Source organism: Haematobia irritans, chromosome 2 (assembly GCF_050003625.1).
Source record: "Haematobia irritans isolate KBUSLIRL chromosome 2, ASM5000362v1, whole genome shotgun sequence".
Taxonomy (NCBI): Eukaryota; Metazoa; Arthropoda; class Insecta; order Diptera; family Muscidae; genus Haematobia; species Haematobia irritans.
In genome coordinates this window covers 123,457,982-123,530,070 of record NC_134398.1, presented here as the reverse complement: position 1 = coordinate 123,530,070, position 72,089 = coordinate 123,457,982, and the positions used below count along the sequence as shown (strand labels likewise).

Below are 72,089 nucleotides of genomic sequence, written 5' to 3'. Positions count from 1 at the left end.
AACACTTTAATTACATTTGTAACGGTTGATTTGGCAACTTTTAGCGATTTTGCCAGCTTTGCGTGCGAGTAGCTCGGATTTTCGCGATGCGCGAGCAAAATTTTGATACGCTGCTCTTCTTGCTTGGACGGCATTTTGACAACTGAAGAGTGAATTCCAAAATCAAAATAGGAGCAACATTCTACACACACACACCTTCAAAATGAGGGGTGTTCAGGTTTTTTAAATGCAAAATTGAAAGAAATACGTCAAGGCTGAAATTTGGTACATGGTGTTAGTATACAGTCTCTAAGAACCATGCAAAAATTGGTTTTTATGGCTTCATAATTATATATAGCCCCCATATAAACCGATCCCCAGATTTGGCTTGCGGAACCTCTTGGATGAGCAAAATTCATCCGATGCGGTTGAAATTTGGTACATGGTGTTGGTATGTGGTCTCTAACAACCATGCAAAAATTGGTCCACATCGGTCCATAATTATATATAGCCCCCATATAAACCGATCCCCAAATTTGGCTTGCGGAACCTCAAAGAGAAGCTAATTTCATCCGATCCGGCTGAAATTTGGTACATGGTGTTAGTATATGGTGTCTAACAACCATGCAAAAATTTGTCCACATCGGTCCATAATTATATATAGTCCCCATGTAAACCAATCCCCAGATTTGGCTTGCGGAGCCTCTTAGAGAAGAAAATTTCATCCAATCTGGTTGAAATTTGGTACGTGGTGTCCCTAACAACCATGCAAAAATTGGTTCATACCGGTTCATAATTATATATAACCCCCATATAAACCAAATCCAAGATTTGAACTCTGTAGCCTTTTGGAAGAGCAAAATACATCCGATCCGGTTTAAATTTGCAACGTGGTGTTAGTATATGGCCGCTAATAACCATGCCAAAATTTGTCCATATCGGCCAATAATCATATATAGCTCCCATATAAACCGATTTGGTTTTGGAGCCTCTTGAAGAGCAAATTTCATCCGATTAAGTTAACAACCATGCCTAACTAGGCCCATATCGGTCTATACACTGAAAAAACAGTGAACCCACCAGGAAAGATAACTTTCGATTAATTTTAGAAAATTTGGAACTTTTTTAGAAAATTTTAACTAAACAGTATTACAAGCGCTGGCATCACTCCGATATGGCAAAAATAAGTAAATATTTTTCGACAAATTCAAGAAAATTTATTAGACATAACTAAATTTTTTCAGTAGTTAAAGAAAATTTTGTAGTTTTAAGAGAAATCCTGGAGTTCAAAATTGCAAGAATGTCTTTAGTGACATACGAAGTTCATGATGGACACATTTTTGGTACAATTTACAAATTTAAAGAAATAATGAACTATTTTGTAAGAAATACGAAATTAGGAAATCTTTATGCTTTATTTGTGTATAACTTTTTCCCGTTTTTTAGTTCATTTAACTAACATACGCAAAAAATTATTTGACTAAAATAAACTTTTTCCAAACATAATGATTCTATGAACTAATATAAAGTTAATATGGCTTTAGTGAAATAGAGAGTTCACTTTTTTTTGAGTGTAGTTATATATAGCCCTCAGATAAACCGAAGACGATGTTAAGTAGTTTTATGATACCTTGCCGTCGGAAAGTATTTCCACATCCCGAGTAATTCGATTGTGGATGACAATCTTTTGTAGAAGTTTCTACGCAATCCATGGTGGAGGGTACATAAGATTCGACCTGCACTCAAAAAAAAGTGAACCCTCTATTGCACTAAAGCCAATTTAACTGTCGTTTAGTTCATGGAATTATTATGTTTGGAGAAAGTTTCTTCTACTCTAATAATTTTTTGTGTACGTTAGTTAAATGAACTAAAACCGAGGAAAAAAATATACACAAATGAAGGATAAAGATTAACTAAATTCGTGTCTTCCACAAAATAGTTCAATATTTCTTTAAATTTGTAAATTTTACTACAAATGCGTTCATCATGAACTTCGTATGTCACTAAAGACATTCTTGCAATTTTGAACTCCAATTTTTTCCTTCAAACTACAAAATTTTTTTTAACAAGTGAAAAAACTTAATTATGTCTAATAAATTTTCTTGAATTTGTCGAAAAATATTTACTTATTTTTATGACATCGGCGTGATGCCAGCGTTTGTTGTACTGTTTAGTTAAAAATTTCTAAAAATATTAAAAATTTTCTAAAATTAACCGAAATTTTTCTTCCGGGTGGGTTCACTGTTTTTTCAGTGTGACCGAACTTACGGCCGTATATACCTGTTTTTTTTTATATAAATTAAACTAATTTTAAAATTAATGCTAAAACTGACTTAAATTTAACAAGAATCCATTTAAATTATAAAAATTTAGCAGTGAACCGGAGATCGTCTTCTATTGCAATCATTCCACAACCTTCAATATATACACCAAAAAAAAGGGGCGCTAAAGCCAACTGAACTATATTTTAGTTTACGAAGATTAGTTGATTTTAGTTAGATTTTGCGCAATATGAGCAAATGTTCCTTATTTTAATAATTTTTTGCTAACTTTAACGATCTGAACTAAAAACAAGAAAAAAAGTTATATACATATAGTGCACAATTTTACTAAAAAATAAATTAGTTCAATTTTCCTAAAATGGCAGAAGTTTGCTTAAATTGAGTTCGTAAGTCGCTCAAATGAGTAAATTTTACTAAATTTGTACCTGTCTCGAATTTCGTATAGCGCTAAAGACATTTTAACAATTTGTAAATCCAATTTTTTCTTTCAACATATGAAATTTTCTTAACAACCAACAAAAATTAATTATTTTGAATAAATTTTCTTCAATTTGGCAAAAATTATAAAGTTATTTGTAGCATGTTGCAATTAGAAAACCAGTTTAGTTAAAATTTTCTAAAATAAACCTACATTTTCTTCCATGGTGGGTTCACTTTTTTTTAGGTGTAAGTTTCATTTATTATGATTACCTATACAGACATGTTGTTGTGACAACAATTGCAACTTGGTATAATACTTGTCAGAAACAGAATATTCTTATATCTAAATACTTTTAGCCAATATTAAGGCCCTTCATTCAAACTTACCTCTCCACTAGAGCAATAAATTCAAATGCATAAATGTTTCCGTGTATATTTCTTAGTTTACCTAGAGGGATCTCATCCACATACATAAACAGACCTCTGGCGACCTAAAACTTTTGCGTCATATGTTTGCCATGGTGGTCAAGCCTGTGAACGAATAGCACTCCTCCAATCCCCTCTATCATTGCCTTGGGAATGTGGGCACAATGTTGGGTATAGGGCTTGTTGGCTTGTCCCCCAGTTGCCGCAATATTTGCCAAATGGAGTTTGACCAACATTTTTCGTAAACAGCTTTGGCACAGTTTCCTCCACTGGCACTAGGGAATAAGTCAGCAATTTCAACAGCAACCACATTGCAGGGATCAAAGCTTTGATCACTACCACACACACACACACACATGTGAGTACACATTGCTCTGGTATAATGGCATTCCACAATTCCCGTAATTCTAACTCCATTTGAAGAAATATAAACCGAAATGTTGATTCCTCCTGGCCTATGTATACACACATGCGTCGGTATCTACGTTTTATTTTAAAGACTGATATGAAAGCGAAGAACAAAAAACATTAAAATGGCTTTAATGGGAGATAAACTAGAAGGTGTATTTAATCTCAAAGCTATGCGCTGAAATTGAATCTAAGAATAGTAAACTGCAATACTATCATCTTTATCGACACGGTAATATAGGAGAAAATGTCTCAAAGAGATTGTACTATTATTTTAATAAAAACCTCTCAAACTTGAACACTTTGAAAGTCGGACACCGTGAGTGTTCACTGTATACGATTATGGACTGATGTAGACCATTTTTTTTACTCACGATCACGCACACTCACGACGGAAAAATTTCACGATATTTTTTGGTGGAACTCACGCACAAAATCTGTACTCACGCAGGAAAAACTTTCAAAGACTCACACTAACGATCAAAAATGTCGAATAATTTTACAAGTAATGTACGTGGCAGGCCAGACTGAAAATATGATTAAAATCGAGAGCTCTTTTAAACTCTTAACATCTTAGGTGTCACTAAAAGTGTACGCAGGGCTACCAATAAAATTTCAAGAAAAATCGTTACTTTTTTCGTCAAAAAATCATCATAATCGGCACTTGCATTTTAAAAATCGTCGAAAAAATCGGCACTATAAATTATATTAAAATTTAACGTATTTTTTGGGTAAACTAAAAACAAAATAAATAAAGAAATCAGTTTTGTATACAAATAACATTACCATAAAATCATTTTTTTGTTAAACAAAAATATTTCGTAATTTTTGTACAAAAAAAAAATTTCTAAAATATTGTTATTAATTGAGTAACATTTTTAATTATATATTTTGAAACTAAAGAAAAAGTCCCATATTTACAAAACAGGTGATTTTTATGGTGCACAGAAAAAAAAGTGTGTTGTAAATTTAAGGACCATTTTGACTTCCACATAGTTCAACAAATTTACTGTAATATAGTTCATTTTTCGTAACCACAACGAAAATTAACTTAGCTAAAGCAAAACTTATAAAAATTCAGTAAATGTTTTTTAGTTCACTAACTACGAAGTGGGAAGGATTTTTCCTTAAATAAATTTCCAACACAGTGGTTAATGCATCATTGATTCTATTATAAAAATACATGGGCAATATAAAAATCTTACTACGAAATGTGGACAATTTACTAAGAAAAAATTTTGTATGGAAAAAAATTTTTGTAGTAAAATTTAACTTAACGACATTACCGATTCGTACGATGGCTACCTACAGATTATTTCCCTTTTTATTATATGTTGGAGTGTTTTTACTCACATTGAACATTTTAGTTAAAATAGAATAAAAATTAGTTAATATAATCCTTGACAGGTGTATATAATTTTTATAGATTCCTCATAGATTTGGTATATATTTTACCTTAACTTATAGATAGAATTCCAACTAATCAATAAACATGCTACTGGAAAATGTGAGTGCATCATGCGAGGGAGTTTTTAGAGACATTTTGTGTATATCTCGTTTGATTGTTTGTGTTTGTTATTGCGTCATTTATGCTGTTGTTGGTTGTTTTGATTCTAGAGACAATGGAATGTTCCTTGTGTGTTGTTGGTATTTTTTGTGGTGAGATTTGTTTTCTTGCAATAGCGAGATCAGAAAGGGATCGTGTGTGTGTGGAGTTGTTTTTCTTTACGGCAGGTATGTATCCTTTATGACTATTTGTGTCTTTGAGTTTTATTGTTGCATTCAGTTATGTTGATGCATTTATGAAGTGCACACGTGGATTTAATTTTGCAAAATTGTACGTGCGGTATTGGTGTTTATTAATGAAAATACATTTATTCGGAACATTTTAGAAACTGAGAAGTGAATGATGTGATGTTAGAGTAATCAAAAACGTTTTTATTGATAAAAAACAAATAATAATAGTTTAAAATTAGTGCGGATTATTAATTGATTTACATAAAAAATATACAACATGAGTGGTATTATACATCTTGATCACAGGTTGGAGATGCAACCATTTTTTTTAATATATATTTTTTATGTTACAGCAATTCCTACAGGTGAGTACTAAATTCGAGTTTAGCCGCTAAAATTAAAAATAAATCACTAAGAAAAGTATAAAATTATACGTCTTCGATACAAATATAAATATAACTTGATGGAAAATAGCCCAAATCCATTATAAAAATATAAAGATTATTTTTTTTTTATAATGGATTATTAAAGAAAACTTATCATGAAAATTGCGATTTTAGCCACTAAACTCGAACTTAATATACACATTAAATACTAAATGCTATACTGACAAGTGGAAATTATGTCTAATTTTATAATATTTTTTATTTCAAATATATTGTGAGAATAATTTCAAAAACGTCCATTAGTCCATGGATATTATTCCAATAATGTACCTACTGGATTGATTTTTCAATGTGGTAAGTTTTTCTATAAACGATATTTTGTCCGTTTTTAATAAAACCAAAATTTCAATTTATTAAAAATAATTATTTTCACTTGCAGGTAGACAGGCCTTGTAATGGTAATTTTTTTGAATATTTTTACTGTTTAATGCTAATTAAGCTGATATCCTTATTGGATTTAGGGAATACTCTTGAAAACCCTAAGTTAAAAATCAATATGAACGATAGAATTTTATAATATTTTTCTTATATTTTGTATAACTGCAATTTCAGATGCTTATAAGACAAATCCGCCCAACAAAAGTTAGCAAAAATCGATGAAATTGGACAACAATTCAATGAATATAGCAACTTGTGCCAAATATATCTTTCATATGGATAGAAAACATGGAAATTTAAATTAATTAGTTTAGTCCTAATAACATAGAATATTACTCTTTTGAAGAAGCAATTACTAACTACCGACAAGTAACTGCATCCAACGTTCTAATAAAAATATTTCCTTTATTGTATATCATAACCCATAGTTTTGTGTAATTTAATAATAATTTTTTGAAATAAAATACTGGTGGTAATAGAAAATTTACTTGTTTTGTACGAAAAATTTCTTAGTTGTATACAGGCTTGTTGTACCTTTGATTCCTCAATTTCTCTACTTTTTTGAAAATTATACCGACAAACAGTTTATTTCAAACCAATTTCTTAATACAGGTTTCCCAAAAAATTGTTAATTTTTCCGGATAGCAGGAATATTTTGAATGAGTTTAACTATATTCTTCCCACAGCATAGTAATAATGAACTAAAATACGATGTAATACATGAACTAATTTATAAGAAAATCATGAACTTATCTAGATGAAAAAAATCTTTGGCGCCAAATCATGGTCATTCTTACTATGGGTTAGTTCATTTTTCATAAAAAATAGTAAACTTTTTTTCGGTGTGGTTATTTTTTATACTGTACTAAAATTTTATCATAATTGGTAAAAGTTTCTATTGCACATTCTGTGTAAATCAATTTTGGTATTAAAACTATTTGAGTTATTTCATTTTAGGTTTTTTTTGAACATAATAACAGGTTGGCTGATAAGTCCCCGGTCTAATAAAGAAAAACACATATTTTTTGTCAAAATTCGCTTTTATTATTCAACATAGTTCCCTTCAAGAGCGATACAACGATTATAACGACCTTCCAATTTTTTGATACCATTTTGGTAGTACTCCTTCGGTTTTGCCTCAAAATAGGCCTCAGTTTCGGCGATCACCTCTTCATTGCAGCCAAATTTTTTCCCTGCGAGCATCCTTTTGAGGTCTGAGAACAAGAAAAAGTCGCTGGGGGCCAGATCTGGAGAATACGGTGGGTGGAGAAGCAATTCGAAGCTCAATTCATGAATTTTTGCCACCGTTCTCAATGACTTGTGGCACGGTGCGTTGTCTTGGTGGAACAACACTTTTTTCTTCTTCATATGGGGCCGTTTTGCCGCGACTTCGACCTTCAAACGCTCCAATAACGCCATATAATAGTCACTGTTGATGGTTTTTCCCTTCTCAAGATAATCGATACAAATTATTCCATGCGCATCCCAAAAAACAGAGGCCATTACTTTGCCAGCGGACATTTGAGTCTTTCCACGCTTCGGAGACGGTTCACCGGTCGCTGTCCACTCAACCGACTGTCGATTGGACTCAGAAGGGTAGTGATGGAGCCATGTTTCATCCATTGTCACATATCGACGGAAAAACTCGGGTATTAGTATTACGAGTTAACAGCTGCAAACACCGCTTAGAATCATCAACACGTTGTTGCTTTTCGCCAAATGTGAGCTCGCGCGGCACCCATTTTGCACAGAGCTTCCGCATGTCCAAATATTGATGAATGATATGACCAACACGTTCCTTTGATATTTTTAAGGCCTCTGCTAACTCGATCAACTTCAGTTTACGGTCTTTCAAAATCATTTTGTGGATTTTTTTGATGTTTTCGTCGGTAACTACCTCTTTCGGGCGTCCAATGCGTTCACCGTCCTCCGTGCTCATTTCACCACGTTTGAATTTTGCATACCAATCAATTATTGTTGATTTCCCTGGGGCAGAGTCCGGAAACTCATTATCAAGCCAAGTTTTTGCTTCCACCGTATTTTTCCCGTCAGAAAACAGTATTTTATCAAAACACGAAATTCCTTTTTTTCCATTTTTTCACAATAACAAAAGTTGCTTCACAAAAGACGCTCTATCTCACAAACTAATTGACTTTCAGACGTCAATTTTGACATGAATCATTTGAAGGTTGGTACTATATAAAAATAATATGCATTTAATACTAGCGATGTCATATATGTGTCAGACCGGGGACTTATCAGCCAACCTGTTATACTGTACTAGAATTTTATCATAATTAGTAAAAGTTCCTATTGCACATTCTGTGTAAATCAATTTTGGTATTAAAACAATTTGAGGTATTTCATTTTAGGTTATTTTTTGAACAGAATATTCCATGCAATGAATTTTTCTCCAGCTATCATCTAATTTTAGTTTTTTGCTTAAAAATGTCTACGTTTGCTGTGGAGTTTGGAAGAATCATGATTATTTGTACGAAGTTTGACAAAACTCCAAAAGCCAAAGTAGTCCACTTTCTGTTTCCCAATTTTTTTCCCAACATTTTTCAAAATTATTTTAATATTTAATATTTTCAAAATGTAAAAACTTAAAATCCATAAACTATGTGTCTAATATCGTTAAAATCGAAAAAAAATCGGAGTTGTCCATTTGGTGAGTAAAAAATCGTCAAAATGCCGATAAATCGGCAAAATTGGCAGCCCTGATTGTAAGCCAATTCAACTCGTAAGCGTTATTATGTTCGCAAGCGGGGTTTTTTGAGTGAGCGCATTTTTGCGAAATTTCCATTGGATTCGATGCAATTTACTCCCCCAAGAGGATCCGAATATTAAATTTCCATCTTCTGGTGCCATCTATCTTCAAATGTCTAGATATTGGGTTTAATGTATGTCGTCCAGTGACTGGGAATCAGACCAATCCAAAGGCTGGTACACTAATAGAAAAAATTGCGTTTCACAATCGTGAACGGACGTTGTCAAAATGAAACGGAAACGTTCACAAAAAATCAAAACGGAATGTTCACGATTTCGTCCACGGGCGTTCACGATTGCATGAACGGCATTCGTTTTTCTTTGGTCATGAAATGTCTTAAAATAATCGTTAGACGTTGTTATGTCAACTCCGCCGTTGGTGCAATGTGCTAAGGCGACTGTTAACGTGTATCGTGCAGGCAACACAGGTTCGAGTCACGGTAGGGGAAATCTTTTTTTAATTTTGTTTATAAATTCGTAACCATTACGTTTTCAGATCATGAACGCTGGTTGTTGTTTTGAAAATTTATGGTGTCATTTTTACGTTGTCAGATTGTCCCCATCTGTTCTCAGTTTGACAACACATGTGTGTTGATTCACTTTCATGAACGGATCGTTTCAAAATGACCACGCCGTTCATGATTTTTTCTATGGGTGTAGATTGTTTAGTTTTTTTCAGAGTACTGATGAGAACCGCTCCTATCATGGCTGAGATCACGCCGGTGCAATACCAGCGACTAGCTCCGAACAGTATTTGTCCCTCCCCATATAGAGGGGGAGGGACACGAACTACTTTTAAAGACTCGCGTTCACGCACGATTCACGACAATTCACGTGATTCACGACAAATTCGCGAGACTCACGATACTTTCCAAAAGAAATCAGCAAAGGTAACAAAATTCAAAAATAGAATGCAGTTCGAGAGCTAAATTAATTTCAGTTAACATACGTGTGAGAATTGAATCTTGATTATTTTCGTGAGCGTGATTTTGCAGGAATTTTATTCCGCACATTCACGAACCGATTTTATTTCTCACGCACGACATATTTATTTTAGTCCCATTCACGCACATTCACGAAAGTTGCTTTGGATTTTGTTCACGACTCACGTGATTCACGCGTGAATAACGCGTGTCACGAGAATTTCGTGTCACGCGCACACCTCTGTCGCTTGCCTTAAGCTGGACATAGAATCTGGCAGTACTCAGTGAAGTATCGGGCTGCCACTATAACTAACCTAACTAAAAGTCCGATATGGCTCTGATGATCGGTTTATCAGAGCCATATCGTGGCTACATCAAAAGCAAAAAATGTCGGAAATGACATCAAATTTTAGAATCAGTTTAAATTTGTTCAAATGGGCTATCTGTGGCACAAAGTTTCACCTTCAAGCGGCTGACAAGCTGATAGCACGTTGCACGAAAGTGGAGCGTATATTCCTGTATTCCGCTTTTTTGACACCACGATTGATGAATATGAGCGTGAAGCAACCATCGGCCTGCACCATTGATTAGCCCGCACCATTGATAAATCCAATTATTTTGTTTGTTTACAAACTGCTCAATTTGGAATGGCTTCTCATCGGAAAAATAAAAACTATAACTTAAATATGCAAGATCTTCAAAAAAAAAGTCTTAGCCTAGTTTGAAGTCTTTTAATTTTTAATTCAAACATTCACTATATCAGCAAATTTAAAGATTATGTCTTTAAAGCAGAAAAGATGGTTTTCTCTATTTTAAGGAAAAATGCCTTACTTCAAAAACAAACGACTATAATGGAAGGATGGGAACTTTTTAAAGAAAAACATTTTTAGGTTTATGATCTTTTTTAATAAAAAATTATTTATTTTAAAGAAATTTGTCCTTGGTATTATTTAAATTGCACGTCCTAAAATTTAGGTTGCATAATCTTTAATATAAGGTCAATATTTTTGACAGTGTGGCTTCACATATTTTTTAAATTTCAAGCAGCAAGTACACTGAAAAAATATTGACCTAATAATTTACACAATTCTAAGGACAAAATTCTTTAAAACAATGCCATTTTAATTAAAAGAAAGTTTATAATCCTTGCTTCAAAATTTTTTGCGTCTCTCTGCTGAAGTTGTAGATCTTTGAAGTAATGCAAATTTTCCTTAAAATAAAGAAAAACAGTTGTAATTTAAAGAAATCGTCTTTAACACAACTGACATATTGAGTTTTTAAATTTAAGCCAAAAACGCTTCAAATATAGGCTAAAGACTTATTTTAAGGATTTGCATCTTTGGTTTAAAGTTTTTTAGCATTAAGAAAACTGTTTTTACTTTGAAGTACCTGGCATAATTTGGATTTTGAAATTGGAATTTGTTTGTACATAAATATCTTCATTAATATATTGCAAAAAGAAAATAAAAACTCTATGAATGCGATCTGTAACCAATTTTAATTTTATTGATCCTAGATTTAAAGCCAGGGAGGTCCGTAAAAATGTCTTTATTTTAAAGAAGCCGTATCTTTGGCTCGGAATCAATACCAAAATCCTTATGGGAAGGTCAAAATCTTTGGATCCAAGTAAACTTTTTTTGAGTTTAATAATCGATGTAGTTCCCGTAATCGTGTTATTTATTTCAAACTAATTTCTCATATAGAGTAAGGAATAAAATAAATTCGGCATGCTGAATTTTTATTGGTTTCCTTTAAAATTAGAACATTAATTCAAATGCTAACCTTTATTTTTTTTGTTTTTTTGGTGCTACATGCGAATGTTTTATGAATTACTGGTAACTGCCGTCTCATTCTCTTATTTTGTGCTGTGTGTGTGTGTGCGTGTTTTTATGACCCATTGTCCGTCCTTCCGCACATTGCGTTTTACTTGGTGTTTGCTGTATTATGGCAACCGCAATTCTGAGAATTTTTATTTTTAATTCACTAGTGAGCACACACCACAAGAGAAGCACTGAAAGTTTTTTATTTTTTTATTTTTAAGGGTTAAATTTGTGTATTACCTGCAAATACAAATTCGCCCATTTTTTGCTCTGCGAGAATAAGGAGGCAATTTCGCCATATTCGTTTTAATTGCATGTTCGGTATCTTAGCGCAAAAATGGTTTCGAGAATCATTTAGAAATGGGCACTAGCCACCATGCGAGATAGTGCATAAATATTTGTACTGACATAAATACGTACCTGGTCTTGGATATGGGCCCACAAAGTAAGAGGACATTCTGTGTGCGTCTGGGTGTGTGTGAAAAATTATTTTGTTTTTAAGTTCTTGAGATAAATGTTGTTTTGCAGCCATTGAAGAATTTGTCAATTTCCGGTAGAGTGTTCAATACATTTCGATTTGTGTGAGCATCTATCGATGGTGCTATTTGGAGTACCTTGAAAATGTATGTTTGTCATATTTGGAGTTATTGCTTGGAAAATTTCAAATTTAATGTTATACTCTTCTACAGAATTCGAAATGAGTTTAAGAGAAATTTGTTATTATTGTCATTATGGTATTATAAAGTTATGCGCTATATTTTTAGATATTTTTAGATTTATTTGTCACTATAATACAGTATAACTCAATACAGTAATAACTTTTTTAATAAACTTTAGAATATGTAAATCGAGCTTGTTCACTCTCAAATACGCATCGCAGATGATAAATACATAAAAACGAAAAAAGTTTAGTTCCATTCAAAAATTTTGACCTTCCCTTAAGGATTTTGACACTGATTCCTGACTAATAGATGTTGCTTCTTTAAAATGAAGACATTTCTAACGAGCTATATAGCTTCAAATTTAGGCTCGACACGCTCACAAAAAATCGCTTCTGTAACATATTTTGCTTCAAGCATATACATTTTTGGGTATTGTCCAAACATTTATATGTTTGATCTCTACCAATATATAATATGTTTGAAAGCATATTGGTCTAAACAATATATGTTTGGGTAGTCTAAGTTCCAAACATTTTGTATTTTTGCATCCAAATTCAATAATGTTGTCTTCCAAAAAACAATATGTTATTATGTGAACATATAATATGTTTGGAAGCATTTTGCACCCAAAAATATTATATGCTTAAAAAAAATTCTCCCAAACAATATTGTGCTCAAAATTTTATTTATTTATTTATATATTTACAATCATAATGAATTATGAAAATAAACAGGTAATATAGGTGCTAACAACATAGGTTTTCGACCTGAATGCTCAAAATTTTGTTTCTGCCCAATTGTATATTCCCCCATATCTTTCTCACTTCCACGAGATTTTTTAGTTCTTAGCTCCTTTTTCTGTAATACAAACATTGCAGAAGAAATTATTCAATTGTATGATTTTTTTTATTTTAATTTTACCTTTTGCCGGACGGGGATTCGAACAGCGGACCACACAGTTTGTAAGGATCAAAGAAGTAGCTGATCAATTGCCCAAGGAAAAATAAAATGTTAATTTCGTAATAACAAGCAACAACCACCAACTTAATTCAATATCGCTCCCTGTTAAATAGCGCTCCAAGCTACTAAACACATATATGTTTATAGGCTATTTCTAAATTAATATATGTTTGCATCCAAGCATATTATATTTACAAACATTTTATGTCTCAAACATAATATGTCCTAACATATTAACATATATGTCCCAAACATGTTATGCTAGTTTATGAACATTATATGCTTGCACTCAAAAATATTGTGTTTAAAAATTTGTGTTACAAACATATAATGTTTATAGCCAAACATATGAAAAACAGTCTTTTTCATCCGTGTATAAAGTTAACATTGGGATACAGATCTCACACAGCAAAGAGGATTTAGAAATTGCACAGAAAAAATATCAGCAAAATATTTCAAATTAAAATTTGAATTGATTTTTAAAAATATTCAATTAACCATTGAATTGGTTCAACAACATTTTTTACTTGCAACAAAAATCAATCACAAAAATTTATTGTATCCCTTTAGTTTTTAATTGAAATAATTAATTTTGCTTATTAATGCTTCCATTTCTGTGATTGGAAACATTTCAATTAAACAATAAATTTGATCAATTAATGTCGTGATTGAAGACAAAAAATATGTAGCTAAAACTATGTAGCATACAAGTGTCAGCAGCCGTAAACGGTGGAATAATTTTTCAAAAAGAAAATTCAGCAATAAAACGTATTTATATCAGTGCATTATATAGCGTAGTGAAATTATACTTTGATCTGCCAAAAAAAAATGTGCTTACCAGAAATATTGATTTTAGACCCCATAAAATATATACCGATCGACTCTGAATTACCACCTGTCTTGATCTGGTGTCCGTCCGTTTGTATTTGTTGTTCACAGAAACAAAATATAATCAGATCCGGTTGAAACTTGGTACGTGGTGGTAGTATATCGTGCAAAAAATGGTCCATAGCGGCCCTCAATTATATATAGCCCCCATATAAACCGAGCTATAGGTTTGGTTTGCGGAGCTTCCTCAAGGTCTGAAAAAATTTTAAAAGATTATGCAGCCTACATTTTAGGTTACGCAATTTAAATTTACACAATATTAAGGACGAATTTCATCAAAATAATAAAATTTTAATTAAAAGAAAATTTATAATATTTGCATTAAAAATACTTTTAATTAATTTACGGACAATAAAGGCTAGAAATGTTCCTTAAAAACAAGTATATATGGCCGTAAGTTCGTCCAGGCCGAAAATTATGTACCCTCCACCATGGATTGCGTAGAAACTTCTACGAAAGACTGTTATACACAATCGAATTACTTGGGTTGTGGTATCTTAAATCGTTTTCTAAATTGCGAGTTAGTCTACACGTGGTATATATTAGACAAAAAGTATGTAAGTCTACAAATAATTACGAATCGATATGGACTTTTGCACGGTACATAGGGAGCCAGAATTGAAATATGGGGGTCGGTTATATATATACAATTATTGATATGGACCAAAGTTGGGCATGGTTGTTAATGGCCTTATACTAGCACTATGTACCAAATTTCAACTGACTCGGATGAAATTTGCTACTCCAAGAGGCTCCAAAACCAAATCTCGGGATCGGTTTATATGGGGGCTATATATGATTATGGACTGATATGGACCACTTTTGGCATGGTTGCTAAATATCATATACTACCACCACTTACCAAATTTCAACCAGATCGGATGAATTTTGCCTCTCCAAAAGGCACCGGAGGTCAAATCTGGGGATCGGTTTATATGGGGGCTATATATAATTATGGACTGATATGAACCAATTCATGTATGGTTGTTGGATACCATATACTAACATCACGTACCAAATTTCAACCGAATCGGATGAATTTTGCTCTTCCAAGCGGCTCCCGAGTCCGGAGGTCAAATTTGGGGATCGGTTTATATGGTGGCTATATATAATTATGGACCGATTTCGACCAATTTTTGCATGGGTGTTCGACGCCATATATTAACACCACGTACCAAATATCAACTGAATCAAATGAATTTTGGTCTTCCAAGAGGCTCCGGACCAATTTTTGCATGGTCATTAGAGACCATATATTAACACCATGTACCAAATTTCAGCCGGATCGGATGAAATTTGCTTCTCTTAGAAGCTCCGCAAGCCAAATCGGGGGATCGGTTTATATGGGGGCTATATATAATTATTGACCGATGTGGACCAAATTTTGCATAGTTGTTAGAGACCATATACTAACACCATGTACCAAATTTCAGCAGGATCGGATGAAATTTTCTTCTCTTAGAGGCTCCGCAAGCCAAATCGGGGGATCGGTTTATATGGGGGCTATATATAATTATGGACCGATGTGGACCAATTTTTGCATGGTTGTTAAAGATCATATACCAACACCATGTACCAAATTTCAGCCAGATCGGATGAAATTTGCTTCTCTTAGAGGCTCCGAAAGCTAAATCGGGGGGTCGGTTTATATGGGGGCTATATATAATTATGGACCGATGTGGACCAATTTTCGCATGGTGGTTAGAGACCATATACTAACACCATGTACCAAGATCGGATGAAATTTGCTTCTCTTAGAGGGTCTGATATGGCCCATTTGCAATACCATCCGACCTACATCAATAGCAACTACTTGTGCCAAGTTTCAAGTCGATAGCTTGTTTCGTTCGGAAGTTAGCGTGATTTCAACAGACGGACGGACATGCTCAGATCGACTCAGAATTTCACTACGACCCATAATATATATACTTTATGGGGTCTTAGAGCAATATTTCAATGTGTTACAAACCGAATGACAAAGTTAATATACCCCATCCTATGGGGGAGGGTATAATAAAAGATATTTTAAAGAAGTCACATCTTTTGCTCGGTATCAATACCAAAATCCCTGCGGGAAGGTCAAAATCTTTAGACCCAAATAGACTTTTTTTGAGTGTATGTGATCTCGAACAACAAATTGGTTCATAATTACATATAGCCCCATATAAACCGATTCCCAGATTTGATTTCCCGCACTTCCTGCAGCCTTCCTTCTAATAATCGTGCGAAAATTGGTTGATATTTATTTATAGTCTCCTCTATATAAACCGACCAATAACTTCCCAAAAAAGTAGTGAACATGTTCTTTTTGGATCCGGAAGTGGTGCAAAATTGGCGCAGACGCGTTAAATTTAAATTGGGCTTGTCATAGGACGGATGTTCACCATTTCAGCAGCCGTTGAACTGAATTTGCATCACTTTGTAAGGTGTGAATTCAGTGTTTTGGATGAAAATTAAGAAATTTTGTGATATTTTGACAAATAATAATTTTTAATTTTTTTATGATTTTTTATCCATATATTATAACGCCTATCTGGAATGTTTAACATCACATATTTTCAAAAATTCGCACTTTTTCTAGAAAGTATTTAGCATTTTTTCCGCAAAATTTTAATATCTTGCACCATTTTATTAATTCTTAATCTTAATTCTTAACCCATTTGAAACAAACATATTTAATTTCCTATTAAAGATATGAAAAGAAGCGAGTTATAAAAAAATTGACTCAACTGAACTTCTCTGCAGTTAAAATAAAGGACATCTTTGGGAGGACATTTTTGGATGTGTTTTTAAAGTTGTGCCTTTAGAAGGTTAGGTTAGATATAGTGGCAGTCCGATATTTCAGACTCCCTTAGACGAGTACATTGTGGTACCACAGTGGTGAACTTCCCTCTTATCCCTGAGTGCTGCTCGATTCTATGTTAAACTTAATGACTAGGGACCTCCTTTTAATAGCCGAGTCCGAAAGGCTTCTCTAAGTGGTTGCAGTGAAACCACTTAGAGAAGCTTTGAACCCCTCAGAAGTGTCACATTACTGAGGTGGAAAATATCAGACATTTATTGCTCTAAAACCCCATAAGGTATATATATTCTGGGTCGTGGTGAAATTCTGAGTCGATTTAAGCAACTCCGTCCGCCCGTCTGTCCGTCTGTGGAAATCACGCTAACTTCCGAACGAAACAAGCTATCGACTTGAAACTTGGCACAAGTAGTTGTTATTGATGTAGGTCGGATGGTATTGAAAATGGGTCATATCGGTCCACTTTTACGTATAGCCCCCATATAAACCGACTCTCAGATTTGGTTTGCGGAGCCTCTAAGAGAAGCATATTTCATCCGATCTGAAATTTGGTACATGGTGTTGGTATATGGTCTCTAACAACCATGCAAAAATTGGTCTACATCGGTTCATAATTATATATAGCCCCCATATAAACCGATCCCCAGATTTGCCTTGCGGAGCCTCTAAGAGAAGCAAATTTCATCCGATCCGGCTAAAATTTGGAACATTTGGAACATGGTGTTGGTATATAGTATCTAATAACCACGCAAAAATTGGTCTACATCGGTTCATAATTATATATAGCCTCCATATAAACCGATCCCCAGATTTAGCTTGCGAAGCCTATAAGAGAAGCAAATTTCCTCCGATCCGGTTGAAATTTGGTACGTGGTGTTAGTATATGGTCTCTAACAACCATGCCAGAATTGGTCCATATCTGTCTATAATTATATAGCCCTTATATAAACCGATCCCCAGATTTGACCTCCGGAGCCTCTTGAAGGAGCAAACTTCATCCGATCCGGTTGAAATTTGGTACATTTCGCTTTTGTATGGCCGATAACAACCATGCCAAAATGGGTCCGTATCGATGTCTACATTCCAAAGTGCGCTAAGTCTAAAAAGTGAATTTTACATGAAACAAGAAACAAGTTTTGTTCTCTGAAATTTCTCAAATCCCGTACAAGATAGAAATTCCCATATTTTTGGTCTTAAAATCATATTTTTTATAATTTTTTTTTTAGTATGTACGAACTCAAAATAGTGATAATAGAACATGGCTAAAAATGACTTAGACCATTTTAGACCGAACAAAGCTTTTTGCCCTTTTTGGATTGGAATTTTTTTTAAAACTTTAGACACAGGCTAAGTACAATATTAACCATAACTTTTGATAGAAATGTCCAATAAATTCGAAATTTTGACAGGATGCAATTCACATCAATCCGAATAAAAAACAGCGAACTCCATCAAAACATGCTAAGTCGACTTAGCGTACTCTGGAATGAGGGCATCGATATATAGCCCCCAAATAAACCGATCTCCAATCACAGAAAAATCACGATTGCTACTCGAGCCAAAAATAATTTTATTGCCATAGACAATTTTGTCAAAATTTTACATTTCTATAGAAAATTTTGTCATAATTTTGTCTTTAGGAAATTTTATCAAAATATAATTTCTATACAAAATTTTGTCAAAAATTTATTTCTATAGAAACTTTTGTCAAAATGTTATTTCTATAGAATTTTTTTTTCAGAATTTTATTTCTGTAGACAATTTTGTCAAAATGTTTTTTCTATAGAAAATTTATGAAGCATTTCATAGTTGGAGAGGAATATTTTGCAAAATTTTCCAAAACATCAAGAATTCTACCAATCTATCAAACAGTAAAAAAATCTGCCATTTTTGGTAGACTTGTGTTCATACCCTCATATTTCAATTCTGAATCTATAATTACAGCACAAAAGTTCATATCGGTTCGTAATTATTTCTTCCCTATATATACCGGTCAAAAACTGAATATGTACGTATTTAATCGACCTTTCTTTTGTCTACTATTATATATCCCGTATGAACTAACTTACAATTTAGAAGATGATGTTAAGAAGTTTTAAGATGTCTTGCCATCGACCGCAACCCAAGTAATTTAATTGTGGATGACCGTCTTTAGTAGAAGTTTCTACGCAATCCATGGTGGAGGGTACATAAGATTCGGCCTGGCCGAACTTACGTTTTTTTTTTTTTTTTTTAATAATATTGTGTTTCGATTTTAATTGTAGAGAATTTCAGATGTAAATACATGTACCAGCTATCAATAAGCTTGATGGATTTGAGATGGTACAAACAAATTTGGTCTGCAGGCAACATTCTCTACCGCCCAAACGAATAGGCATGGCCACCCGAAATTTTGACTAGACGCTTCTTAAATGACTTCAACATGATTAAAAGTATAAAAAAATTGTTAGCGATACCGATAAAAATTCGGGGCACGACTAACCTTGTACTTGGACGTTAGAGGGTTAACATGTCATTCGAAGACAAAGACAGCTCTCAATATTAGATATAACTATATTAAATAAACTAAGCATTTAAGTTTATTCGTCTAATTTAATTGTGAAACACCTTCAGAGTCATTCAGTTTTCTCCTTGAGACTCTAAAACTTCAATCAGCTAAGTTAATGTTTCACTTCATCTGATCAGTTACGAGTTTAAGTAGTGTAAATTGTTTTCAATTTATTTAGAATGGATTTTTGAATTGCTGCGGAATTAAAGTGGATAGCAGGTATTTTTCTCGATCAATACAATGATCCTCTTGTCCCCCTGGCCACAAAGAGCATACGCGATCACACATCACAAAGGGCATTATATTTTGATAAATTCATATCACTTAAACGATGGCCTTGAATTTTGCACTTGGTAATGCAGCAATCGCACTGTTTCTTATTCGCTCTCTCTCCTCTCCCTTAGTGCACTGATTAATTATCGTCATCTGTTAAAAGGTATTTTTCCTCTAAACGAGAATCACCAGTCCAAAAAGCACTATAAGAACCACTAGGACAACACAGCCCCAGCCACTATTACTAGAATCAGAATCAGAATAAAAGGATTTAATTTATTTAAACAGAAGTACAAAATGGAATCACCATCGCCTCTGACCACCACTACCCACCTCCTCTGTCACTCACCAAAAAAACATGGATCGTTGGTGTTAACCACAAGGCTAAAATAAAATATGGTCAGTTAGACCGATACGGTGTTTGGTTGGACCGATTCATGCGTTTCATTATTAAATCGATTCCATGAAGGCAGGATTTTTTTTCTGTGCGGACAAAACTTCTTTAATTTCTTAACTCGTCAATCATTTTGGACAGCTTCTTAAGTTCATCATCAGTCTCTGAATAAATGCTACGAAGCAGCAAATGCTTAATAAGTGCAATGCGTTCGTTCTGATATGGTTGTGCCCAATGTTGCATGATTTTATTGAGCAGCCGCTCGTAACCATTGTGATGGTCATATGCATGGGCTTTTAATGAATTCTGGAATACTGGACAAGACAATTTGCAATATCATTGCGACGCACTCATTCGTGTACATATCGCAGTTTATGAAATGAAATAATTACTTTTTTTTCCTCCGTATTATATGGAAAAAGGTGTTGTGAAATAGGAGTGACGGTTTGCAAGGTCACACTGAAGAGTACACAGAAAACAAATAAACTATGTTATGGGGAAAATGAACTATATCGTTCGAAAACTGGACTAAATTATTTTCAAAATTTTGACTTTAGTTAAATTTGCGAAAATTGTCTGACACTTTTGGATTTTCAACTACCATTGACGAAATTCATACTTCTCGAAAAGTAAACATGAACTAAAAATAAAGAAAAAATCTTAAACGCCAAATCATTCTCGTCTTAACCACACTGTAGTTCATTCTTACTATTTTTGAGAAGTATACGAAAAATAATTTAGTTCGTAAAATTTTTGAGACATACTTGGAATAAAGAAAAAATTGTTGGGCTTGGAGAAAATTTTTTAAAAAATTTTAAAAATAAACTAAGCAAAATAAATTGTTTGCAATAATAACACTAGGTCACAAATAACAAAATTTTCTCTGTTATTTGTTTCTAGCATTTGACTTTGACCTACTAAACACGAAAATGAGTTTTAAAAAATTTTCTGTCGATTGGTTTTCGAGATACAAATTTTTGAACTTTTTTTTTAATTTTTGGAGGTACACTTACAATTTTGAGCATATCTTTCGTCTTATTTGACCTATTTGATCCTAGTGCTACTCAAATTAAAGAAGCTTGCCAGCTATACGCAAAAAACCAAAATTGCTGTTAGCATCGTGTTTTTTATTTCATATGAATTTTTATATGTTTTTTTCTGCCACATTTTTACTAAAAAAACGCCGTTTTTAACTTTTTTAAGCCGCCAACATCCAAACTACACCCTCAAAAAAATCGCCTCTCTAACATATGTTCCAAACATATTTTGCAGGAAGCACATATATTATTGGATACTGCCGAAACATTAATATGTTTGTTTTATGTGAACATATTCTATTTTTATAAGCATTTTGAGCCAAAAATATTATATTCTTGGAAGAATTTTCCACAAAGAAGATTGATAATTTCACTTCCACGAAATTTTTTAGTTCTTGGCACCTTTTTCTGTAATACAAATAATGTTGAAGAAATTATTCAATTTTATAATTTTTTTAAATTTTACCTTTCGCCTGTACGGAGAATCGAACCGAGGACCATACAGTTTGTAAGCCAACACACTACCACTGAGCTACGTAGCTGTTATAGTCACCAGAAGACAATTATCGTTATAAGTTACATTTATATAGCATAGTTTGCAGCGCCCACGAGCCCATGCAAACATAACATTATTTAACAGAAACATACATGTGTTGGCAACGTGGAGGGTCGTGGGTTCAATCCCTGCTCCGACCAAACACCAATTGTTTTTTTTAATGTACGCATTTATATTTATACTATATTAAATTTTTATAATGAAACTTCGAAATGTGGGTTATTAAAGATTTACAGTCAGAAACAGTGCTTGATATAAACGAAATGGACTGAGCTTTTGGATAAAATATTATTTTTTTATTGCAAAAATAACAATTTTGTAATAAAAAACTGGTTTTGGTATAAAAGTTTGATATTTTGGAAGGAATTCAAAAACTCTAACAAAGGAAGAACGTGGGGTCGAGTATAAACATACATAAATAATTTTATAATATACACAAATTAAATAATATTTAGACTTAAATTAAATAATATTTAGACTTAAGCGTATAAAATGTTTGGCCTTATCATAATGCAGTTTCCGAAACAACATATAAGCGGTTTCACAGAAATTGCTCTCTTTCGATTCTCTCGCTGTGTTAATTTGATATCTTTCGTCAACCCTCCCGGTTTTTATCTCTATTTCTTTCTCTATACTCTCTCTCTCTCTCTCTCTCTCTCTCTTTCGCTCTCTGAATAAAATATCACAACATATATATGTTTAATCGAAATTTGTAAATTTATATATGTTTACATTCACACATATAATTTTTATGAAACATCCATGCCCCAAACATAATATATTCTAACATATTAACATATGTGTTCCAAACATTTAGTGTTAGTTTGAGAACATTACATGTTTGCACTTAAATATATTGTGTTTAAAAATTGTGCCCGAAACACATTTTGTTTATATCGAAACATATGAAAAACATATTTTTCTAACAGTGTACTTACCCGATTTGAAAATTTTCTGAGAATGAGTTGTAGACGGCTCAATTTTCGTTAATTTGAGTTGCACTAGGATCAAATAGGTCAAATAAGACGAAAGATATGCTCAAAATTGTAAGTGTACCTCCAAAAATTAAAAAAAAAAGTTAAAAAATTTGTATCTCGAAAACCAATCGACAGAAAATTTTTTAAAACTCATTTTCGTGTTTAGTAGGTCAAAATCACTGGGAAAAAGTATGCTAGAACCAATTCACAAAACGACTGTTGGCTAGTGTAATATAAGTTAATTTTAGCACCAGTTTTACAACTAACTCTTTTTTCTCGGTGTATAAATCATGTGTGTTGCATATTGTTGTGGACCTAAAACCTCTTTTATTTCATAATTTTTAGCAAATTGGATGAAATTTACGACCTGCTGCTCTCCAGCAATCAAATCAGACGACAGACCCTTATGGGACCTATATCAAAACATGAACCGATATTGTCCCAATTTTGATAGCTCTTTACAGTTTTAAAATTTTTCTAAACATTTTAAATCGGACGAAAATTGTCCCTTCTATGGGATTATATCAGAACATTGGCCGACACACACCCTATTTTACATTTCAGCCAATCGGATTAAAATTTCTGTTTCTATATCATCGAAAACTCAAATCGGGTTAATTCGGAATGTCGATTGATATACATCATATTTGACTGATCTATATAGAACTACAACAAATTTACGCTCAAAAAACGGCGACCCCACCAGGAAGAAAATATTTCGTTAATATTAGAAAAAATTAACTAGACTGTATTGCATACGCAGATGTCACGCCGATTTCATAAGAATAACATAAGTAAATATTTTTCGAAATTCAGTTTCAAGTAATTTTCATAATCAGTGTGCCTTCTATATCCTCAAAACGTGAAATCGGTGTATATAGAGGCCTACCAAATGGACCAAGAAAAACTAAATCCGATACACTGTTTTGAGTCTAAAATACACGCAGAGAAGAAACAGGATTGTCACAATCATATTCGAAGAGCAAAATAATATGATAGCAGCTATTTTTGCGGCGACCATGTAACATTTTAACCTACAACCATGTTGGCTCAGTGAGCATGGTTCTAAGAAAAATATAATTGTTTGAATGAAAAGATAATGGTCACGATTTAAAATGTTATGGTATTCATTAAAAATGTTTTTCTCCTAATTAAAAGTCCATGATCACAACCTAAAATGTTTTGATCTTTATGAAAAAAACTTTTTTCATCGTCGAAAATAGGACGCCACTTGAGAAAAGAAAACACAAAATTAATTTTATTTGTTTGTTTTTATTTATTTATAAACCAATTCATTGTTTATTTGTTTTTATAATGCCGTTCAAGCAAATATCATATATATTTACACACTCTATTTTATTTCAATTCCAACAATAAGTAATTATTCTATATTTACATCGTGCCCATCAAATGTACAAACGCAGACATCATGTAACTGCAAATAAAAATAAATGATCCATATAGCAAAATGCAGAACAAAAAAGTAAGGAAAGTCTAAAGTCGGGCGGGGCCGACCATATTATACCCTGCACCACTTTGTAGATCTAAATTTTCGATACCATATCACATCCGTCAAATGTGTTGGGGCTATATATAAAGGTTTGTCCCAAATACATACATTTAAATATCACTCGATCTGGACAGAATTTGATAGACTTCTACAAAATCTATAGACTCAAAATTTAAGTCGGCTAATGCACTAGGGTGGAACACAATGTTAGTAAAAAATTATAATACCCTGTTCCACAGTGTGGCGCAGGGTATAAATATGGGAAACATTTAAATCTGGAGCAATTTTACGAAAACTTCGCAAAAGTTTATTTATGATTTATCGCTCGATATATATGCATTAGAAGTTTAGGCAAATTAGAGTCATTTTTACAACTTTTCGACTTAGCAGTGGCGATTTTACAAGGACAATGTTGGTATTTTGACCATTTTTGTCGAAATCAGAAAAACATATATATGGGAGCTATATCTAAATCTGAACCGATTTCAACCAAATTTGGCACGCATAGCTACAATGCTAATTCTACTCCCTGTGCAAAATTTCAACTAAATCGGAGCAAAAAATTGGCCTCTGTGGGCAAATGAGTGTAAATCGGGCGAAAGCTATATATGGCAGCTATATCTAAATCTGAACCGATTTTTTCCAAAATCAATAGGGATCGTCTTTGAGCCGAAACAGGACCCTATACCAAATTTTAGGACAATCGGACTAAAACTGCGAGCTGTACTTTGCCCACAAAAATACATCAACAGACAGACAGACAGACAGACAGACGGGCATCGCTAAATCGACTTAGAATTTAATTCTAAGACGATCGGCGTTACATACAAATGCACAAACTTATTATACCCTGTACCACAGTAGTGGTGAAGGGTATAAAAACAGGTACATTGTTATACCCTTCACCACTACTGTGGTACAGGGTATAACAAGTTTGTGCATTTGTATGTAACGCCAAGAAGGAGTAATCATAGACCAACCTTTTAGTATACGGATCGGCTTAGAATTAAATTCTGAGTCGATTTAGCGATGTCCGTCTGTCTGTCTGTCCGTCTGTCTGTCCGTCTGTCTGTCCGTCTGTCTGTCTGTCTGTTGATGTATTTTTGTGTGCAAAGTAGAGCTCGCAGTTTTAGTCCGATTGTCCTAAAATTTGGTATAGTGTCCTGTTTCGGCTCAAAGACGATCCCTATTGATTTTGGAAAAAATCGGTTCAGATTTAGATATAGCTGCCATATATATTTTTCACCGATCTGGTCATAATTGGCGTGTATATCAACCGACCTTCCTCAAATTACGTACATCCGAATATTTTATGAGTCTCGAAAAACTTGCAAAATATCAGCAAAATCGGTTCAGATTTAGATATAGCTCCCATATATAGCTTTCGCCCGATTTACACTCATTTGCCCACAGAGGCCAATTTTTTGCTCCGATTTAGTTGAAATTTTGCATAGGGAGTAGAATTAGCGTTGTAACTATGCGTGCCAAATTTGCTTGAAATCGGTTCAGATTTGGATATATCTCCCATATAAAGCTTTCGCCCGATTTACACTCATATGACCACAGAGGCCAATTTTTAACTCCGATTTAGTTGAAATTTTGCACAGGGAGTAGAATTAGCATTGTAGCTATGCGTGCCAAATTTGGTTGAAATCGGTTCAGATTTAGATATAGCTCCCATATATATGTTTTTCTGATTTCGACAAAAATGGTCAAAATACCAACATTTTCCTTGTAAAATCGCCACTGCTAAGTCGAAAAGTTGTAAAAATGACTCTAATTTTCCTAAACTTCTAATACATATATATCGAGCGATAAATCATAAATAAACTTTTTCGAAGTTTCCTTAAAATTGCTTCAGATTTAAACGTTTCCCCTATTTTTTTACTAACATTGTGTTCCACCCTAGTGCATTAGCCGACTTAAATTTGGAGTCTATAGATTTTGTAGAAGTCTACCAAATTCTTCCAGATCGAGTGATATTTAAATGTATGTATTTGGGACAAACCTTTATATATAGCCCCCAACACATTTGACGGATGTGATATGGTATCGAAAATTTAGATCTACAAAGTGGTGCAGGGTATAATATAGTCGGCCCCGCCCGACTTTAGACTTTCCTTACTGGTTTCAATTGCACTTTCCTTTTTTGTGTTCACATAAAACCACGTGCCACTTCTGAATAAATAAATTAACACAAAACACAGCAAATCCGTATTCAGCGTCCATACCAAGAAACAATCAACACACGACTAACGCGCAAAATGAAAATCGTGTGTACCTGCTCTATATTTTTATAAAATTCTTTTCGCTGCAAAAAAAGTTAAAAAATTAAATGGCCACGAAAAAAATGTAAATGTCTATACTTAACCTATAAAAATACTATTTTCCCTGTAAAAAAAGTAAAAAAATTGAATGGTCAGGTACATGATTTTCCCGATCATTCAATGGTCTCAAATTCTATCATTTAAATGATAGAACATGTTTGCGGCATTTGAGAACCATTCAAATGCTTATTGCCATCATACATTTTTCTCCACTCGAAAACTATTTTTACAAAGACAAAATACATGGTTTTCGAGGCAATTACATGCTCTAAATAAGCATTAAATGGATGCGGCAACCATGTTCAAACATGGTTCTTCTGTGCGTGTACCAGTATATTTACAATTTCAGGCAAATAGAATAAAAACTAAGGTTTCTAGAAACCCAAAGAGTTAAATCGTGAAATCGGTCTTATAGGGGCTTTATGAGGGCGTTTTCGGCACAACTCTTCATAGTCATAAAATACTTCTAGATTTCAAATTTCGTGCAAATTGGATAAAAACTACGGTTTCTAAAAGCCCATAAAGTAAAATCAGGATACCAAAACATGGACTGATACTCACCATTTTTAGCACGCCTCTTTGTGGTCCTAAAATACTTCTAGATTTCCAATTTCCGGCAAATTGGATAAAAATTACGATTTCTATAAGCCCAAGACCCCAAATAGTGAGGTCGGTTTATAAGGGGACTATATCAAATCCTGAACCCATATAGCCCATCTTCGAACTTGACCTGCCTGCAGACAAAAGACGAGTTTGTGCAAAATTTCAGCACGATTGTTTCATTATTGAAGACTGTAGTGTGATTACAACAGACAGACAGACGGACATGGTTATATAATTTTAGAATTGCTCCCTGATCAAGAATATATACTTTATATAATCGGAAATCGATATTTCGATGAGTTACAAACGGAATGACAACATTCTATGGTGGTGGGTATAAAAACGGCGATCCCACCAGGAAGAAAATTTTTCGTTAATTTTAGAAAAAAATAACTAAACTGTATTGCAAACGCAGATGTCATTTCATAAAAATAAGTAAATATTTTTCGTCATTCAAGAATTTATTACACATAATTATTTTTTTGTTTTGCACTTGTAAAATTGGAAAAATGTCTTTAGTGCCATATTAAGTTCAAGATGGGCATGCACTGAAAAAATAGTAAACCCAGCTGGAAGAAATTTTTTTGGTTAATTTTAGAAAATTTTAACTAAACAGTATTAAAAACAAAAATAAGCAAATATTTGTCGACAAATTCAAGAAATTTTTTTAGAAATAATTATTTTTTCACTTGTTAAAGAAATTTTTTCCCAATTTTTTAGTTCATTTAACTAATTGATGAGTCGAATTTGATGTCTACAAAAAGTTGGCTTATGACAAAAAGTCAAACATGATTTTAAACTTTTGTTAGATCGTACGAACCTGTATGTCATTACATTCAATTCCAGTCTGCAAGTTCCTCATGTGATCATATTGGGTAGTTGTAAATTTCTCAATATAGCCATATAAAGTAAATTCCGTCTTAGGAACAAGAGAAGTGTAAAATATAAAGTCACATTTGATATCACTATGGAATGGAAATAGTACCAAGAGATTTACAAATTTCTATCATTATAAAGTAGAAACACCCTATACATTACCTTACCAAAAGACACGCGAATGGATTGCACACCGATGCCCACTTGAACCTTCTGAAGACAGATGATGATAATCATTGTAAGGGAGTAAAAATGTATTTCTGTTTATTATTTTTTTGGGTTTGATGATCTTTAGACAGTTTTGGGAATGGAACAATACAAAACACTGGCACATTGAAAAGTACTCAAATCATAGCAGTGGCATCTCCACCTCCACCACACCACTCGAAACCATCATCCAGTAGTAGGATCAGCATCATTGATAGGATCAGCAACATGCATTGCGACCTGCCGCGAGCAATAACTTTTGCAAATTTCATTTAAAGCTTAAGTACAAAAATGAATTGTGCACTGATTGCATTCTCTGGATATTGGACATCGAACTTATGGCCATACTCAAAGGGTAGTCCATATGCATACATTTGCACTTCAATAAGTGAATGTGTGTGTGTATGAGAGAGGAGGATACAAATGAATATCCTGAGTCATTTACCATAATGCAATTCAAGTCATCATCGCCATCGCCGTCACCATCCGTGTAGTCTGACTTTCCAACTTGCCATTTGGTTAACGATGCTCATCGCCATCATCTTTGTTGCACCCCCGCCCCCCAACAATGCGTTATTGTGGTTCTCCTCTACCTCTACCAATTCCATTTTCATTGTTCCTTTAAGTACGGGCTGACTAGCATCAAGTTATGATGTGAAGAACTACGTCATACACACTACGTACCTCCTCTGTGTATGCAAACACTGCACATTGGTCAGCAATAAATGGAATATGAGAGTAGCCAGTGATGATAATGTGATCTGAAAACCAAACCAAACTACTTCTACATAAAGACGCATACAGTGGATATAAAAGAACAATTTGTTAGACAGAAAAATATCAACAATATATGGTTAGGTTAGGTTAGGTGGCAGCCCGATGTATCAGGCTCACTTAGACTATTCAGTCCATTGTGATACCACATTGGTGAACATCAACAATATATAAATTGAAACAAAATCAATCAATTAACTTTTTAATCGAAATATAATTTAATCACACAGGAAAAATATATTTTCAATTAAACAATCATGAAATTAACTGATTGAAGTAATTTTTAATTGAAATTTCTTCAATCATGGAAATAATAATATGACCAGCACGAATTGAGCTATTGGTCCAAGGCAAAAATTAATTGATTTAGATAAATTATGTTTTCAGCACAAACTATCACCAACATGTTTTCCATTAAAAAATTAATTCAATTTCAAAAAATTAATCAAATCAATTAATGTTTCAATCAAACAGCACAAAACATATCTTTTGGCTTCAATCATGATACTAATTGATCCAATTAATTTTTAATTGAAATTGATTTATCGCGGATATGATTATATCGATTTAATAATTAATTGATCCAATTAAAAATTTAACTCATTTAATTAAAATATATACGAAGAAAAAAAAATATGAAAAAAATTGTACAATCAAAAACTTTAATAAAAATTTGAAAATATAAGCAATTAAACAATCAATTAGTTCAATTAATCATATATTCAAACAAATTAAAGCACACAGAAAAAATAATTGTTGGCCTTAAACGGGAAACTAATTTGTAATTTAAATTACTTTAATCACAATTAAACCATTAATTTAACCAATTAAAAATTTATTTGAATTATGGACACGACAAAAAATATTACCAATACGTTTTCAATTAAAAGCAAGAAAGGAATGTCTGAAGTCGGGCGGGGCCGACTATATTATATCGTGCACCACTTTGTAGATCCACATTTTCGATACCATATCAAAAGTGTCAAATGTGTTGGGTGCTACTTCTTTACAACACGTTTTTATACCCTCCACCATAGGATGGGGGTATATTAACTTTGTCATTCCGTTTGTAACACATCGAAATATTGCTCTAAGACCCCATAAAGTATATATATTCTGGGTCGTGGTGAAATTCTGAGTTGATCTGAGCATGTCCGTCCGTCCGTCTGTTGAAATCACGCTAACTTCCGAACGAAACAAGCTATCGACTTGAAACTTGGCACAAGTAGTTGTTATTGATGTAGGTCGGATGGTGTTGAAAATGGGCCATATCAGTCCACTTTTACGTATAGCCCCCATATAAACGGACCCCCAAATTTGGCTTGCGATAGCTCTAAGAGAAGCAAATTTCATCCGCTCCGGCTGAAATTTGGTACATGGTGTTAGTATATGGTCTCTAACAACCATGCAAAAATTGGTCCATATCGGTCCATAACTACATATAGCCTCCATATAAACCGATCCCCCGATTTGACTTGCAGAGCCTCTAAGAGAACCAAATTTCATCCGATCTGGCTGAAATTTGGTACATGATGTTAGTATATGGTCGCTAACAACCATGCAAACATTGGTCCATATCGGTCCATAATTACATATAGCCCCCATATAAACCGATCCCCCGATTTGGCTTGCGGAGCCTCTAAGAGAACCAAATTTCATCCGATCCGGCTGAAATTTGGTACATGGTGTTAGTATATGTTCTCTAATGACCATGCAAAAATTGGTTCACATCGGCCCATAATTATATATAGCCCCCATATAAACCGATCCCCAGATTTGAACTCCGGAGCCTCTAAGAGGAGCAAAAGTCATCCGATCCGATTGAAATTTGGTCCGTGGTGTTAGTATATTGTCTCTAACAACCATGCCAAAATTGGTTCATATCGGTCCATAATTATATATATAGCCCCCATATAAGCCGATCCCCAGATTTGACCTGCGGAGCCTCTTAGAGGAGCAAAATTCATCCGATCCGGTTGAAATTGGGTACGCGGTGTTAGTATATGGTATCTAACAACCATGCAAGAATTGGTCCATATCGGTCCATAATTATATATAGCCCCCATATAAATCGATCCCCAGATTTGTCCTCCGGAGCCTCTTGGAGGAGCAAAATTCATCCGATCCGTTTGAAATTTGGAATGTGGTGTTAGAATGTGGTCTCCAACAAACACGCACGAATTGGTCCATATCGGTCCATAATTATATATAGCCCCCATATAAACCGTTCCCCAGATTTGATCTCCGGAGCCTCTTAGAGGAGCAAAATTCATCCGATCCGCTTAAAATTTGCAACGTGGTGTTAGTATAAGACCGCTAATAACCATGCCAAAATTGGTCCATATCGGTCTATAGTTATATATAGGCGATCCCCAATCACACAAAAATTGGTCCTTATCGGTTCATAATCATGGTTGCCACTCGAGCCAAAAATAATCTACCAAAATTTTATTTTTATAGAAAACATTGTCAAAATGTTATTTCTATAGAAAATTTTGTCAAGATTTTATTTCTATAGAAAATTTTGTCAAAATTTTATTTCTATAGAACATTTTGTCAAAATTTTATTTCTATAGAAAATTTTGTCAAAATTTTATTTCTATAGAAAATTTTTTTCAAATTTTATTTCTATAGAAATTTTTTTTTTCAAATTTTACTTCTATAGAAAATGTTGTCAAAATTTTATTTCTATAGAAACTTTAAACTTAATTATATACGTATTTAATCGGCATTTTTATACCCACCACCATAGAATGGTGACGGGGTATAATAAGTTTGTCATTCCGTTTGTAACGCATCGAAATATCGATTTCCGACTATATAAAGTATATATATTCTTGAACAGGGAGAAATTCTAAGACGATATAAGCATGTCCGTCTGTCTGTCTGTCTGGCTGTCTGTTGTAATCACGCTACAGCATTCAATAATGAAGCTATCGTCCTGAAATTTGGCACAGAATCGTCTTTTGTCTGCGCGCAGGTCAAGTTCGAAGATGGGCTATATCGGGCCATGTTTTGGTATAGCCCCCATATAAACCGACCTCCCGATTTGGGGTCTTTCGCTTATAGAAACCGTAGTTTTCATCCAATTTGCGCGAAATTGAAAATCTAGAGTTATTTTGGGACCTTGAAGAGATGTGCCAAAAATGGTGAGTGTCGGTCCATGTTTTGGTATAGCCCCCATATAAACCGACCTCCCGATTTGGGGTCTTTCGCTTATAGAAACCGTAGTTTTCATCCAATTTGCGCGAAATTGAAAATCTAGAGGTATTTTGGGACCTTGAAGAGGTGTGCCAAAAATGGTGAGTGTCGGTCCATGGTTTGGTATAGCCCCCATATAAACCGACCTCCCGATTTGGGGTCTTTCGCTTATAGAAACCGTAGTTTTCATCCAATTTGCGCGAAATTGAAAATCTAGAGATATTTTGGGACCTTGAAGAGGTGTGCCAAAAATGGTGAGTGTCGGTCCATGTTTTGGTGTAGCCCCCATATAAACCGACCTCCCGATTTTACTTCTTGGGCTTATAGAAACCGTAGTTTTTATCCAATTTGCCTGAAATTGGAAATCTAGAGGTATTTTTGGGCCATAAAGAGGTGTGCCGAAAACGGTTAGTATCGGTCGGTATTTTAGTATAGCCCCCATAAGAACGATTTCCCGATTTAACTCCTTAGGTTTCTAGAAACCGTAGTTTTTATCCGATTTGCCTGACATTGTAAATATTCTCGTATTTAAGGCTCACAAAAACGTGTATCGGATTAAGTTTTTATCGGTCCATTTGGTAATGCCTCCATATAGACCAATTTCACTTCTTGTGAGTATAGAAGGCGCACTGATCATGAAAATTGCTTGAAACTCAATGTAAAATTTCCAGATTTTATTTTTCGGGTGAAAATCTACAGATTTAAAATTTCAAATCAAGACGTTATATTATAATTTTCTTGCACACTTACAAGAGATGTTAATGATTCCTCTAAAACTCAAACAAAAATGGTTCTTATAAATCCAGAATCTGATATAGTCCTCATAGGTGAAATCCTTAAATGTATCTTCGGGAAGTGTCCTCAAGTCCTCAAGCCCTCCTGAAATTTCAAAGGAAATCCTAATATTTGGTTCATGGTGGTGGGTATTTAAGATTCGGCCCGGCCGAACTTACTGCTGTATATACTTGTTTAGTTTAATATATACCACGTATGGACTATGTGGTATATATTACGATGTTAGGAAGTTTTAAGATACCTTGTCATCGGCAAGTGTTACCGCAACCCAAGTAATTCGATTGTGGATGACAGTCTTCAGTAGAAGTTTCTACGCAATCCATGGTGGAGGGTACATAAGCTTCGGCCTGGCCGAACTTACGGCCGTATATACTTGTTTCATATTTTAATGGGTAATTAATTTTTTTTTGTGTTTCAAATAGGTTGAGAACATATTAAGAATTAATAAAATGGTACAAAATATTGAAACTTAGCCGAAAAAATGCTAATCCTTTGTAGAAAAATTTCGAATTTTTGAAAATATTTGATCACAAAAGTTCCAGACAAGCGTTATAATGCATTAAAAATCATAAAAAAAAATTAAAAATTATTTATTTGTCAAAATATCACAAAATTTCTTAATTCACATCGAAAACACTGAATTCGCTTCACACCTTAAGAAGTGATGCAAATTCAATGCAGCGGCTGTTGATATGGTGGACATCTGTCCTATGACAAGCCTGGGGTAAAGTACTTTCCTCCTAGGACATGCGTATGTAAATCCGGAGCGATACTAAATAATAAGTGCTTATTTCTTTTTAAGTAGACTTACCTTGAAGATTACCGACTAATGAGAATTTTTTACTCGGTTATAATACCCTGTTCCGCAGCATGGCGCAGGGTACAAATATACCATTAACAAGTATATACAGCAGTAAGGTTCGGTCGTGCCGAATCTTAAATATCCACCACCATGAATCAAATATTAGGGTTTCCTTAGAAATTTCTGGGGGGTTAGAGGACAGATCAAGCCGAGCAGTTCAACCAGTACACTTCCCGAAGATAAATTTAAAGATTTTAACTATGAAGATTATATCAGCTTCTGGATTTATAAGAAGCATTTTTGTTTGAGTTTTAGAAGAATCATTAATATCTCTAAAAACTACTGTTTCTAGAAAGAAGTTAAATCGGGAGATCGTTCTTATGAGGGCTATACTAAAATATGGACCGATACTCACCGTTTTCGGTACACTTCTTTATGGCCCGAAAATACCTGTAGATTTCCAATTTCAGGCAAATTGGATAAAAACTTCGGATTCTAGAAGCCCAATAAATAAAATCGGGAAATCGGTCTATATGGGGGCTATACCAAAACATGGACCGATACTCACCATTTTCGGCACACCTCTTTATGGTCCTAAAATACCTCTAAATTTCCAATTTCAGGCAAATTGGATAAAAACTACGGTTTCTATAAGCCCAATACCCCAAATCGGGAGGTCAGTTTATATGGGGACTATATCAAAACCTGGATCAATATAGGTTAAAGTGGCAGCCCGATTAAGATTCAGGCTCACTTAGACTATTCAGTCCATTGTGATAGAATATAGCACATCTTCGAACTTAACCTGCCTGCAGACAAAAGACGACTTTGTGAAAAATTTCAGCACGATTGATTCATTATTGAAGACTGTAGCGTGATTACAACAGACAGACAGACACACGGACATGGTTATATCGTCTTAGGATTTCTCCCTGATCAAGAATATATTTACTTTATATAGTCGGAAATGGATATTTCGATGTGTTACAAACGGAATGACAAACTTATTATACCCCCGTCACCATTCTATGGTGGTGCGTATAAAAATCAATTCAAACACATAAGGAAAGTAGAAAGTCGGGCGGTGCCGACTATATCATACCCTAAACCACCCTTACAGAATTAGTAATCATAAGAATTTGTGGGGTAACATATAGGTCTGGGAGATAAACCGCAGTTGCATATTTAAGAAAATTAAGGGGTACATGTTTATGGGTGCTTTGTCTCAATCTGACTATAGCTCATAGTCAATGTTGCCACTGAAAATGTTCGGTTACCCTACAAGGACAAAAAAAAGTTCCCTACATTCCCATACATTCCCAAACAATTTTCCCTACTATATTTTTCGTTAAATTTAAAAAATTTTACAAAACAAAAATGGTTTTAAGTACTTTATTATCTTAGAACATGCATATATAACGTATATAACTTAGAATATAAATTTGTATTACCACCACGGTTACCACAGTTGGTAGAATTCTACCCAAATTAGTAATCTTTTTTGTTAAAACTCTATAAAAATAAAATTTTGGAAAAAGTTTCTATAAACAAATTTTTGTGATAAATTTTTCTAAAGAAATAAAATTTTGACAATAAATTCTATAGAAATAAAATATTGAGAAAAAATTCCACAGAGATAAAATTTTGAGAAAATTTTTTATAGAAATAATATTTTGAAAAAAATTTCTATAGAAATACAATTTTGACAAAATGTTCCATAGAAATAAAATGTTGACAAAATTCTCTACTGGAATAAAGTTTACCACACATTGTTAAAGATCAAGCCTTGCCGGCTTCCAATTTCCTCCTCTAGAGCCACCAAAATGTAAAAATTATTACAAATTGTGTTGAGTGAAAATGTCCTACATTGTGGCCCTACGTCCCTAGAAGACGCTAAATATTAGAAAAACCCTACATATAGGGAATTTCCCCTAATTCTAGCAACACTGGCTGTGTTGATATTGCGCCTACGGAGTTAGTATGCCACTAATAGTGAGCCCATTATTAACAAAGAGAAACTCGTTAAATTAGTGTGGGTAATAAATACATATTTGTAAAAATCGAGCAATATTCTTATGTAAGAGGTACAAGTACGTATTAGTACGATCGGCTAGTACATACAAATTTGAAATTTGAGTAACATTGGTTAATAAATAAGAGTACTATGGCCAAATTTGGGAAAATGGAGCGATGCATATATATGGAAGCTATATCTACATCTGAACCAATTTGCATAATATTTTGCGGGTTTGATTAATACCACAAAAGGTTACCTTGTGCAAGATTTGAGTAAGATCGCTTAAGAAATGAGGCCTGTATGGTCAAACATAAGGTTATTAGGGGCGAATTTTTCAAAATCGGGTGATACATATATGGAAGCTATATCTACATCTGAACCGATTTCGATGAAATTTTGCACGTATAGTTAGTACTATAGAGGACTGGATCTAGCCAACATTTAGTAAGATCGGTTAATAAATAAGGGTTCTATGGCCAAATTTGTGAAAATCGGGCTATACATATATATGGGAGCTATATCTAAATCTGAACCGATTTCGATGATTTTTTGCACATATAGTTAGTGCTATAGAAGATTATATTTAGCCAACATTGAGTAAGATCGGTTGATAAATAAAGGTTTTGTGGCCAAATTTGGGCAAATCGGGCGATACATATATATGAGAGCTATATCTAAATCTGAACCGATTTGGATGAAATTTTGCAGACTTGAAGGGTGATGGAAAAGATTACCTTTTGCCAAATTTGGTGACGATCCGTTTGCAAAAACGCGCAGCGTTACCCCATTTGTCGAAATCGGGCGATACATATATATGGGAGCTATATCTAAATTTGATCCGATTTCTTCCAAATTCAATAGCGTTCGTCCTTGTGCCCAAAAAACTCCCTATACCATATTTCATTAAAATCGGTTAATAATTGCGACCGGAATCCTGTGAACAACAAATACATGGACAGACGGACGGACGGACACCAAGCGCTAGATCGACTCAGGAGGTGATTATGAGTCGATCGGTATATATTTTATGGGGTCTAAAATCAATATTTCTAGTAGGCACATTTTTTGGCCGATCAAACTTATTATACCCTGACCACTATGTGGTTTAGGGTATAAAAACTAATATTTAATCGAAAATATACTATTTATTTTTTTTTATTTTCGAAAATATACTAAAAATAATACTTATATTTTATTGATTTATTCATTTCATATGCGCACAACAAATTATCAGTAAAAACTTTAAAATTTAATAATTTAGTAATTAACATAACATTTAAACAATCACAAAATTTTAAAATCAAAGATAAGTCAACCTAAAACAATATTCAATTAAATTTTGTTGGCTTTATTCATTAAATTAATTGATTGTACCAATTAATTTTTAATTGCCTAAGTCACTGAGATGATAATGACTGAGGCAATTAAACTATCAACTGATCCAATTGAAATTATCATAGTTGATTTAATTGTTTTTATGTGATTGAATTTTGTATCGATTTTGTGATTGAATTTTGTATCGATGAAGTTAATTGAACCAATAAATTTTATAATTGAATATTTCTTGGAATTAAGTTAATGTTTTTAATTGAACATAATTGATGGTAAATTATATACCATTATTTTTTTTATTTTTGTAAAATTTTGGAGGAATTTTTTATTAGTTTTTTTTTTTAATTCATTTACTTTTAATATGATAATACAGACTTGAAATTGCTAAAGTAAGAAAGATATCAGACTCAAGCACTCAAATGATGAGACTAAATTAAAAAGTAATTAAGAGTGGGTAAAACTTACCACCACCACAGTAGTTGTAAAGGTTAATATCGCTTGGTATTTTGATGTTGGAAGCCACTGTGCCACATTGGAGGTGGTCATATTGTTAGCAATTTTGCATCTTCACCGACAACTCGTTGAGTGACCACAACATTCAATTGCTAAAGTAATGGCCCTCATTGCATCCAGGATCCTTGTGTACATACATCACTTAACTCCACTTGCCTCTCACTTGGAAATGCTCCTCATTGTCAGTACCATCAGTGAGTGTATCACTGTGGCATATGTATAAGGTGTACAACCTTATAAATATCCCAAAGAATACGTGTATCTCTTGGCAAATGGATTTTGGGAATATCCGCATCAGTACAGGAGGTTTTTATTTTCTTCATCATTGGACTGAGTAATAAAAAATGAAATGCCATTTATTATGGTATTAATAAGTGCGACGTTCATTTAGATTCACTTGCATATCCATGAGCTGTGAATCAGCAACCAACTTCTTCACGGATATATGGGCAATCCTATGGAGTATTGGGGTCCCAATGATCAAGAAACCTACATTGCAGGCCTAAGTTGTTGCAACTGTTGGAAAAAAAAGAGGCTAAAAAAGCGAAGTACGTACGTACGATGAAAAGAACAAAAATATTTCAACCATCATTGCTGGCAACTGACAACGTCAGAATACAGGCGAGTATGCTGAAAATAATGAAACGAATATGATGGGAAATGTGTGCAGATTCCCAAATGTCCATTTTAACGAGGAATGAAGAAATCAGTTAAGTGAAAAGTTTACTTAACTTTATAGTAATTGGAAATCTGAGAGGTGGAAATTGTGTCTATGGCCAAAAGATTCGACTTTTGTTTTCTCTCTACTCTCGGAAAAAAATTACAAAAGATTTTGAACTTCCCCTAAGGGTTTTGGTATTAAATCCAAGCTAAATAAGCTATTGAGTTTTATATTTAAGTTCTATTAAATTAAAATTAGGATACCGATATCATTTATTTTCGTTCTCGTTGTGAAATAGATTCAAAGAAGATGTTGTGACGTACAAATAAATGTCAATTTAAAAATCGACATTATAACAGATATTTCAAAGTAAAAATGTTTTCTTTATTAAAAAAAATAATAGATAAATAACATAAAATAAAATAAACCAAAGATTCAAAATCCTCAAAGAAAGTCGTAGCCAATGTTTGAAAATTTTTTTCCCCAAACCACATAGTGGTTAGGGTATAATAAATTTGATCTGTCAAAAAAAGTGCCTACCAGAAATATTAATTTTAGTACCCATAAAATATATACCGATCGACTCAGAATCAACTCCTGAGTCGATCTAGCGCTTGGTGTCCGTCCGTCTGTCCGTCTCTCAATGTATTTGTTGTTCGCAGGATTCCGTTCGCAATTATTAACCGATTTTAATGAAATATGGTATAGGGAGTTTTTTTGGGCACAAGGACGAACGCTATTGAATTTGGAAGAAATCGGATCGAATTTAGATATAGCTCCCATATATATGTATCGCCCGATTTCGACAAATGGCGTTATGTTGCATTTTTTACTAACCGATTATAGTCAAATTTGGCACAAAGTAATCTTTTTCATAACCCATTATGTATGCAAAATTTCATCGAAATAGGTTCAGATTTAGATATAGCTCCCATATATATGTATCGCCCGATTTTCAAAATTTTGCCCTAATAACCCTGTTTATTACCCAAATAGGCTTATTTATTACCCGATCTTACTAAAATTTAGCACAAGATAACCTGCCAAATATTATCAAAATCGGTTCAGATTTAAATATAGCTCCCACATATATGTATTACACGATTTTGAAAATTTTGCCCCTAATAACCATATTTTTGACCATGGAGGCCTCATTTATTATCAGATCTTACTCAAATTTAGCACAAGGTAACCTTGTGAGGTATCAATCAAACTTGTCAAATATTATCCAAATTGGTTCAGATATAGATATAGGTCCCATATATATGCATCGCTCGATTTTCCCAAAGTTTGCCATAATACTCTTATTTATTAACCAATGTTGCTCAAATTTCAAATTTTGATGTACTAACCGATTGTATTTAGACTTGCATGTATCTCTTTCACAATAATATTGCCCGATTTTTACAAATTTGGATTTATTACCCAAACTAACTGAGCGATTTCCTCTTTTTTATTTTTTTAATAATGGAAGCAATATTAGTGGCATACAAACTCTGTAGGTTCAAAATCAACTATAGCTTCTAATATCAGACATTTCTGTTCAGAAACTCCCATAACTATGTACCCCTTAATGTTCTTACATATGGAAATGCGGGTTATCTCCCAATCCTATACCACTCATACCCCACAAACAATGTTTACTAATTCAGTAGAGGTCGTTTAGGGTATGATATAGTCGGCCCCGCCCGACTTTCTACTTGACTCACTTGTTTTTATCATTAAGCTGAAATGTGCTGTAATTATTTTTTCGAATTTTGAAATGTCAACGGTATGTTTATCAGCGATCAACACGAGAAGATTTAGTGACTGTCTAATGAGTGTGACCCTATTAGGTTGGATAATCTTTCATATTAGGTCAATATTTATACACTGTATTATAATTTAATGCACATGTTTGCAGAAAGAAACGAGATAGACATATGGTATCTTTAGCAATATTTCTCAAGACCGGCTCCTGAGTCCATCTAGCAATATCCGTCTGTCCCTCTCACAGTGGTTCCAAATTGTTTTTTTTTTTTTTTTTTGGAAATACTTCTGCATCTTTTGAATGGATAATGATATCAACATAATTTTTTTCTTTGTGTGAAAGTTTACAAGTTTGTGGGTCTGTAACCCGTGGACCCAGACTGGCCTACACAGAAACAACTATCACCAAAATTAATTGAATTTGAAAACTTTTTAACTTAATAAATTATTTAATACAACTAACTTTTTAATCAAACTAGAAACAATTAAGTCAATGATTTAAATTTTTTATTAAAAATTTAATTGATACAATTAACTTTTCAATAAAACGTTGAAGATGAAAAATTTGTTAATTTTCAATTATTTCATTTTATTCATTTTTATTTGAAACAATAAATTTTTTAATCAACCTAACACACTAACGGCCATTTTCTTGTAGCTCCGTTTGGCAGTAAATTGCAAATATCTTCTCTTCAGTTAACTTTTACTGAAAAACTTTCGTCAGTTAAGTTCCTAATTGGCATATGGAATATATAGGCAAGATGACAATTTCGTCTATAATATGGTTTAAAAGTTGGTTAGCTAACGGAACACTAACTGAGTTTTAAGAAAATGTAAGTCAATTAAGAAAGTGATTAAAAATTGCTACATTTTTAATTACAAGTGTAATTTTGAAAACAAAGTATATTAAGTTTTTAATTGAATAAATTTAAAAATTAATTGAAATTTTCTAATTGAGTCAATCAAATATTTTTTATGCCCAATTAAAACCGTGATTGATACTATTAATTTCGTAATTTAATAAAACCAAAATTCTGTATATAGGCATTGAAAGTTGGTCACTTTTAGCTGCCAAATCTGCAATTATGAACTGATTTGCTGGATAGAACTTGCAAACTGTTATAAAGAAGATCACGTGTGCGAGTATCTCCAACAGTTCGCGAGAAAGTGGGATTGGCTAGAAAGACCGTTGTTAGGCGGAGCGCCAAAAAATTTGCACTAAACCTTACTCTGGTAAAAAAGTGAATTTATGTAAATGTCCGCTTATATTGGAGCAATACATAAATCTGAACCTATTTCAACCAAATTTGGCACACTTGTCGATACTCTTCGTGCAAAATTTTAAGCACTTCAAAGTAAAACCCAGGCTTTTGGGGCCATAGAGCGCATATCGGGTGAAAGATATATATGGGATCCTAAGTGCAAAATTTCATTGAAATCGTTTCATATTTAGATATACGAGCTCCATTTTATATTTCGCCCGATGTACACTCATATGACCACGTGAAATCTTACGCAAAAAGTAGAACTAGCATTGCTCTACTATGCATGACAAATTTAATCTGTAAAGAGGTACAGGGTATAATATAGTAGGCCCAGCCCGACTTTAGTCTTTCCTTACTAGTTTTGTTTTCGTACAGACAGAAGCACGTAACTATATCGCCTCAGAATCTCCCAAACCAATATTTCCATGGCAATGTTCGCTTCCCTCCTCAAAGCCTCCTCAAACATAATTTCATTTTGGCACAGTGGGAGCTCTGTAGCCAAAGACAGCGTACATGTACTTGAGGCAGTTGCATTTGTTTATCCATCGTCTGTGAATTTGCTACTGCCAACGACGGTTTACACTAAATACACAAATCCCTTATGAACAATGTTTTGAGTTACTTTTGTTCGATTTTTTCGATTTTATTATTGCTGTTGTATTTGACAAATAACAAAAAATCATTATCATGCAAAATTTTTTAAACACGAAACAAAAAGAGACACATTTCTTACCACCAAGTCGCTGCTGCCGCCATGTACACACATCAGGTAAAAGTTTTTTTCTTATGCTCAGATGTGCAAATTTGTGAATTATGGGGTGCCTAGTAATGTATATTCGGGTTCGATTCCTGCTTCGACCGAACACCAAAAAGTTTTTCAGCGGTGGATTATCCCACCTCAGTAATGCTGGTGACATTTCTGAGGGTTTCAAAGCTTCTCTAAGTGGTTTCACTGCAATGTGGAAAGCCGTTCGGACTCGGCTATAAAAAGGAGGTCCCTTGTCATTGAGTTTAACATGGAATCGGGCAGCTCTCAGTGATAAGAGAGAAGTTCACCATTTTAAATGCCTTTAAAACTTATCGTGTTTTGTACTTAATTTCATTTTTAAGGCCGTTAAAAAAATGTGTGTCCATAATGCCAAAATGATAAACAAAACACTTGTCCACACATACATAAAATTCTCCTCTCAAGGCGAAAATACATACTGTTTTTTTTTTTTTTTTTTAAATCTCTATTCTCTTGGTTCCGAATTGCTATTCTCTTTACTCCGAATACTCATTCTAATATTCAAATTAAATAATATTTCGACTTAAGCATATCAAATGTTTGGCCTTATCATAAAGCAGTTTTCCGAAAGAACATACAACCGTTTCACAGAAATTGTAAACATATATATGTTTACTCGAAATTTGTAAATTTATATATGTTTACATTCACACATATTATTTTTATGAAACATTCATGCCCCAAACATAATATATTTTGACATATGTGTCCCAAACATTTAGTGTTAGTTTATGAACATTACATGTTGGCACTTAAATATATTGTGTTTAAAAATTGTGCCCGAAACCAATTTTGTTTATATCGGAACATATGAAAAACATATTTTTCTAACAGTGTGGAGATGGGTTTATATGGGGGCTCCATCCACGGTTGTCGCAGTTGATAATTTTTGGTAAATTTGGTGGTAAATTTTTTACTATTTGGTAGATTGGTAGAATTTTTGATTTTTTTTTGGAGGAGGTACATTAATTTTCTATATAAATAAAATTTTGACAAAATATTTATTCTATAGAAAATTTTGTCAAAATTTTTATTCTATAGAAAATTTGGTCAAAATTTTATTTCTATAGAACATTTTATTTTTATAGAAAATTTTATCAAAATTTTTATTCTATAGAAAATTTTGTCAAAATTTTAATTCTATAGAAAATTTGGTCAAAATTTTAATTCTATAGAAAATTTTGTCAAAATTTTATTTCTATAGAAAATATTGTCAAAATTTTAATTCTATAGACATTTTTTGAAAAATTGTATTTCTATCGAAAATTTTGTCAAAATTTTATTTCTATAGAAAATTTTGTCAAAATTTTATTTATATAGAAAATTTTGTCAAAATTTTATTTCTATAGAAAATTTTGTCAAAATTTTATTTCTATAGAAAATTCGTCAAAATTTTATTTTTATAGAAAATTTTGTCAAAATTTTTATTCTATAGAAAATATTGTCAAAATTTTATTTCTATAGAAAATTTTGTCAAAATGTATTTCTGTCGAAAATTTTGTCAAAATTTTATTTCTATAGAAAATTTTGTCAAAATTTTATTTATATAGAAAATTTTGTCAAAATTTTATTTCTATAGAAAATTTTGTCAAAATTTTATTTCTATAGAAAATTCGTCAAAATTTTATTTTTATAGAAAATTTTGTCAAAATTTTTATTCTATAGAAAATATTGTCAAAATTTTAATTCTATAGAAAATTTTGTCAAAATTTTAATTCTATAGAAAATTTGGTCAAAATTTTAATTCCATAGAAAATTTTGTTAAAATTTTAATTGTATAGAAAATTTTGTCAAAATTTTATTTTTATAGAAAATATTGTCAAAATTGTAATTCTATAGACATTTTTTGAAAAATTGTATTTCTATCGAAAATTTTGTCAAAATTTTATTTCTATAGAAAATTTTGTCAACATTTTATTTCTATAGAAAATTTTGTCAAAATTTTATTTCTATAGAAAATTTTTTCAAAATTTTATTTCTATAGAAAATTTTATATTTATAGAAAATTTTGTCAAAATTTTATTTCTATAGAAAATTTTGTCAAAATTTTATTTCTATAGAAAATTTCGTCAAAATTTTATTTCTATAGAAAATTTTGTCAAAATTTTTATTCTATAGAAAATATTGTCAAAATTTTAATTCTATAGAAAATTTTGTCAAAATTTTAATTGTATAGAAAATTTTGTCAAAATTTTAATTTTATAGACATTTTTTGAAAAATTGTATTTCTATAGAAAATTTTATCAAAATTTTATTTCTATAGAAAATTTTGTCAAAATTTTATTTCTATAGAAAATTTTGTCAAAATTTTTATTCTATAGAAAATTTTGTCAAAATTTTATTTCTATAGAATATTTTATTTTTATAGAAAATTTTGTCAAAATTTTATTTCTATAAAAAAAATCTGTCAAAATTTTATTTCTACACCCAGAAAAAAGTGACCCCTTTTTTAAGTTAAAATGAACTCATTGTGAAGAAAGTTGAACTTCGTATAGCGCCAATGACATTTTTATTTGTTTGAACGATGTGATTTTCGTAGAAATTAGGTAGAATGCATTCCATATATTAGTTAACATTTTCTTATATTTATGTACCACTATACTACAGGATGAAAAGAGTTTAACTGAATTGAATTCATATATGGAATGATTTTATTGAACTTTTTTCATTCATTTAGACAAATCTTACATATTTTTGGTAAACCGTTTACTTCAAAATTAGAACTGCTTACCTTCGTTTTTAAATACAATTTATTTATTTACATAAGCATTTTTTTCTTCTATAAAATACATGTTTTATTAATATATTAAATAGACTTATTTAAAATCAACAGCATCGACTGGCCTTGAAATATTAGTTTATTATTCCACTATTTCCAATTTCCATGTAATGTTATCAACTGTAAACCGCATTTTTCTTCTTCTTGAATCTTTCACTTTTAATAAGTTGCTGCGTAACGATTTTGTCCTCCTTTTACAATTTCAATACCTACAAATATAAAAAATCATAAACCAATTTTTCCCAAAAGGATAGCGTCACTGAATGTTACCTGTTAATTGAAGATTCCACAATGAAGACGAATGAAGGGGTTGTTATTCTGCTTTCTTTCTTCATACACCGTCACGAACATAATTTTTTCTCACTAATTTAAAATAACAAATATTTTATATATTTTATTTGTTATTTATTATATTATTTTACTAAATTATTTTTCAACAATCTCTCCGTATATCATAACAACACGATTCCAACTAAAAAACAACCCACGCGCAAACATATCGTTTAGAAGGCACTTTTTTCTGGGTGTATAGAAAATTTTTATAGAAAATTAATGTACCTCCTCCAAAAAAAATCAAAAATTCTACCAATCTACCAAATAGTAAAAAATTTACCAACAAATTTACCAAAAATTATCAACTGCGACAACCGTGGATGGAGCCCCCATATAAACCCATCTCCAGATATCACATCTTAAACACCATGGAAAAATCTTATAAAATGTAATTTCTGATATATTGTCACATAATAATATTTAGCTCGTGTGCCCAAGGTGTCACATCTTGGTCAACAAGAATTAAAAGAATTCAATAAGAAAATAATTTTGTTGATCTTGCAGTTTTTGTTTCTTTTTGGGATTTCTCACAAGTCCTCAATACATTTTATGCTAAAAACTCTATTTTTTGCATTTCAATATTCTGCATTAAAGCTTTTGTCATCGTCATTGTCGCCCCCTTGAAACCCCCTAAGTCCGTATCGTTCACTTAGTTCCTAACTCACTCACTTGGTCAGTCAGGCGAAGAAACGTAGCCACAAAGAAAAATAAAAGCAAAAGTAAGCGTTTGCACTTCAGTTCAGTTCGTTTCGTTCAATTCGGTTGATTTCAGTTGCTCGAAGAATTCATTTTAAATAAATGTTGTACTTAATGACTGCAATGAAATATACTTTATAAACCGATAAACTTAAAGTATCTTCTTTGCCCGGTTTTGATCCTTTTGGAGGAGGAGGACAAGGCACTTGTACCTGAACGTTGTTTTGGACAGACTTTTCAATTCTCACCCTGGTGCCGTTTCAATCTCGATATGCCTGCATTACAAAAACAAAACAAAAATGAAACGGACTAACTCACTAACTGACTGACTGGATGGAGTTTGCGTGAAATACCTCAACGCCAATGAGGACCAATGCAAATGCAGTACAAAACGACGTTAAGGTTCAGTTGTTCAATTTTTTTTATATTTGCCAAACTCAATAAAAGTTATGTCTCACATTTATGGTCCAGGTTGGCTTGGCTCTAAAGGGACGGGATGAGATGTGATGGTGGCCCGTTAATGAGTTGCCTTCATTTGGGTTTTCATTATTTGTGAGTTGCATAAAATTTCATATGTGAAGATTGTTTTGTCCATTATTTAATTTTTCTTTTTCCCCTCGTCTTCCTGATTCCCTTCCCCTTCAACTCTTTGACTTTTTGAAGTTTTCTGTTCTTTTCAGCATCAACTTCAACTTAGTTTTGAATGCGATTACAATTTTTTATTGTTTGTGAGTCATTTCAGTTGTTTGTCTTGGTTTGTTTTTTTCCTGGTATGGTACCTTTTATCCCTTGGCCAAGTTTAGATATCCTGTACATTTGGCTTGCTATAAAATCTTGAGTTTTATAGCCTTCTGATTTGATTATAAATTATTTCATGACCAATATCAATATGTGCATAGTTTCAATATAGCCGAAGAGTTTTTTGTTTCTTAAGAAAGCTGGTGGCCTTCAACCATATCAAAGGATTTACATACGACAATGTAAATAAACTTCGATTCTTGGGTAGAGAATATTTAATTTTTTTTATTGATAATTAGGGCTTTACAAATATGGAACTTTGCACTTTTTTACCCGCTGCTATAGGTTTAAATGTAGGTATGATTGTAAACTTCATCATGACACTTGTAACGCATAGAAATCTTGATGTTTGGAGAAAAAATATTCTTTTGGGATTTAATCAAACAATTAGTTAATATACAGTGAAACCTCCGAAAGCTGGACATCCACGGTCGCCTAAATTTTGTCCAGCTTTGAGAGGTTAATTTGAATGTGTTAATATAGCAAACGTCGCCAGACAACTGTCCATGTTTGGTAGGTGTCCAGTTTTCAGAGTGCCCACGTTTGAAAGGTTTCACTGTAATTAATTTTTAATTGAAATCGGTTCAATCACGTATTTAATACAATTAAAAATTTAATTCATTCAAATAAAATTTGCGAAAGAATTTTATTTTGATTACAACAATAAACTCTTATGGGGTCATTTGGTGACATTGTTGAATTGTTAACATACTCGTATGAATTCATTCTAAGTAAGCACTTTTAATTATATTCCAACAGCAAGAAATGCGATGATGATAAATATGACTTGGGTCACAAAATGACCCCAACATAGTATAAGGGCTAATTGAATCAGTTAATGTTTTGAATGAAATGTATTAATATTGGAGTTAAATTTTAATTGGAAATTAAATTTTTAGTACAACAAGATAATATCTGAAAATTTAGTGTACAATTGGAATTGTTATAAAAAATTGCAAATAAATTATACAACTACTATTAACATATATATATAACTATTGAGAATGTATTATGATATATAAAAACAAATTTTTATTTGCAATGAAATTCTATATTGTCCTTTCTATGGATTGTAATCCGAATAAAAAATTCGACTTTTTGACCTTTCTACAGTTTTAAACTTCCAATTTTTTTACTTTCGATGTTTTTTTTTATACCCACCACCATAGGATGGGGGGTATATTAACTTTGTCATTCCGTTTGTAACACATCGAAATATTGCTCTAAGACCCCATAAAGTATATATATTCTGGATCGTGGTGAAATTCTGAGTCGATCTGAGCATGTCCGTCCGTCCGTCCGTCCGTCTGTTGAAATCACGCTAACTTCCGAACGAAACAAGCTATCGACTTGAAACTTGGCACAAGTAGTTGTTATTGATGTAGGTCGGATGGTATTGCAAATGGGCCATATCGGTCCACTTTTACGTATAGCCCCCATATAAACGGACCCCAAAATTTGGCTTGCGAGGCCTCTAAGAGAAGCAAATTTCATCCGATCCGGCTGAAATTTGGTACATGGTGTTAGTATATGGTCTCTAACAACCATGCAAAAATTGGTCCACATCGGTCCATAATTATATATAGCCCCCATATAAACCGATCCCCCGATTTGGCTTGCGAGGCCCCTAAGAGAAGCAAATTTCATCCGATCCGGCTGAAATGTGGTACATGGTGTCAGTGTATGGTCTCTAACAACCATGCAAAAATTGGTCCACATCGGTCCATAATTATATATAGCCCCCATATAAACCGATCCCCCGATTTGGCTTGCGAGGACGCTAAGAGAAGCAAATTTCATCCGATCCGGCTGAAATTTTGTACGTGATGTTAGTATATGGTCTATAACAACCATGCAAAAATTGGTCCACATCGGTTCATAATTATATGTATATAACCACCATATAAACCGATCACCAGATTTGACCTCCGGAACCTATTGGAAGACCAAAATTCATCTGATTCAGTTGAAATTTGGTATGTGGTGTTAATATATGGCTTCAAACACCCATGCAAAAATTGGTCCATATCGGTCCATAATTATATATAGGCCCCATATAAACCGATCCCCAGATTTGACCTCCAGAGCCCCTTGGAAGAGCAAAATTCTTGCCATTCGGTTGAAATTTGGTACGTGATGTTAGTATATGGTATCCAACAACCATGCAGGAATTGGTTCCTATCAGTCCATAATTATATATAGCTCCCATATAAACCGATCACCAGATTTGACCTCCGGTGCCTTTTGGAGAAGCAAAATTCATCCGATCTGCTTGAAATTTGGTACGTGGTGGTAGTATATGATATTTAACAACCATGCCAAAAGTGGTCCATATCAGTCCATAATCGTACATAGCCCCATATAAACCGATCCCGAGATTTGGTTTTGGAACCTCTTGGAGGAGCAAATTTCATCCGAGTGAGTTGAAATTTGGTACATTGTGCTAGTATATGGTCGTTAACAACCATGCCTAACTAGGTCCATATCGGTCTATAGTTATATATGGCCCTCAGATAAATCGATCCCCAATCACACAAAAATTGGTCCATATCAAGTTCATAATTGCATATAGCCCCCATATAAGCGACCCCCATATTTCAATTCTTGCTGTCTACGTACAAAAAGTCCATATCGATTCGTAATTATTTGTAGACTTAACTATACATAACTTTATTGTCTAATATATACCATGTATGGACTAAATCACAGTCTTTCGTAGAAGTTTCTACGCAATCCATGGTGGTGGGTACATAAGATTCGGCCTGGCCGAACTTGCGGCCGTATGTACTTGTTCATTTTTAAGCTGCGAATTGAACGGTACGATTACCATTTTTTTTCACGCCCTAAGTTGATACACTACCCAGCAAAAAAATCGAAGTTGTTCCACAAACATTTCTTTTAAAGCGTATCCCGGAATATGCCATCATTTTTCCACTTTCGATGCAGTCTTTTTGGACAAGTCCACAAACATTCATCCTCGCTGGGATTTCACTTCCATGAAAGTTCTTTAGAGAAGGCTTTGCAAATTACGATATTTTTATTTTTTTAATAGAAACAAGTATATATGGCCGTAAGTTCGGCCAGGCAGAATCTTATGTACCCTCCACCATGGATTGCGTAGAAACTTCTACGAAAGACTATCATCCACAATCGAATTAATTAGGTTGTGGTATCTTAAATCGTTTTCTAAATTGTGAGTTAGTCCATACGCCCATACGAACAATTACGAATCGATATGGACTTTTGCACGGTACGTAGGGAGCCAAAATTGAAATATGGGGGTCGTTTATATGGAGGCTATATACACGCACAGACAAAACATGTTTGGACATGGTTGCCGCATCCATTTAATGCTTATTTAGAGTATGTAATTGTCGCGAAAACCATGTATTTTGTCTTTGTAAAAATAATTTTCGAGCGGAGAAAAATATATGTTGGCAATAAGCATTTAAATGGTTCTCAAATGCCGCAAACATGTTCTATCATTTAAATGATAGAATTGGAGACCATTATATGGTCAGGAAAATCATGTACCTGACCATTCAATTTTTTTACTTTTTTGCAGAGAAAAAAGTATTTTTATAGTTTACGTATAGACATGTATACAACCATTACATGGCCATAAAGACCATGTACATTGTTTTCGTGACCACTTAATTTTTTAATTTTTTTGCAGCGAAAAGAATTTTATAAAAACATTGAGCAGGTACACACGATTTTCATTTTGCGCGTCAGTCGTGTGTTGATTGTTTCTTGGAATGGGCGGAGAATACGGAATTATTGTGTTTTGTGTTAATTTATTTATTCACAAATGGCACGTGGTTTTATGTGAATACAAAAAAGGAAAGTGTAGTTGAAAAAAATGTACCTGGTTTTTGTTCTGCATTTTGATATAGGGTATAATTTATTTTTATTTGCAGTTACATGATGTCTGCGTTTGTACATTTGAAGGGCACGAAGTAAATATGGAATGATTACTTATTGTTGAAATTGAACCAAACTAGAGTGTGTAAAAATATGTGATGTTTGCCTGCACGACATTATAAATACAAATAAGCAATGAATTAGTTTATAAATAAATAAAAACAAATAAATAAAGTTGATTTTGTGTTTTCTTTTCTCAAGTGGCGCCCTTTTTTCGACGACGAAAATAGTTTTTTCATAAAAATCAAAACATTTTAGGTTGTGACCATGTTCTTTTAACTAGAAGAAAAACATTTTTGACGAATAACATAACATTTTAGATCGTGACCATTGTCTTTTAATGGAAACAAAATTATTTTTATCAATATAATAACATTTTAGATGAGGACAATTGTATTTTTCTTAGAACCATGTTCACTGAGCCAACATGGTTGCAGGTTAATATGTTACATGGTCGCCGCAAAAATAGTTCCTATCATATTATTTTGCTCTTCGAATATGATTGTGACAATCATGTTTCTTCTCTGCGTGTACAATTATGAACTTGATATGGTCCAATTTTTGTGTGATTGTGTGATATACTAGCGCAATGTACCAAATTTCAACTAACTCGGATGAAATTTGCTCCTCCAAGAGGCTCCAAAACCAAATCTCGGGATCGGTTTATATGGGGGCTATATATGATTATGGACTGATATGGACCAACTTTGGAATGGTTGTTAAATATCATACACTACCATCACGTACCAAAATTCAACCAGATCGGATGAATTTTGTTTCTCCAAAAGGCACCGGAGCTCAAATCTGGGGATCGGTTTATATGGGGGCTAATTATGGACCGATTTCGACCAATTTTTGTCATGGGTGTTTGAGGTCATATATTAACACCACGCACCAAATATCAACTGAATCAGATGAATTTTGGTCTTCGAAGAGGTTTCGGAGGTCAAATCTGGTGATCGGTTTATATGGGGGTTGTATATAATTATGCACTAATGTGGACCAATTTTTGCATAGTTGTTAGAGACCATATGCTAACACCATGTACCAAGTTTCAGCCGTATCGGATAAAACTATCTTCTCTTAGAAGCTCCGCACGCCAAATCTGGGAATCGGTTTATATGGGGGCTATATACAATTATGGACCGATGTGGACCAATTTTTGCATGGTTGTTAGATACCATATACCAACACCATGTATCAAATTTAAGCCGGATCGAATGAAATTTGCTTCTCTTAGAGGCTCCGCAAGCCAAATCGGGGGATCGGTTTATATGGGGGCTATATATAATTATGGACCGATGTGGACCAATTTTGGCATGGTCATTAGAGACCATATACCAACACCATGTACCAAATTTCAGCCGGATCGGATGAAATTTTCTTCTCTTAGAGGCTGCACAAGCCAAATCGGGGGATCGGTTTATATGGGGGCTATATAATTATTGACCGATGTGGACCAATTTTTGCATCGTTGTTGGATACCATATACCAACACCATGTACCAAATTTCAGCCGGATCGGAAGAAATTTTCTTCTCTTAGAGGCTCCGCAAGCCAAATCGGGGGATCGGTTGATATGGGGGCTATAGATAATTATGAACCGATGTGGACCAATTTTGCGTGGTTGTTAAGGACCATATACTAACACCATGTACCAAATTTCAGCCGGATCGGATGAAATTTGCTTCTCTTAGAGGGTCTGCAAGCCAAATTTGGGGGTCCGTTTATATGGGGGCTATACGTAAAAGTGAACCGATATGGCCCATTTGCAATACCATCCGACCTACATCAATAACAACTACTTGTGCCAAGTTTCAAGTCGATAGCTTGTTTCGTTCGGAAGTTAGCGTGATTTCAACAGACGGACGGACGGACATTCTCAGATCGCCTCTGAATTTCACCACGATTACAAACGGAATGACAAAGTTAATATACCCCCCATCCTATGGTGGTGGGTATAAAAATATGACAAAAAAACGGGTTATAAAAAATTAAATTAAAAGAACTTCCTGTGTAGTTAAAATAAAGAGCAGATTTGGGAGGACATTTTTGGAAGTACTTCTAAAGTTGTGGCTTTACAAAAGCCACAAAGTTGTGGACAACATTTTACATGGTACTTAGATGGGCTATACATAAAAATGGTCCAATATGGCCTATTTGCAATACCATCTAACCTATACCAAAAACAACAACTTGTACCAAGTTTCATGTCGATAGCACCATCCTGTGGAGGAGGGCATAGAAATAATATAAAGAATAAATATTCCCGCACTTAATTGCCGGGAAAGCGGGAGCTGAAATATAGCAAAATCCCGTAATTTCGCTGCCAAGAAAAACACCTATTTCCAACGCCCTAAGTTATCAACACTACCCAGCAAAAAAATGGATGTTGTTCCGCAAGCATTTCTTTTAAAGCTCATCTCGGGATCCTCCATCATTTTTTTCCACTTCCGATGCAGTCCTTTTAGACAAGTCCACAAACATGAAAATTTAGGTTTTGGACAGTTAAATTACCCAAAAAAGAATAGAAAATCAATAAAAAAAAGTAAAAAAAAAAACAATAAAAAAATTCATCCCCGCTGTGCCTTGACTTTCTCACTTCCATGGAAGTTCTTTTGAGAAAGTTTTGCAAATTACGATATTTTTTAATTTTTTGTTTTTTAATAGAAAAAACAAGTAAGGAAAGTCTAAAGTTGGGCTGGCCGACTATATTATACCCTGCACCACTTTTTAGATCTAAATTTTCGATACCATATCACATCCGTCAAATGTGTTGGGGGCTATATATAAAGGTTTGTCCCAAAAACATACATTTAAATATCACTCGATCTGGACATAATTTGATAGACTTCTACAAATCTAAAGACTCAAAATTTAAGTCGGCTAATGCACTAAGGTGGAACACAATATTAGTAAAAAAATATGTGAAACATTTAAATCTGAAGCAATTTTATGGAAACTTCGCAAAAGTTTATTCGTGATTTATCGTTCGATATATATGTATTAGAAGTTTAGGAAAATTAGAGTCATTTTTACACCTTTTCGACTAAGCAGTGGCGATTTTACAAGGAAAATGTTGGTATTTTGACCATTTTTGTCGAAATCAGAAAAACATATATATGGGAGCTATATCTAAATCTGAACCGATTTCAACCAAATTTGGAACGCATAGCAACAATGCTAATTCTACTCTCTGTGCAAAATTTCAACTAAATCGGAGCAAAAATTGGACTCTGTGGTCATATGAGTGTAAATCGGGCGAAAGCTATATATGGGAGATATATCTAAATCTGAACCGATTTCAACCAAATTAGGCACGCATGGCTACAATGCTAATTCTACTCCCTGTGCAAAATTTCAACTAAATCGGAGTTAAAAATTGGCCTCTGTGGGCAAATGAGTGTAAATCGGGCGTAGCTATATATGGGAGCTATATCTAAATCTGAACCCATTTGGCTGATATTTTGCAAGTTTTTCGAGACCAATAAAATATTCGGATGTACGGAATTTGAGGAAGATCGGTTGATATACACGCCAATTATGACCAGATCGATGAAAATTATATATGGCAGCTATATCTAAATCTGAACCGATTTTTTCCAAAATCAATAGGGATCGTCTTTAAGCCGAAAAAGGACCCTATACCAAATTTTAGGACAATCGGACTAAAACTGCGAGCTGTACTTTGCACACAAAAATACATCAACAGACAGACAGATAGACAGACAGACAGACGGACATCGCTAAATCGACTCAGAATTTAATTCTAAGCCGATCCGTATACTAAAAGGTTGGTCTGTGATTACTCCTTCTTGGCGTTACATACAAACGCACAAACTTATTATACCCTGTACCACAGTAGTGGTGAAGGGTATAAATATATGCCGAAAAGCCACCGTGGTGCAATGGTTAGCATGCCCGCCTTGCATACACAAGATCGTAGTTTCGATTCCTGCTTCGACCGAACACCAGAAAGTTTTTCAGCGGTGGATTATCCCACCTCAGTAATGATGGTGACATTTCTAAGGGTTTCAAAGCTTCCCTAAGCGGTTTCACTGCAATATGGAACGCCGTTCGGACTCGGAGGTCCCTTGTCATTGAGCTTAACATGGAATCGGGCAGCACTCAGTGATAAGAGAGAAGTTCACCAATGTGGTATCACAATGGACTGAATAGTCCAAGTGAGCCTGATACATCGGGCTGCCACCTAATCTAACCTAACCTATATGCCGAAAAAAAAACAAATAAAAACGATGTATGAAATAAAAAAAATATTTTTTAGAAAAATATTTAATAAAAATAAAAAAAAAGTATATACGGCCGTAAGTTCGGCCAGGCCGAAGCTTATGTACCCTCCACCATGGATTGCGTAGAAACTTCTACAGAATACTGTCATCCACAATCGAATTACTTGGGTTGAGGTAACACTTGCCGATGGCAAGGTATCTTAAAACTTCCTAACATCGTAATATATACCACATAGTCCATACGTGGTATATATTAAACTAAAAAATGCCGATTAAATACGTATATAATTAAGTTTAAAGTTTCTATAGAAATAAAATTTTGACAACATTTTCTATAGAAGTAAAATTTGGAAAAAAGTTTCTATAGAAATAAAATTTGGATAAAATTTTCTATAGAAATAACATTCTGACAAAATTTTCTATAGAAATAAAATTTTGACCAAATTTTCTATAGAATTAAAATTTTTACAAAATTTTCTAAAGAAATAAAATTTTGACAAAATTTTCTATAGAAATAACACTTTGACAATGTTTTCTATAAAAATAAAATGTTGGTAGATTATTTTTGGCTCGAGTGGCAACCATGATTATGAACCGATAAGGACCAATTTTTGTGTGATTGGGGATCGCCTATATATAACTATAGACCGATATGGACCAATTTTGGCATGGTTATTAGCGGACTTATACTAACACCACGTTGCAAATTTCAACCGGATCGGATGAATTTTGCTCCTCCAAGAGGATCCGGAGATCAAATCTGGGGAACGGTTTATATGGGGGCTATATATAATTATGGACCGATATGGACCAATTCTTGCGTGTTTGTTAGAGACCACATTCTAACACCATCAGGGTTGGCCTGTCACAAACTGTGACTTTTGCGACATACGTTTGCGACGGTATAATACGTATGCCGCAAAAGTCGTAAACCTACTGTAGAAAACCAAATTTTGAATAGAAGAAATCCTGAACATATTTTAATTTAGTTTGACAGCATTTGCTGTGAGTTTCTGCAGAAATTTGTGAAAGTTTACCCATGGTCAAGCCTATTTTCTTAGGTGGTATCGAAATTCCCGTTAGTGAGTGTGTAAAATACCTTGGAGTTATATTGGACAGGAGACTGAACTTAAAGCTAAGAAAGAACGAGGAAATCCACGGTTACCCTGTACTCGTGCAAAAAGCAATAGGGAAAATGTGGGGACTAAAACCGAAAATTGTGAACATTCCTAAAAATTGAAACTTCTTCGCACCTACCATCGTCTTGGATATCATCGAATTCGCTGCCTAGCCGACGCGACTAAAATATTTTCAGTTTGCGACTTTTGTTACTTTTTCTAGATTTACGACGCGTATGTGACGTTTACGACGTTTACAACTTTGCGACAGTCGCAAACCTAAAAAAGTTTGATACAGACCATCTCTGAACACCACGTTGCAAATTTCAACCGGATCGGATGAATTTTGCTCCTCCAAGAGGCTCCGGAGGACAAATCTGGGAATCGATTTATATGGGGGCTATATATAATTATGGACCGATATGGACCAATTTTGGCAGGGTTGTTAGAGACAATATACTAACACCACGGACCAAATTTCAATCGGATCGGATGACTTTTGCTCCTCCAAGAGGCTCCGGAGGTCAAATCTGGGGATCGGTTTATATGGGGGCTATATATAATTATGGGCCGATGTGGACCAATTTCTGCATGGTCATTAGAGAACATATACTAACACCATATACCAAATTTCAGCCGAATCGGATAAAACTTTCTTCTTTTAGAGGCTCCGCAAGCCAAATCGGGGGATCGGTTTATATGGGGGCTATATATAATTATGGACCGATGTGGATCAATTTTTGCATGGTTGTTAGAGACCATATACTAACATCATGTACCAAATTTCAGCCGGATCGGAGGAAATTTGGTTCTCTTAGAGGCTCCGCAATCCAAATCGGGATCGGTTTATATGGGGGCTATATGTAATTATTATGTACCGATATGGACCAATTTTGGCATGGTTGTTAGAGACCATATACTAACACCATGTACCAAATTTCAGCCGGATCGGATGAAATTTGCTTCTCTTAGAGCAATCACAAGCCAAATTTGGGGGTCCGTTTATATGGGGCTATACGTAAAAGTGGACCGATATGGCCCATTTGCAATACCATCCGACCTACATCAATAACAACTACTTGTGCCAAGTTTCAAGTCGATAGCTTGTTTCGTTCGTAAGTTAGAGTGATTTCAACAGACGGACGGACGGACATGCTCAGATTGACTCAGAATTTCTCCACGACCCAGAATATATATACTTTATATATACTTTATGAGCAATATTTCGATGTGTTACAAAAGGAATGACAAAGTTAATATACCCCCATCCTATGGTGGAGGGTATAAAAAGTGCTGCTGGTGAGATTTAAATCTGCGTTGTTTATTTTTTCATTCATAATAATAAAGAACATCTGAGGAAGTAGTTAGAATGTCATGCCGTGGTGTCATATTAGGTTCATATCCCAAATAGCCGTTTTGATGCATCGTGTTCAATGGCGTTTGTGGCTGAGGTGTTCTGTTATGGTGCCAACAGACCAAGGTTGAAACTCCGGTGGAAGCGAAGAAGTTTTTCAATTTGTAAAAATTAGACAACAATGAAATTGGAAAAAAATGTTTTAGTTTTTTTTTAAAGCAATGCAAAGGCACAACTTCTAAAGAAATTCAAAGGATCCAAAAATGGAGTACTTCCGTCCTGTTACAAGCCCTTCCGGATCACAAATTGGGGATCCAAACTACTTTTTTGGAAGCTCTTTCTTGCTGGATACATGATAGTACCACTGCGAAAAAGAAATTTAATTTATTGACATTTCTAAATTTCTAAAAAGTAAATATATATTAATTTTTATTAAACAGTTACATGAGTACTTGATGTATTGCCACAATTACAATTATTTGAAATACACTATGCAGTTAAAAAAAAAAAAAAAAACATTGATCCACCCATCAATCTCAAATTCAAACACACATTCGTTAGTTCATTCATCCATACATTGTCAGTCATCTAGTCATCAAGTCATTCATTTTTTGAATTGGGAATTGTAAGCTCAAAATTGTATTCGTATGTTGGACACGTTGTCCAACTTTGAGTGAAGATGGATACATTAAAAGAATATTTCACGATTTGTTCGCAATATTTATGATGTGTGTCCATAAATTGGTTTACCTTCTTCCTCTGTACATTGAAAGCTAAAGCATGATATCTCTGATGTATTCCGTCTTATTAATTTGTCGGGGGAGGAGGTGAATTAATGAAACTCTTATGGTTTATAACCACAATCACAATTTTGCTATGAGAACTATTGCAAGGGAAACCACATAGGAAAGAGTTGTTGGATATTAGATAAAGATTGATTAATTATTCCTGACAATTGTTCATAGCTGTTTCTTGAGAAAATACCTGAATGCATTTTTTATTTCAAGGTTAATTTACATTTATTGGAATATTCTTCAATGTGGTAATAAAACTTTGAGAATTTTGGCGATGAGCGAATATGCTCAACCTATGCGTAAAAATACTCATAAACTATTTGCAATGTTAATAAAAACAAGTATATACGGCCGGGCCGAATCTTAAATACCCACCACCAGAGAAAAGTTCACCAATACGGTATCACAACGGACTGAATAGTTTATGTGAGCCTGATACATCGGGCTGCCACCTAACCTATCCGCCATGAATCGAATATTATAGTTTCCTTTGAAATGTTAGGGGGGTTTTTTATAAGAACCATTTTTGTTGTAGTTTTAGAGGAATCATTAAAATCTCTTGTATTTAAGTGTGCAAGAAAATGATGAAATAACGCCTTGATTTGAAATCTAGAATCTGTAGATTTTCACGCCCATTATTTAAATGATTACGAAAAGTAAAATCTGGAAATTTTACATTCATTTTCAAGCAATTTTCATTATCAGTGCGCTTTCTATATCCTAAAGAAATGAAATTGGTCTATATGTAGACTTGTGAGTCTGAAATACCAGTATATTTACAATTTCAGGCAAATCGGATAAAAACTACAGTTTCTAGGAGTTAAATTGGGAGATCGGTCTATATGGGGGATACACTAAAACATTGACCGATACACACCATTTTCGACGCACCTCTTTATGGTCCTAAAATAATCCTAGATTTCAAATTTCATACAAATTGGATAAAAACTAAGGTTTCTATAAGCCCAAGAAGTAAACTCCGAAGATCAGTCTATATGGGGGATATATCAAAACATGGACCAATACTGGCCATTTGCGATACATGTATTTGTGGTCCTAGGTTAGGTTAGGTGGCAGCCCGATGTATCAGGCTCACTTAGACTATTCAGTCCATTTTGATACCACATTGGTGAACTTCTCTCTTATCACTGAGTGCTGCCCGATTCCATGCTAAGCTCAATGACAAGGGACCTCCTTTTTATAGCCGAGACCGAACGGCGTTCCACATTGCAGTGAAACCACTTAACATAGAGAAGCTTTGAAACCCTCAGAAATGTCACCAGCATTACTGAGATGGGATAATCTACCGCTGAAAAACTTTTTGGTGTTCGGTCGAAGCAGGAATCGAACCCACGACCTTGTATATGCAAGGCGGGCATGCTAACCATTGCCTTTGTGGTCCTACAATACCTCTTCCAATTTCAGACAAGTAGGATAAAAATTACGGTTTCTATAAGCCCAAGAAGTAAAATCAGGAGGTCACTCTATATGGGAGCTATACCAAAACATAGAACGATACTCACCATTTTTGGCACACCACTTTATGGTCCTAAAATACCTCTAGATTTCCAAAATTGGATAAAAACTACGGTCTCTATAAGCCCCAGATCCCAAATCGGGAGGTCAGTTTATATGGGGACTATATCAAAACCTGGACCGATATTGCCCATCTTCGAACTTGACCTGCCTGCAGACAAAAGACAAGTTTGTGCAAAATTTCAGCACGATTGCTTCATTATTGAAGACTTTAACGTGATTACAACATACAGACAGCCAGCCAGACAGACAGACAGACGGACGGACAGACGGACATAGTTATATCGTCTTAGAATTTCTCCCGGATCAAGAATAAAGGGTGATACGGTCAAAATTTGGTCAATATAAACTTGACGTATTTCTTTCAATTTTGCATTTAAAAAACCTGAACACCCCTCATTTTGAAGGTGTGTGTGTGTAGAATGTTGCCCTTATTTTGATTTTGGAATTCACTCTTCAGTTGTCAAAATGCCGTCCAAGCAAGAAGAATTTTCGCGCATCGCGAAAATCCGAGCTACTCGCACGCAAAGTTGGCAAAATCGCTAAAAGTTGCCAAATCAACCGTTACAAATGTAATTAAAGTGTTTGGGGAATGTTTGTCGACAGCCAGGAAGTCTGGATCGGGGGGAAATCGAAAACCGGAAGCCGCTGAGACGACAAAGAGAGTTGCCGGTAGTTTCAAGCGAAACTCTAACCTCTCTCTCCGAGATGCCACAAATAAGCTGGGTGTATCGTCTACAACCGTGCATCGAGCCAAAAAACGAGCCGGACTATCAACTTACAAGAAGGTAGTGACTCCAAATCGCGATGATAAACAAAATACGACGGCCAAAGCGCGATCCCGGAGGCTGTACACGACGATGCTGACGAAGTTTGACTGCGTGGTAATGGACGAGGAAACCTACGTCAAAGCCGACTACAAGCAGCTTCCGGGACAGGAGTTTTATACGGCAAAAGGAAGGGGAAAGGTAGCAGATATTTTCAAGCACATAAAACTGTCAAAGTTCGCAGAGAAATATCTGGTTTGGCAAACCATCTGTACCTGTGGCTTGAAAAGCAGCATTTTCATAGCTTCCGGGATTGTCAACCAAGAAATTTACGTGAAAGAGTGTTTGAATAAACGTCTGCTGTACTGTTTTGGCCGGATTTGGCATCTTGCCATTACGGTAAAAAGGCCATGGAGTGGTACGCCGCCAACAACGTGCAGGTAGTTCCCAAGGACAAGAACCCTCCTAACACGCCAGAGCTCCGCCCAATTGAGTAATACTGGGCTATTGTCAAGCGGAACCTAAAGAAGACCAAAAAAACTGCTAAGGACGAGCAGCAGTTCAAGGCAAACTGGCTTTCTGCGGCGAAGAAGGTGGACAAGGTGGCTGTACAAAATCTGGCAGGTGTCAAGCGTGAGGCCCGGCAATTCGATTTGGAAAAGCGAAAGCCTAACTGAATATTTTTCCTGAATTTTATACTAATTGAACTTGAAAAAGAAATTTAATTTTTTAAATAAACGATTTCACCGATTTACACGTATCACCCATTACTCACCATTTTTGGCACACCACTTTATGGTCCTAAAATACCTCTAGATTTCCAAAATTGGATAAAAACTACGGTCTCTATAAGCCCCAGAACCCAAATCGGGAGGTCGCTTTATATGGGGACTATATCATAACCTTGACCTATATAGCCCATCTTCGAACTTGACCTTCCAGCAGACTAAAGACGAGTTTGTGCAAAATTTCAACACGATTGCTTTATTATTGAAGACTGTAGCGTGATTACAACAGACAGACAGACGGATATGGTTATATCGCCTTAGAACTTCTCCCTGATCAAGAATATATATACTTTATATAGTCGGAAATCGAAATTTCGATGTGTTATAAACGGAATGACAAACTTATTATACCCCCGTCCAGGGCTGTGGAGTCGGAGTCTGAAGATTTTGCTAGAGTCGGAGCCGGAGTCGTAGAGATTTTGCTCGACTCCGACTCCGGCGAAACAAAATTTGAAAAGCATTTCCTATATTTGCAACTAAAGAAATATTTCGACAAATTAGATTCCATTGGGGGTTTTAATCGAACAACGAAAATCGAAGTACTGGATTTCAGTCCATCAAAAGTAGGTTTAACTAGAATATGGGCTGAATTAATCAATTGTATTGTCCATTTTAAACATATTAAAATATCGATTTTTGACCCTATATACTCTTGATAAATATACAATTTTTAGACAATATCGCAGTAGAACCTAATTTTTAGCAGGCATGTCGACTTCGAAGTTGGGTCATACCGACAATTTTGTGATATAGCATCTACATTTGAGAGCCACCGTGGTGCAATGGTTACCATGCCCGCCTAGCATACACAAGGTCGTGGGATCGATTCCACCTTCGGCCGAACAGCAACAATTTTTTCAGCGGTGGATTATCCCACCTCAGTAATGCTGGTGATATTTCTGAATGTTTCAAAGCTTCTCTAAGTGGTTTCACTGCAATGTGGAACGCCGGTTGGACTGGGCTATAAAAAGGAGGTCTCTTGTCATTGAGCTTAACGTAGAATCGGGCAGCACTCAGTGATAAGAGAGAAATTCAATGGACTGAATAGCCTAAGTGAGACTGAAATATCGGGCTGCCACCATACCTAACCTAAACTACATATAAACCCATCTTCCGATTTGTTTTAAGAAATTTTTCCCTGTCTAAAATTTTCATAAGATTTGTCAGAAATTTTGAATTTAGAGTTTTTTGAGATCCATAAATAAATACGGAAATTTCCGGTCGGCCCAGGTGAGACAAATCTCACCATCCCTAAAATGGTGATATTTGTCGTCGAGTCATATCAAAATTTAAAATTAGAGCTCCTTTGGACATGAACAGAATACTTTTTGGAACAATACTATTAAAATGAGATTTAGGTACACCACGTGGAGTCGACTCCGGAGTCGGAGTCGAGGCTAATAAGAAATGCTGGAGTCGGGTCGGAGCCGGAGTCAAGAAAAATTCACTCGACTCCACAGCCCTGCCCCAGTCACCATTCTAAGGTGGTGGTTATAAAAAGATGGGAAATTTTAAATCTGAAGACATTTCTATTATTCATTATTAATTTATCGGTCGATAGATATTAGAAGCATAAAAAATGTAAGGTTTTTTTTACACTTAGCAAAAAAGCATTTTTGTGTGGATGAGTGGCTCGTATTTGAATGATTTGACATCGGATTTGTTCACTCAATTGCTTATAACTTTGTCATTTTTCGATCGTTTTTTAATCGTTTTTTTTTCGAATTCAGTAAATGTACATTTTCAGTGTAAACTAGTGTAATTATATATAGCCCCATATAAACCGATCCCCAGATTTTACCTACAGAATCTCCGGAGTAGTAAATTTAATTCGATCCCATTGGAATTCGTTGAGTAATGTTAGCAAATGCGCTTTAACAACCATGCAAATTTTTTTTCAAATCGGTCCATAATTACATACACTGAAAAAAAGCATGCCCGGTTCCAAAGATTTTGTCTTTACTTTAAAAATTTTGGTATTGATTCCGAGCCAAAGAAGCGGAGAATACAAGTAAGGATACTTTTAAGACACAATTTTCTTTTAAATTTGGGTTTTGAGTACTTGCTTCTAGGAAGCAAATTTTAATTGTTCACTTTTTCAGCTTTTTTTCTTCATATGCTATCAAAGTCCTTTAAAAACGAGTTAACGACAACTTTATTTTCCAAATTAAGACTCGGCTTCCAGTAGAAATTATGCTATGTTTCAACTAAAAAACATCTTTAAAATAAAGTGTTGAAAAACATGTCCTATATTTGAACGATTTTTTGTTTCGTGTCAAGTTGCAAAAAGACAACAAATTTAAAGACAATTTCATTAAATCTAAAGAATTTTTCTGAATTATTAAAGTCAAGTTGACCTTAGCCCAAACATTTTTTCTTTCATGTTATGATACCCAGGTTTAAGTGAAATCACTTAATTATAAGGACAATACGACTTCATTAAAAAGTTTATCGACTTTTGGACAAGGAAAAAAACTTTGTATTAGAGAAATGTGTCTTCTATGCTAAGCAAAATTTAAATTCGTATTTTAAAGACATGAAATCTCTGAACTCACAACAATATTTTTTTCAGTGTATAGCTCCCATATAAAGTCTCGTGGAGGGTCAAATTTCATCCTATCCGGTTGAAATTTGACCCATGCGAAAATTGGTTCATCTCAGTTCATAATTATTTGTAGAACCCATATTATAAGAACCGATCAAGAACTGAATTGGCTTATTTAGACGGTCAAATATTTATAGAGAATATTATGAAAATTTGAGCATTCCCAGAATGCGTAAAAATAAAATGACGTTAAACATTAAAGCGCCATAATGTCAATTACAAAGAAAATCTCTGTTCAAAGTATTCAGATGCCTATTTAGTTTATAATTTCAATATCAAATCAACCCGAGGTGTTCATTCTTCCATTCGACAGTGTATGCGTGTGTGTGTGTCAGTCAAATGTGTCACTGCCATCCGTTTTGAAGACAAAGCCGTTTGCAAAGACATTCTCATGGATTTTAATGTGAAATCATTTCTGGCGGAGTTTTGCCCGCGAGATTCACGCTATTGCTTGGCCATTTGAAATTGTCAAAGTTATTTCAATTTCGATTCACTTGTTCTATGCTGCAAAAAAAGATCAAATACTTGACTGCCTGGCAATCATAAACGCGTAATCATCAAAAATCGTGGCATTATTGTCTTTTTTTCGCATATGCTATTCCCATGTTTGACAAGTCTTGCATACATATGTCGGTATGTCAGTCTCTTGGGGAAGGGCCACCGTGGTGCAATGGTTAGCATGCCCGCCTTGCATACACAAGGTCGTGGGTTCGATTCCTGCTTCGACCGAACACCAAAAAGTTTTTCAGCGGTGGATTATCCCACCTCAGTAATGCTGGTGACATTTCTGAGGGTTTCAAAACTTCTCAAAGTGGTTTCACTGCAATGTGGAACGCCGTTCGGACTCGGCGATAAAAAGGAGGTCCCTTGTCATTGAGCTTAACATGGAATCGGGCAGCACTCAGTGATAAGAGAGAAGTTCACCAATGTGGTATCACAATGGACTGAATAGTCTAAGTGAGCCTGATACATCGGGCTGCCACCTAACCTAACCTAACCTAACCTGGGGAAGGGCCATGCTGTGCTCTGGGAAGAGGCGGTGCGGGTGTTGTTCTGTCATTAAATTCATAATTCATGTTTATTGCCATGAACTTCATTAGGAATCATTGCGAGTACGCGACTTGTCTTTGTAGTGATTTGTTGTTGTTTTTGCACTTGAATACTGGCTTGGTGTTGTTTGAAGAGGAAGTGATGATGTATTCAATGACAGGAAATTGAAAGTGAAATCCAGAATATATTATAAATGGTGCTAAATATGAAAAAAGCAAACAATTGTCAACAGCAATATAAATTCGCTTGAACGATTTTCATGATCTTTATCTCATATTCGTATCCTCGACGGCGAAAAAAAAAACATTTTTTTGTTAGCAGGTGAAAATTTAAATTACCGAAGAAGAAGGATTGGATTTCTGCGACAGGATATTTATAATAATAACGAAGTCGGGTAGAGAAAATAATCCTTTTTATGACTTCTTTATTGTATCTACTATGGACGGTACTCGAATAAACAAAAAAATATTTATATGAAATTTTATTTAAGGGGTTCTACCAGAAAAAAATGTCCCTCAGTAAAATGATGTTAAAATTTACTTACTTTTTAACAAGGAAAATTTGAGTATCATTTTATTATTTTTTTTCGAAAATTTTCGAAAGGTCAATGTAATTTTCTTTATCCCAAGTATGTCCCAAAAATTCTATGAACTTAAGGTAGATATAAATTCAATGACCCAAAAACAAGTTCAAAATAAAATTTTCCTAGGATTCCCAAACTAATTGCATTAAATTAATATAAATCAAATTAAATGAAACTAAGTTAAAATTAAGCACACAAACAAATTTAAGCACACAAACAAATCTGGGGACCTTCAAGGCCGTAGCCAGGATTTTAATTCGGGGGGGGGGGGGTTCAACTTTAAAAAAAATATTCATATAATCTCATGTGTAGAACATTTTATTTATGCAAAGGTATGTATACAATATTTTTACAATATTAAATTGAGCCGACGGGCTTTTTGGGCAGCAAATAAATCAATGACTTCTTCAGTCGGCACATTTATTCGGCGATGAACCGACATTAATGCCAATCCATTGAGTCTTCTCTCGCCAGTCGAATTTCTAAGATTTTGAAAATGAACGTTCGGATGAGCACGTAGTAACTGCAGGGATGGAAAATGCAGTACTAAAGTTCTTTTTTCAATACATTTTCACCCCGGTCAGTACCGTAGTACCCCCGCGAATGATTTAGTACCTTTTGTGTAGACATTTTTGAGTCGATATCAGATTTATGGTACAATAGCTTTGACAAAATATTTTAATATTTTGAGAAAGTCTTTATCAACCTTATTTGCTAATAGTCTTTTACAAATATGGCAAAACAGACATGTTCATGTGGGAAGAAAATCTCGATTTTGTAAAAGATATAGTCAAAAACAGGATTTTATTGAACTTCAAGAATGTTTTAGTCGAAAAAAGAATGCGATTCTATATTCTCAATTTTTTATTTCGGTAGAAAATGTTGTCTAAATTTTATTTCTATATAGAATTTTTGCAAAATTTTATTTTTATAGATAATTTTGTCAAAATTTTATTTCAATTGAAAATTTTGTAAAAATGTTATTTCTATAGGAAATTTTTGCAAAACTTTATTTCTATAGAAAAAATTTTGCAAAATTTTTTTTCTATAGAACTTTTTTGCAAAATTTTATTTCCCTTCGTTTTGTTTTGTTATTATTGGTTTTGTTCTTTAAGCATTGTTGCTGTTTTTTTATTGCAGCTTAAACCCATACATTGACTAAACTACAAGTGTAGCTTAACCAACAGAGGAAAAGAATGTTTTTCAAATTTATTTGGGCAAAGCCCTATAGACTGCAAGATGGTTGGATGGACGCACGTTTCGGAATTACCACATTCCTCATCAGCATCCCCTACTTGCAGCAAAACTATCAACCAATTATAAGAATAAATTCAGGCAGTTCATTAAACTCAACAATAAACCACACTTGAACCTTCCGAAAAAAAGGTTTTTGTATGAGAGCCGGCTATAGAAAATTTTTGCAAAATTTTATTTATATAGAAAATTTTTTCAAAATTTTATTTTCTTTAAAATTCAGTCTCTTAACAATAATCTTCCAGTGAAATTTTTGTTGAAATTTAGTAAAAAGTACCTTTCCGCTCAAAAAATACTTTTTTTGTACTTTCTTAAAAATTGTATTTTCCATCCCTGAGTTACTGGCAAAGTGACAAAAATTTTTAAAAGAATGTGCACGTTTGGAAATATCTCTTTATTGCACTCTCCAAGTGCTTCCATCGCTGAATTAGGCAGGTTCTTTTCGCAGGTTTTGCGCCATTTCATTTACACATGTGTGTTTGGCTGTGTCGTTGTTGTTGCTATGGCCAAACAAAGCGAGTCATGTTCACAAAAAGAACAACAAACACACATAAAAAGCAGAAATACATTTTCCAAAAATGAAATTTGTGGTGCGAGAACAAAAACAATTTGTTTTTTTCGACCGTCGTTTGACGGGCTTTTCAACTAGTTTTCTAGGATTTGTGCAAGTTTTATAGGTAAGCGTTTTCAAAATAAAACCTTCAGCTTTCCTTCAACATCTTCGATAAGATTTTTCTATGCAGCTAAAAATAAAGGGTGATTTGTTAAGAGCTTGATAACTTTTTTAAAAAAAAAAAACGCATAAAATTTGCAAAATCTCATCGGTTCTTTATTTGAAACGTTAGATTGGTCCATGACATTTACTTTTTGAAGATAATTTCATTTAAATGTTGACCGCGGCTGCGTCTTAGGTGGTCCATTCGGAAAGTCCAATTTTGGGCAACTTTTTCGAGCATTTCGGCCGGAATAGCCCGAATTTCTTCGGAAATGTTGTCTTCCAAAGCTGGAATAGTTGCTGGCTTATTTCTGTAGACTTTAGACTTGACGTAGCCCCACAAAAAATAGTCTAAAGGCGTCAAATCGCATGATCTTGGTGGCCAACTTACCGGTCCATTTCTTGAGATGAATTGTTCTCCGAAGTTTTCCCTCAAAATGGCCATAGAATCGCGAGCTGTGTGGCATGTAGCGCCATCTTGTTGAAACCACATGTCAACCAAGTTCAGTTCTTCCATTTTTGGCAACAAAAAGTTTGTTAGCATCGAACGATAGCGATCGCCATTCACGGTAACGTTGCGTCCAACAGCATCTTTGAAAAAATACGGTCCAATGATTCCACCAGCGTACAAACCACACCAAACAGTGCATTTTTCGGGATGCATGGGCAGTTCTTGAACGGCTTCTGGTTGCTCTTCACTCCAAATGCGGCAATTTTGCTTATTTACGTAGCCATTCAACCAGAAATGAGCCTCATCGCTGAACAAAATTTGTCGATAAAAAAGCGGATTTTCTGCCAACTTTTCTAGGGCCCATTCACTGAAAATTCGACGTTGTGGCTCGTTAGTAAGTCTATTCATGATGAAATGTCAAAGCATACTGAGCATCTTTCTCTTTGACACCATGTCTGAAATCCCACGTGATCTGTCAAATACTAATGCATGAAAATCCTAACCTCAAAAGAATCACCCTTTATATATTTATTTATATAAAAATATATATTTATATATATAAAAATATACATTCATTTCGGGGGGGGGGGGGGGGGTTTGGTCCCCCTCACCCCCCCCCCCCCTGAATACGGCCTTGGGGCTTTGATATATTTACACATTAAAATTAACCTCTCATATCTGGACACCTCTCAAATTTGGACAAAATTTAGGCGACCGTGGGTGTCCACCTTTCAGAGGTTTCAAACACAAAAATATTTTTCTTTAACGAAGGGACGTAGGTTAGGTTAGGTTAGGTATTATAGGTGTGTGCGTGACTGAAATTTCACTCACACTCACGTACATTCACGAAGCAAAATGTTTTTTCACGCACTCTCACGCACGATACGTTCTGTAGCCAATCCCACTCACGCACATTCACGAAATGAAAACCAGTACTCACGCACGAACTACTTTCAAAGACTCACGCTCCCGCACGATTCACGACAAATTAATGAGACTCACGATATTTTCCAAACGGAAATCAGCAAAGGTAACAAAATTCAAAAATAAAATATAGTTCGAGAGCTTAATTAATTTCAGTTAACATACGGGTATGAATTAAATCTTGATTTTTTCGTGAGCGTGATATTGCAGAAATTTTATTCACGCACATTCACGAAACGATTTTATTTCTCACGCACGCTCACGCACGACATATTTATTTTAGTCCCATTCACGAGAGTTGCTTTCGATTTTGTTCACGACTCACGTGATTCACTCGTGAATCCCGCGTGTCACGCGCACACCTCTTTTATGTATAGTGGTAGCCCGATATTATAGGGCTACTATAGGCTTGAAACTTAGTAGTTGTTAGGTGGCAGCCCGATGTATCAGGCTCACTTAGACTATTTAGTCCATTGTGATACCACAGTGGTGAACTTCTCTCTAATGACTGAGTGCTGCCCGATTCTATGTTAAGCACAATGGCAAGGGACCTTTTTTATAGCCGAGTCCGAACGGCGTTCCATATTGCAGTGATACCACTTATTAGAGATAATTTGAAACACTCAGAAATATCACCAGCATTACTGAGATGGGATCCACGGAGGGACGTAATTTTCCAAGATTCCTAAATTTAAAGAGAAAATTTTTGATGCAAGGATTATAAATTTTCTTTTAATTAAAATTTTATTATGTCAAAGAAATTTGTCCTTAATATTGTGTAAATTGCATGTCCCAACATTAGGTCAATATTTTTATTTCAATGTACACTTCCATTCTAGTAAATTCGATGTGAAAAATTGAGCATTTTCTGGCCGACTTATCGTTGAAAAAGTCAACCAGAAATTTTAGAAAAAGTTTAACTACACTGAAAAAAATATTGACCAAATATGGAAGATTATGCAACTTAAATTTTGGGACTCAAAACTTACGCAATGCTAAGGACAAAATTATTTAAAACAATGACATTTTAATTAAAAGAAAGTTTGTAATCCTTGCTTCAAACATTTTTTTCAATAAATTTAGGACACAAATCTTGAAATTTTGGGATTCTCTGCTGAAGTTGTAGATCTTTGAAGTAAGGCAAATTTTCCTTAAAATAAAGAAAAACATTTTTAATTTAAAGAAATCGTCTTTAACTCAACTGACATATTGAATTTTTAACTTTAAGATAATAACGCTTCAAATATAGGCTAAGATTTATTTTAAGGATTCGCATCTTTGGTTTAAAGTTTTTTTAGCATTAAGAAGACTGTTTTTACTTTGAAGTACCTGGCATAATTTGGATTTTGAAATTGAAATTAGTTTGTACATAAATACCTATATTGATATATCGTAAAAAGAGAAAAACATACGATGAATGAGAACTGTATCCAATTTTAATTTTATTGATCCTACACAGAAAAAAATATCACCAAAATATTTCCAATTAAAAAGTTAATTGAAGTTGAATATTTTTTCAATTAATAAATTAATTGATACAATTAACTTTTTAATCAAGATAGAACATAAAGTTAATTAAGTCAATGATTGAAAATTTTAAAATTTTTAATTAAAAAATTAATTGATACAATTAACTTTTTAATCAAATTCGGAAGACTAAGTCAGTTAAAAAAAGTGATGAACATTTCTTAATCCAAATAAAAACTCTAAACCAATTCAGAAAGTAATTGAAAATAGTTACCTTTTTAAATAAAAAATTAATTGGGGTTTGCATTCAAAATCAATTAAATTTTTTATTGAATCAATTAAAAAATTAATTGAAAATTGCTAATGACATCAATTAATATTTTAATCAAGAATTTTTTCTATGCCCAATTAAAACTGTGATTGATACTATCATTTTCGTGATTGAAGACATTTCAATTAAAAAATTAATTGGATCAATTAATTTCGTGATTGAATCAGAAAAAAAATTTTTTGTGTGTAGATTTAATGCCAGGGAGGTCCGGAAAAAATATCTTTACTTTTAAGAAGCCTCATCTTTGGCTCGGAATCAATACCAAAATCTTTAAGGGAAGGTCAAATCTTTGAATCCAAGTAAATTTTTCCATCATCCATTAGACTTCCATCATCAAATGGTTTTGAGTCCAAAAAAGGCTGACAGCAATAAGAAATATCTATGGACCTAATCCAATTTAAGTTATTTTTATACCCTCCACCATAGGATGTGGTGGGGGGGGGGATATTAACTTTGTCATTCCGTTTTGTAACACATCGAAATATTGCTCTAAGACCCCATAAAGTATATATATTCTGGGACGTGGTGAAATTCTGAGTCGGTCTAGGCATGTCCGTCCGTCCGTCTGTTGAAATCACGCTAACTTCCGCACGAAACAATCTATCGACTTCAAACTTGGCACAAGTAATTGTTATTGGATGGTATTGCAAATGGTGCATATCGGTCCACTTTTACGTATAGTCCCCATATAAACGGACCCCCAGATTTGGCTTGCGGAGCTCCTAAGAAAAGCATATTTCATCCGATCCGGCTGAAATTTGGTACATGGTATTGGTATATCGTCTCTAACAACCACGCACACATTTGTCCACATCGGTCTATAATTATATATAGCCCCCATATAAACCGATCCCCACATTTGGCTTGCGGAGCCTCAAAGAGAAGCAGATTTCATCCGATCCGTCCGAAATTTGGTACATGGTGTTAGTGTATGGTCTCTAATAACCATGCAAAAATTGGTCTACATCGGTCAATAATTATATATAGCCGCCATATAAACCGATCCCCAGATTTGACTTGCGGAGAATCAAGGAGAAGCAAATTTCATCCGATCCGGCTGAAATTTGGTAAATGGTGTTGGTATATGGTCTCTAACAACCATGCACAAAATAGTTCACATCGGTCCATAATTATATATAGCCCCCATATAAACCGATTCCCAGATTTGGCTTGCGGAGCCTCTAAGACAAGCAAATTTCATCCGATCCGGTTGAAATTTGGAACATGATGTTTGTATATGGTCTATAACAACCATGTTAGATTTGGTCCATATCGGTCCATAATTATATATAGCCCCCATATAAACCGTTCTCCAGATTTGACCTCCGAAGCCTCTTGGAGGAGAAAAATTCACCCGATCCGGTTCACATTTGGATCGAGGTGTTAGCATATGGTCTCTAACAACGATGCAAAAATTGGTCCATATCGGTCTATAATTATATATAGCCCCCATATAAACCGTTCTCCAGAT

At 34.1% G+C, this 72,089-nt stretch overlaps 1 long non-coding RNA gene across 1 annotated transcript; it reads left to right on the top strand.

The window, feature by feature from the left end:
* Window positions 1-45,864: 45,864 nt before the first annotated feature.
* On the top strand, window positions 45,865-46,490 carry LOC142226193 (uncharacterized). The gene is made up of 2 exons (XR_012719625.1): window positions 45,865-46,312; window positions 46,382-46,490. It is a non-coding gene; the product is annotated as an uncharacterized LOC142226193 (long non-coding RNA).
* The last annotated feature ends 25,599 nt before the right edge of the window (window positions 46,491-72,089 follow it).